This window comes from Euleptes europaea, chromosome 14, assembly GCF_029931775.1.
Source record: "Euleptes europaea isolate rEulEur1 chromosome 14, rEulEur1.hap1, whole genome shotgun sequence".
NCBI classification, from domain to species: domain Eukaryota; kingdom Metazoa; phylum Chordata; class Lepidosauria; order Squamata; family Sphaerodactylidae; genus Euleptes; species Euleptes europaea.
Window position 1 is genome coordinate 4,685,710 of NC_079325.1, and position 60,948 is coordinate 4,746,657.

Below are 60,948 nucleotides of genomic sequence, written 5' to 3' on the forward strand. Positions count from 1 at the left end.
AAGTGCTTTTCCTGCCCCTGGAATGGATGCGGGCTCTTCCAGGGCCCTCGGGCGAATGCTCAGACTTGGCCAAGCCCATGGCAGGAGGTGAAAGGGAATCCTCTCCAAATTCCATGCCCTGTGAAAGGGCAAGGGAAGAAGCAACCCCGGGGAGCATTGCCTGGAAGCGTCCAGTTGCTGGACCTCTGGGAGGCACCATGAGTCTGGGAGTCCTTTTCTTCCTTCTGCCTTTGTTGACGTTCCTCTCGGCTGAGAAGCCAGAAGGTAAGTTTGGGAGATATGGGGAAGGGGTCATCCAGGGTCATCTGTATCAGCAGACGTAGCATTTTGGGTCAGAGGATGGGCGATGGCTGAGGGACTGAGGCATCTGGGTAGGGTTGGGGGCTCTCTCTGTCTCTCTTTTTACAGTCTTTCTCTGTCTCTCTTTTTACAAGTAAGCTACTGCAAAGTAGGGATGCTAGCCTCCAGGTGAGACTTGGGGATCCCCTAGAATTACAGTTCATCTCCAGAACACAGAGATCAGTTCCCCTGGAGAAAACGGATGCTCTGGAGGGTTGACTCTATGGCATTGTACCCCACTGAGGTTCCTGTCCTCCCAAGGTTCCATCCCCAAATCTCCAGTTGTTTCCTAATCTGGATCTGGCAACCTTTCACCCCCCATCCCCTGCTGGGGGCCTGTAGGACCTGGCAACCCTCCTACAAAGGCAATCTAAGGTTATAGTGTAATGGCTGAGCTATAGGGTTGTCAACCTCCAGGTGGGACCTGGAGATCTGAATTACAATTGATCTCCAGACAACAGAGATCTGTTCCCAATGAGAAAACGGCTGCTTTGCGGGGGGTGGGGACACCATGGCATTGTACCCTGCTGAGGTCCCTCCACTCCCCAAACCTGGCCCTCCCTAGGCTCCACCCCCCAAATCTGCAGGAATTTTCCAGCCCAGAGTTGGCAACCTTATAGTGAGGAAGCTAACCATTCAAATGCGATCCCTGCCACAGGCCCACATGCCACTCTCTTGCCCCTTCACTGCTGCCTCTCTGGAAGGGCACGCTGGCACTTCAGCTGGGTAGGAAAGTTCCCAGTGGCTGTCCTGAAGGGTCACTGTTGGCCAGGAGGAAGCTGGGCCAAGTACTGCCTTCTGGGAGCATACAGTGCTGCAGGATCTGCTTCATTCAGATATGGTTTGTGGTGGTGCCTGCACCGCAGGGCACGGGTAGCTCACTTGGTTCCAGGGTAGTACTGGTACCCCAGCCTGCCTGGCTCTCTGCAGTGTGGTGGATAAAGCTGCCAATCTACTTTTTACAAAGTTGTGGTACAAGTTAGCGAGTTAATGTATGTGGAGTGCTGGCTGGCCACTGTGTGAGAGAGGATGCTGGCCCAGATGGACCTCTGGTCTGATCCAGCAGGGCTCTTCTGATGTTCTTATGAAGGCCTCGGCCTCTGTGCTTTGTTGTTGGGCCTCCAGAGGCACTGGTTGGCCACTGTGTGAGACAGGATGCTGGACTAGATAGACCCTCACTGGTCTGATCCAGAAGGGCTCTTCTGCTGTTCGTATGAATACTTCTGATAATAAAAATGGTGGTCTTCTAGTACCAGAGATGGGGCTCTGCTCCTCCCTCCCCCAATCTGTGGCATGCCTATTATTTTGGGTGTGGTGGAGCACAGCAGGATGGTGCTGCTGCACTCGTCTTGTTTGTGGCTTCCTAGAGGCACCTGGTTGGCCACTGTGTGAACAGACTGCTGGACTTGATGGGCCTGGGTCTGATCCAGCAGGGCCTTTCTTATGTTCTTATGTTCATGCCTTCCCCAGCAAAGTTTGCTTTGCATCTCTGGTAGCATCTTTCACGTGCCCGGCTGCCAGCGTGGTGTAGTGGTTAAGAGTGGTGAACTCTAATCTGGAGAACTGGCTTGGTTTCCCCACTCCTCCACATGAGCGACGGACTCTAATCTGGTGAACCGGGTTTGATTCCCTACTCCTCCTTTTGGTAAAGGCTTTGGATCCCTGAGAGCCAACGTGGTATAGTGGTTAAGAGTGGTGGTGTGGAGCAATGGAGTCCAATCTGGAGAACAGGTTTGATTCCCCACTCCTCCACATGAGCGGTGGAGGCTAATTTGGTGAACCAGCTTGGTTTCCCCACTCCTACCCATGAAGCCAGCTGGGTGACCTTGGGCCCGTCACAGCTCTCTCAGAACTCTCTCAGCCCCACCTACCTCACAAGGTGTCTGTTGTGGGGAGAAGAAGGGAAGGCGATTATAAGCAAGTTTGAGTCTCCTTAAAGGTAGAGAAAATTGGGGTATAAAAACCAACTCTTCTTCTATAGCCATCTTCCCACCTAGCCAATCAGTTCAGAAAGGATGCCAGTAAAAGCCCATTTAAAGCTGCCGTTCAGTTTTCTTATATGCTCACCAACTGCCAGTCAAACACTGGAAAATACTGTTAGTATAGGGTTGCCAATTCCAGCTTGGATATTCCAGGAGATTTGGGGACAGTGTCTGGGGAGGATGGCATTTGAGGAGGGCAGGGACCTCAGTGGGGTACAACGCCCTGGAGTCCACCCTCCAAAGCGGCCGTTTTCTCCAGGGGTCAGAGTGTATGCGGCTTGGAGATCAGTTGTAGTTCTGGGAGATCCTCAAACCTCACCCTCCCAGGCTCCACCCCCAAATCTCCAGGAATTTCCTCCCCTGGAGTTGGCAACCCTACCCTATTAGGAGGGCTCAGGTATCAGGAACAGGGTGGGGGGAGTTAGAACTTGTTTTTAATATGTTACAAGCTGTATCGGAGCACTTTACAGGGGTAAGGAAAGGAAAGGTTGAAGGAGCTGGGTATGTTTAGTCTGAAGAGGAGAAGACAGAGAGGGGATATGATAACCATCTTCAAGTACTTGAAGGGCTGTCATATAGAGGAGGGTGCCGAGTTGTTTTCTGTGGCCCCAGAAGGTCGGACCAGAACCAACGGGTTGAAATTAAATCAAAAGAGTTTCAGTCTGGACATTAGGAAGAAATTTCTAACAGTTAGAGCGGTTCCTCAGTAGAACAGGCTTCCTCGGGAGGTGGTGCGCTCTCCTTCCCTGGAGGTTTTTAAGAAGAGGCTAGATGGCCATCTGTCAGCAATGCTGATTCTATGACCTTAAGCAGATGATGAGAGGGAGGGCACCTTGGCCATCTTCTGGGCATGGCGTAGGGGTCACTGGGGTGGGGGTGGGGAGGTAGTTGTGAGTTTCCTGCATTGTGCAGGGGTTTGGACTAGATGACCCTGGCGATTCCTTCCAACTCTATGATTCTATGAAATACATGTTGGGAATTTTTGAAAATGCAACCTTTTTGCTTCCTGCAGCAACCCTGGACACTTACTGGTCGGGCACAGCCCCGATCTGTTTAGGAGGCTGCAAAGGGAAACACAGAGAGCTGAAGCGAGGCCAGTGCGGGAACGGCAGCTGCTGCTGGCTCGGGTTGAAGTCATTTTGTCGAGGTAAGAGTGGCTTTTAATGCTTGGGGCAGTGAATCTGGGAAACCCGAGTTCAAATGCTACTTCAGCCATGCACCTGTTGAGCGAGCTGCAATCAGCATCAGCCTCCCCCAATGCCAAAAAAGATTTATGTTGTTAATCAGGACAAAAGGCTTAGTTCTACAGTAGTGCTGGTGGGGTGGGGTGGGGTGGAGAGGAAGGAGCTTTGGGCAAAGTGGAGGATTTAAAAGCCATAATCCTTTTCCCAAAGGATTAGAGAAATTCATGGGGGGTCAGTCCTATCCATGGCTGCTATATGATGGCAAAATGGAGCCTCCATGTTCAGAAGCAGAATACCTCTGAAAATGAGTTGTTGGGGACCAAATAACAAGGAGAGGCCCTTACCTCTGCCACCTGTCCTTATTTTCACATCCTTTCAAAGGGTAATGAAGCAAATCCTGTTTTGGCCCTCTCGGCTAAGACTGGTCTGCATGGTGTTGTGGTTAAGAGCGGTGGTTTGGAGCAGTGGACTCTGATCACCGGGTTTGATTCCCCACTCCTCCACATGAGCGGCGGAGGCTAATCTGGTGAACTGGATTTGTTTCCTGGGTGACCTTGGGATAGTCACAGCTCTTAGAGCTCTCTCGGCCCCACCTACCTCACAAGCTGTGGGGAGGGGAAGGGAAGGTGATTGTAAGCCAGTATGATTCTGCCTTAAGTGGTAGAGAAAGTCGGCATATAAAAACCAACTCTTCTTCTCCTCCTCCTCTCCTCCTCCTCCTCCTTTCATGCTTTCCTGCATCAAAACAGCTTTGTGGGCAGCATTCTGTTTCCAGAAGCCAGGGGCCTCTGGGGTGCTCCTGAGACACAGAGGTAGGGTTGCCAATTCTGTGTTGGGAATTCCAGGAGATTTAGAGGTGAGGGATCATCTGGGATGTGAAAATGTAGAGTCCAACGTCTGAAGCTGCCATTTCCTCTGGGCAAACTCACCTCTGCAGCCTGGAGAATCCTTGTAATTCTAAGAGAACTCCAGGCCCCACCTGGAGGTTGGCAGCCCTAGCCCCAATGCCTCGTGGCAATGAGTTCCACAAGCCAACTGTTTGTTGTGTGAAGCAGTAAGCAAAGTATTCCCATTCCTGAATGAATCCCTGTCGGTACCAGAAAATCAGCAGACTTGGCTCTTTTTCTTTTTCCGCAGTAAACTGTGGGCACCCTGAAGCAGGGTTCCACGCGGTGGTCTACGGCAATGACTGGTGGGTGGGCTCCATGGTGCTCTACAGTTGCAAACCTGGCTTCTTGCTGGTGGGAGACCCTGTGAGTGTCTGCCAATCCAATGGGCGCTGGACCCCCAAGCCGACTTGCCTTCGTAAGTACTCTGATGCCTACAGGAGGATGAACGGCTCACGCTCCTGCCCCGAACTTGCTGGATAGCTGGGAGTAGTGGATGCATGTGGCTCCTCTGATTTATCTCTAGAGGTAGACCAGTCTGGCAGGCAGGTGAGCCAACAGAGAGTTCTTAGTCGAATGTCACCCACCAGAGATACGTTTGCCAACTTTCACATGGGGCCTGGAGATCTCCAGGAATTACAACTGATCTCCAGCCTACAGAGATCAGTTCCCTTGGAGGAAATGGAAGAAGAAGGAGTTGGTTTTTATACCCCGATTTTCTCTACCTTTAAGAAGTCTCAAACTGGCTTACAATTGCCTTCCCTTCCTCTCCCCACAACAGACACCTTGTGAGGTAGGTGGGGCTGAGAGAGTTCAGAGAGAGTTGTGACTAGCCCAAAGTCTCACAGCAGGCTTCATGTGTAGGAGTGGGGGAACCAACCTGGCTCACCACATTAGAGTCCACCGCTCATGTGGAGGAGTGGGGAATCAAACTCCAGATTAGAGCCCGCCGCTCTTAACCGCAACACCACGCTGGCTGTGTTGGAGGGTGGAATCTATGGCATGACACCCCGCTGAGGTCCCTCCCCTCTGCCTGTCTATGCATTTTCATCTCACCCTTCTGCCAAGGAAATCAGGCCAACTTCTGTGGTTCTCCTCTCCTCCATTTCATCCTCTCAGCACTCTGCGAGGCAGGTTAGTCTGAGAGAGTGTGATTGGTAGGGTTGCCAGGTCCCTCTGCACCACCGGCGGGAGGTTTTTGGGGCGGAGACTGAGGAGGGCGGGGTTAGGGGACTTCAATGCCATAGAGTCCAATAGCCAAAGTGGCCATTTTGTCCAGGGGAACTGATCTGTATCAGCTGGAGATCAGTTGTAATAGCGGGAGATCTCCAGCCAATACTTGGAGGTTGGCAACCCTTGTGATTGACCCAAGGTGAACGTCAAGGCTGTGTGGGCATTGGAACCCAGGTCTCCCTGGTCCTAACCCAACCACTGTAGCACACTGGCTCTCCCACATGACCATCAAATTCAACCCAAAAGAGTTATTTGTCCGTCCAAAGCTTTGCGCCTGTTTCAAGCGCCGGCTTGGCCCCCTGCTAAAGTCCTTGCCACATCCCTGTCTCGTCTGCAGTCCGGTCTTTTCCTGGAATCCTCCTTTGAGTCACTCATCTGGCTCTGTCTTTCTTCCTGGGCAGGGATTTGCCTCCGAGGCCACGCTGAAATCAGCCAGCGAGACCTCGAGGGCGGCTGCTCCTCCACCTGCCCCAGCAAGGTTCCCTTGGCGGCCTTTCTCAAGCATGGCTGTGTCAAGATCTCCGCCTGAGTCATGAAGCCGTCTGTCTGGACCTTCTGGTTCAGCCGCTGCAACTTCTGTGAGTGTGACTGCTACGTCCCCTGCGGTAAGTGTCCCCGTAGGATGGGTCCCCCCAACATCACTGAGGGGCGGCACCTTTTTCTGAGGCTGCGGGTGCTCGGGACGAAGGCGGATCCCTGTGCTGAGCAAAGCAGGGTCAATTCTCTGGTCTGCAGGCATTAGGTGAACTGACAAGCTGCCACATATCTGAGTTGTGTCGTGCAGAATGGCATGGAGACATGTGAATGCGCAGCCACTGGAGGTCCGACTCAGTTCCTCTTCTGCATTTGCAGACTTTGGCTCAATGAGAGCTAGAAACTTTAAGAATCGAAGCTGGGATTTCTATCTGTTGGTCACGCTTCTATCCCACCCTTCTGCGAAGGAACTCAGAGTAGCATACTCCGAGAGCCAGCGTGGTGTAGTGGTTAAGAGTGGTGGACTCTAATCTGGAGAGCCGGGTTTGATTCCTTGCTCCTCCACATGAGCTGTGGATTCTAATCTGGTGAACCGGGTTAGTTTCTCCACTCCTCCACATGAAGCCAGCTGGGTGACCTTGGACTAGTCACAGTTCTCTCCGAACTCTCTCAGCCCCACCTACCTCACAAGGTGTCTGTTGTGGGAAGAGGAAGGGAAGGAGATTGTAAGCTGGTTTGAGACTCCTTAAAGGTAGAGAAAATCAGGGTATAAAAACCTTCTTCTTCTTCTACAACCCTGCGAGGTAGGCTGGCAGTGAGCAAGGGAGGCTGCTTGGACTCTATGGCATTGAAGTCCCTCCCCTCCCCAAACCCTGCCCTCCTCAGGCTCCACCCCAAAATCTCCAGGTATTTCCCAACCTGGAGCTGGCAACCCTATCGCTCCTGTGCTGGAGTGTAGAGACATGAACTGGGATTCCAGGCCAGGGTATGTGGTAATCAGAGAAAGCATTTGCACAGCAGAAAAGTATGCACGGGGCCAAATGGCTGAAGGTGACGCTTATAAATGAGCCATGCAGTTGGCTGGAGGGAGAGGGAAAGGGAGAGGGGAGGGGCTGCAGCTCAGTGGTAGAGCCTCTGCTTGGCATGCAGAAGGTCCCAGGTTCAATCCCCGGCATCTCCAGTTAAAGGGACCAGGCAAGTAGGTGATGTGAAAGACCTCTGCCTGAGACCATGGAGAGCCGCTGCCAGTCTGAGTAGGCAATACTGACATTGACAGACTGAGGGTCTGATTCAGTAAAAGGCAGCTTCATGTGTTCAAGATGTTTCTTCCCTCTTTGCAAGAACCCGGTGACATCTGTCTCTCTTCCAAGAGCCTTCAAACCAGAGAATCTGTCCAAATCAGGGTCAAAAGCCGTCCAAGAGGCCTTGGAACAAGGGATGTGATGCTGAAATACTGCGAGGGGAGAGAGGATTCTTGGCAATGAGGTCTAAATTTAGAACCGGCAGTGCTGCTTGCCCCGGGCACATGCAGCCTCTATCTCTGGCGTTCGCACTGTTGATCTGAATAGCAGTAACGGTTAAACCAGAACTCCCTCACTCCCGTTCACACCACACAACTGTTCACTGGTTTAACACTTGCTCCCGTTTCCTGAACACCATCATTTGTGACAAGATCCTCCACAGAACAACAATTCCTAGTGGTTAAAAGTGTAATAACCCCAATATTTCATTTACTTTATTTATATCCCGCTTTTCTCCCTAAGGGGAACCCAGAGCGGCTTACATCATTCTCCTCACTTTCATTTCATCCCCACAACAACCCTGTGAGGTAGGTTAGGCCGAGAGTGTGTGACTGGCCCAAGATCACCCAGCGAGCTTCCATGGCAGAGTGGGGATTCGAACCTGAGTCTCCCAGCTCCTAGCCTGACACCATAACCACTACACCATGCTAGTGTATAGTTTCAGGTAGGTTGCTGTGTTGGTTTGCAGTAGAAGAATGAGATTCAAGTCCGGGAACACCTTCAAGGTCAACAAGATTTCCAGGGTGTAAACTCTCAAGAGTCTCAAAACAAGAGTCTCCGAACGTATATCCTGGAAATCTTGGTGGTCTTCAAGGTGCCCCTGGCTGGGAGGGAAGAGCCTCTGGGAGGGAAGAGGCTCTGGCTTAGTGGAAGAGCCTCTGCTTTGCATGCAGAAGGTTCCAGGTTCAATTCCCAGCATATCCAGTTAAAAGGACCAGGCAGCAGGTGATGTGAAAGACCTTGGAGAGCCGTTGCCAGTGAGTGGACCGTACTGACCTTGATGAACCGATGGTCTGATTCCATATGAGGAAACTTCATGTGTGCTGCATTTCGGGGAGGGGCCATGGCTCATTGGTAGAGCATCTGCTTGGTATGCAGAAGGTCCCAAGTTCAATCTCCGGCATCTCCGGTTAAAGGGACTAGGCGAGTAGGTGATGTACCTGAGACCCTGAAGAGCCACTGCCGGTCTGAGTAGACAATACTGACTTTGATGGCCCAAGAGTCTGATTCAGTATAAGGCAGCTTCATGTGTTCATGTGACTCAAATCTTGCTCTAGTATATGTGGATAGCGTAAAAGGGGTGTGGTGCTTTGGGTCTTGAGATGCTCTGTAGAAAGGTGGGTGTATAAATATTTAAAATACAATGAACAGATAAAGAAATGGTGTTTGCCACAGAGGCCTCTGGTAAGAATGCTGGTTGCCAAATCCACTATCTTCTCTTCCGCAGCTGCGTCGGTGTAAAGGCCTGCACAGACTGGATGGCTATTCAGTGTGCCCAGACACCCTGCTTGCGTATGTGTAAGTTCAGCAGGCTGACATTGGCTGATCGTGAGCACGCCGAGACTTCTCTGGTTTCTGACCTGCCGGTGAAATGAACTTTGCTGGGCTGCTCTCTGGACTCTCTTTCATCTTCCTAACTAGTTTTGGGGAAAAGATGGATAGCACCAGCAACCCATGGACTTCTCACCATACAAGAATAGCGCCTATGGTAAGGACTGCCTGGGTGCTGGTATTTGTTGCATCAATGCACAGCCTCTGGATGACCGGGTGAGGAGCTTAACGGTCAAGATGGATCCTGGGAAGGGAGCCGTGGAAGAGCTCTGGCTTCGTGTGCAATCCTTGGCATGTGGCTTCTTATTTTTTATAGTTTTATTTCTTTAAACTACCATACAAACACAACATCCCTTAGCGACATATAAACATACACAGTTACGTTATCGTTTACATGGAGCTGACTTAATATTTTTTTAACATCACATCTTAATAATCAGCCTCTTTAAATTTCAATGCTCTATATCATAAGTCTTCATATCGAGTATATTTTATTGTAAATCCATACATATCCTTAGTCATTTTTTAAAGTTTAATTCTATTCTTAACTGTTAACTATATAATTTAGAAAGGTACTCCATTCTTCTTGAAATTCTGACATTGATCTATCATTTAGATCAAAGGATTTAGTCGGGCCATTGTCGCATATTCTGCTAACTTATTCTTCTTATGTTAAAGGAACTCCTGTGCTGAGAAATATGACCTGTGCAGCTGCCTGTCCAAAGAGAAAATACAGACCCAATAGCCTGATGACTCTTCCCCCCGCCCTTTCGTGTGCCGGATCGTGTGAATGGGCTGGGTGCAGTTGGGTGCATGCAATTAGTTTCTGCATTCTGCAATTAGTTTCTGCATTCTGGCTCGTGTTAAGATCTCCGCATCTTTAATGATAACCTTGAGTATCTGAGAACAGCAAAGCCACCTGCAGGACTGTGCCCTCTCTCCTGAATAACTGCAGTGGGGACATTCTCCTCTTCTCAGCACTCTCTGCCACCCCACCCCCTCAACCTCTGCATCTTGGCTGGTGAGAAGAGGGACCCGGGCGGGAGGAGAGCTACCTGTCTGCCTTCCAAAATGAAGCAGGCAGAGGACGGAGCTGAAGAAGCTGGGTTTTCAAATCTCCGCCAGCAGCAGCATCTCACACCCCCTCCCTCTGCCTGCCTGAGTGGGGGAGAGACAGCATGAGATGCGCACTGGTGATAGGTAGAGAATTTAAAACGGCACAAAGACGCCCTGCCAAAATCTGCTAGCTTGTCTCCCCATCGCTATGTGAAACAGGACTCCTGGGTTTGAAGCACTCCTTACAGCGAGACTGGTTAGGGCTTAGACGATTCTGGCACCAGCCGAGCCCCAAAAGTCTATTTCTCCCCCACCACAACCCTAAAAGCAGAGGGTTGGTTGGCATTAGCACTGATGGCAGGCACTCTGCGCATGCTTGAAGGCACTCATCCTTTCATGTCTTGTGTGGCAGAGTGTGCTACTGTCAGGAAAAAGTGGTTCTGGAGCTCTACTCCATCCCTGTGAGTTTTGGCACTAGTTAAGAAGACGTGATAATGATAAAAGCATTAAGAATAGGTTGGGTGTGTGTGTGTGTATGTGTGTGTATTTGCTCCTTTCCACGGATCCGGGGTGGGGTATGTTTGGAGATAGAGGTCCCAAACTTTCAGTGTAGCTTGAGGGGATCCTTCTTGCGAGAACCCCCAAGTTTTGTGAAGATTTGGTCAGGGGGTCCCAAGAAGGGGCCTGGAAGGGGTCCCCCAAAAATCGCCCATTGGAATAAAGCCATAAAAAACACATTTGCCGCTTTCCATGGCTCCAGGGGAGCATTTTTTGAGGTACAAGTCCCAAAATTGCAGTGTAGCTTGAGGGGACCCTTCTTGCAAGAACCTGCAATTTTTGTGAAGATTGGGTCAGGGGGTCCCGAGATATGGGGCCCGGAAGGGGTCCTCCCCCAAAATGTCCCATTGGAATAAAGCCATAAAAAACACATTCGTGGCTTTCATGCAATCAATAAAGGTGTCAGATCAAGCAGTATAAGTTTTTTTTTTGGGGGGGGGTAGCCTTGTTGGTAGGGTTGCCAACCTTCAGGTGGGGCCTGGAGATTTCCTGAAATTAAAGCTCACCTCCAGGCAACAGAGATCAGTTTCCTGGAGAAAAGGTTTCCTGGTTCAGAGGTGGGCACTATGGCATTATACCCTGCTTGAGTGCCTTCCCCTCTCCAAAACTCATCTTCCCCAGGCTCTCCCCACCAAAAAAAAAAAACTCCAGGAATTTCCCCACATGGAGCTTGTAACCCTATGTTTCGGTCTGCAACAAATGAGCTAAACTCAAGCCTTACAACACCTTAGACTGAGAATAACAAGATTTTTGGGGTATAAGCTTTTGAAAATCAAAGTTCCCTCCGTCAGATACAAACCGAGCTTTGAGAGCCAGTGTGGTGTAGTGGTTAAGAGTGGTGGTTTGGAGTGGTGGAGTCTGATCTGGAGAACCGGCTTTGATTCCCCACCCCTCCACATGAGCGGCGGACACTAATCTGGTGAATGGATTTGTTTCCCCACTCCTCCACATGAAGCCAGCTGGGTGACCTTGGGCTAGTCACAGCTCTATTAGAGCTCTCTCAGCAACACCTACCTCACAGGGTGTCTTTTGTGGACAGGGGAAGGGAAGGTGATTGTAAGCCGGTTTGAGTCTCCCTTACCTGGTAGAGAAAGTCGGCATATAAAAACCAACTCTTCTTGTTGTTGAAAACTTATACCCCGGAAATCTTCTTGTTCTCTAAGGTGCTATTTGACTGGAATCTAGATCAAGGAATCTGTCCCAAAATTAGCATCTCAGCAACACAGGAGTGGAGGGAACTTCCTTCCTCAAAACAGCTTCCATTCAAATGACTTTGGCTTGCAGTAGTAAACAGTAAGTTAGAAATCTGCAATCCCCCTGAGTATGATGACGGAACAAGTGTAAGCCACAAGCAGACTTCCTGGGGTTTCTCTCTCATTCCTTTCAATTTCTCAAAAAATTAAATACTGCTTCTATCATCCAAGCCTTGGCTGGCTCCCTCAAGGGAAATGTTCTTGAAGATTCCTAGAGCTCTGTGTGCTGGCTTTCGAACGGGAAAAGATGCAACGTTCAGCATGCCTCCAGGAAAGAGAAGGGGGGTGAGAAAGAAGAAAGAAGGAGTTGATGGGAAGTGGGGTGGGGAAGACCAAAGATTTTGTCAGGATACACTGTGTGTGAATGTTTGCAGCCCAGTTCCCAGGGTCCCCCTGTGCATGCAGCCGAGGCTCTTTGAAGAGACCCCCACAAGGGAACTGAATGCATCACGTCCCAGATTCTGGAGCTTTGGCAGAGAACAAGGCCAGAGGAGTGCCGGCTCATGCATGCTAAATACCTCACAAATAGCAAACTGTCTGTCTGGTAAGGAGGGTGTGGGGGAGGGAGGGAATCCATACGGCAAGGACACCAATGCCCTACCAGCAGCTAGGGTTGCCAACCTCCAGGGGGGACCTGGACATCTCCTGGAATTGCAACGGATCTTCTCCAGACTACAGATACCCAGGGGAAAATGGCATGCCACAGCTTCTAGGTGAAACCCTTTCCAAAATTTCCCTGTACACAGGCACTGCCCCCAAATCACCAGGAATGTCCCAGGCCAGTGCTGGCAACTCTACCGTTAGCCTGTGTGGGATCCCTGTGAGGGCAGCGCCCCCTTGGGGTCCGAGGTAGAAGCCAACTACACCCTCTCTGCAGCCCCAAGGCTGCTCTTTTCCCCACAAGGGAGGGAAAGGAGATTTCTTTGGCCATTCCACCTTTGTTCCCAGATTGGAGGCAGGGTTGCCAAACTCCAGGTACTAATCAAAAACGAGGGATGTACAGTGATTTGGCAAAAAAAAAAAAAAAAAAAAAACAGTATAAGGCTCAAGATAATGTACTCTTAGCCCCCCATACCTCAAAAGGTGCCTGTTGTGGGGAGAGGAAGGGATTGTGATTATAAGCCACTTTGAGATTTCTCAATAGGGTTGCCAGGTCCCTGTTCTCCACTGGCGGGAGGTTTTTGGGTCGGAGCCTGAGGAGGGTGGTGTTTAGGGAGGGGAGGGTCTTCAATGCCATAGAGTCCAATTGCGGCCATTTCCTCCAGGTTAATTGATCTCTATTGGCTGGAGATCAGTTGTAATAGCAGGAGATCTCCAGCTAGTTCATGGAGGTTGGCAACCCTATTCTTCAAAGTAGTTAAAAGTGGGGTATAAAAATCAACCTTCTTCCCTCAACAAACTACACCCTCCTCAGGCTCCCACCCCCCCAAACCTCCAGGAATTTCCCAACCTGGAGCTAGCAACCCTACAGGTCATGGGAACTGGCTGTTGCAGGTATGAGTGGTTAGAATAAAAACGAGGGGGTGCACCCTGAAAGACAGGGGAATGCTGAGCATCCCGCTGGGTGACTGCTACAGGGCAGGATTTTGACCTCGGTGACTTCTGCTTGCCAAGGGTGCTCTGATGTGGCCAGCCTCCATTCTTGCCACCAGAGGGCATGTTCAAGCAAAGCACCAGAATGAGAATCTATTTATAGGCAGACGTCCTCTACCTACCTTGCAAAATGTTTGCCTGGTTTTCCTATCTGCTTTCCCCGTTTTCCTTGCTATCTGATGCCACCCCTCATGCCGTGGGAAGTGCCCGTGTTGCTGTGTGCAGCGCCTGCGCTGGCATCCTGCCCTTCTCATTCCTGCATCGGGTGCAGAAGGCCCTGGACATCTCTGTTGAAAGAATAAGGCTGGGACAGGCCCCTACCCATGACCTTGGGGACTTGTACCAAGTGGCCTCCTCTGCTAAGAAGGCCCATCTGCTGCCCACAAAGCACAAAATGGTCACCCTCTACCTGAAAAAAAAATGGGAGCAAAAATGAGCATGAAAACATTTCAAAACAAGCAGCTGAAGATGTCGGTCTTCTGGGTAGGGTTGCCAGGTCCCTCTTTACCACCCGCGGGAGGTTTTTTGGGCAGAGCCTGAGGAGGCCGGGGTTTCGGGAGGAACTTCAGTGCCATAGAGTCCAATTGCAAAAGCGGCCATTTTCTCCAGGGGAACTGATCTCTATCAGCTGGAGATCAGTTGTTATAGCAGGAGATCTCCAGCTACTACCTAGAGGTTGGCAGCCCTGCATTGCCCACCTCTGGGCTTTTGTCAGTGAAGTCTTATTTATTTATTTCATTTATATCCTGCCTGTCTCTCCAATGGAAAGCTAAAGGAGCTTACATTCTTCCCTTCTCCTCCATTTTATCCTCACAACAACCCTGTGAGGTAGGTTAGGCTGAGAGTGTGGGATTGGACAAAGGTGACCCAGTGAGCTTCCATGGCAGAGCGGGGATTCGAACCCAGGTCTCCCAGATCCTAGTCCGACTCCCTAACCACGGCACCACACTGGATCAGTCTTATCCCCAAATCAGTCTGTTGTTCTTTAAGAGCTGTTTTTGCCAGTCACGGCTAGAGGGACCAGGAGGCTGACTCAGTCCCCGGCAGCTCCGTTTGTTCCCTGTTTTCTCGCGGCTCCCTCTCATCTTGTCACCAAAATTCCTCCCTTGCTACGGCACAGGGGAAGCTTGGCAGCAGATGGTGGGTACCAATCCTGGCGTCATTGGAAGTCACTCATTTCCATATGCCTTTTGTATTTCATTCGCGGCGGAGGTGGGAGAAGCATATGAATGGGAGGGATGGTGAGATCCAAGCATAAGGACACGTTGGCTCCGATCAGGGAAAGCCAGGCCCTATCCTTGCGGGCTGCTCCATTAGGTTCCCATTTGTACAGGGAAGAGGCTGTGGCTCAGAGGTAGAGCACTAGCTTTGCATGCAGGGTTCAATCCCTGGCATCTCCAGTTAAAGTAAGTGAAGCGAAAGACCCTGCCTGAGACCCTGGAGAGCTGTTGCCAGTCTGAGTAAGCAATGCTGACCTTGATGGACCTATGGTTTTACTCAATACAAATAATCTTAAATAGGGAGCTGTGGCTCAGAGCATCTGCTTGGCTTGCAGAAGGTCCCAGGTTCAATCCCCGGCATCTCCAGTTAAAGGACCTGGCAGTAAGTGATGTGAAAGATCCCAGCCAGAGACCCCGGAGAGCTGCTGCCAGTCTGAGTAGACAATACTGACTTGGATGGACCAAGCTGTGGCTCAGTGGCAGAGCATCTGCTTGGCATGCAGAAGGTCCCAGGTTCAACTGGCGGCATCAGGTAATGGGTGGGTGACGCAAAAGACCTCCGTCTGAGATCCTGGAAAGCTGCTGCCAGTCTGAGTAGACAAGACTGGCCTTGATGGACCGATGGCCTGGTTCAGTAGGAGGCAGCTGAACCTCCATCCAAGTCAGTATTGTGTGTGTTAAAAGGCAAACCCCTCTATGCTGTTTGCACCAGTGTTACTGAGAGGTGTGCAAATTCTCTGCAAAAAGAATCCTGTTGTGTGAAGTTGTGGGAGACTATATGGTTAGCTTAGAAAAACTGATTTTCTGAATTCCTAGAGACAGGACAACGGCATCAGGATTCAGAAGCCACCAGAGACTTAACTGTAGATCCTCCACATTCAGGGACAGTATACCTTTGGTTACCAGGTGCTGGAGATCAAATGACAATGGCCTGTTGCCTTCATGCCTTGTTTGTGGGTTTCTCAGAGGCCAGTTTTGGAAACAGGGTGCTGGACCAGGTAGACTTTTGGGGCTGATGGAGGAGGATACTTGCAAAAGGTGAGGGCGTCCATGGTTCAGTGGTAGAGCATCTGCTTGGCATGCAGAAGGTCCCAGGTTCAATCCCCGGCATCTCCAGTTAAAGAGACCAGGCAAGCAAGGTGAGGTGAAAGACCTCTTCCTGAGACCCTGGAGAGGCGCTGCTGGTCTGAGTAGACAATACTGACTTTGATGGACCAAGGGTCTGTTTCAGTAGAAGGCAGCTTCGTGTGATCCTGTAACTCCATTCCAGTGTGCCCTTTAGCAAAGACACAGACAAACTGCAAAGGATTCAGAGGAGGGGCAGGGAAGGGCAAGATGTGTGGAAAGGAGGGTTGCTAACTCCGAATTGGGAGATTCCAGGAGGTCTGGGGGTGGAGCCTGGGAAGGGAGGTGTTTGGGGAGGAGAGTTCAACAGGGATGTGATGCCATAGAGTCCACCCTCTGAAGCTGCCATTTCCTCCAGGGGAACTGATCGCTGTAGTCTGGAGATCAGTTGTGATTCCAGGAGAACTTTAGGCTCCACCTGGAGGTTGACAACCTAGTGGAAAGCAAGTCCAAAAAGGAACTGGGTATGTTTAGCCTGGAGAAGCAGGGAGAAATGAGCACACTCTTCAAATACCAGATGGAGGAGGGTACAAAGACCAGTTCTCTGCTAGATCTAAGGGGCTTAAGTTACAGGAAGCTGGATTTTGGTTGAAGGTTAGGAGGGACAGTGAGAGTGGTTTAACTGGGACACCAATAATCTCTCCCAATAAATAAGGCCTGCTTTCTAGACAAGAAATTGACCTTTTTAGAGGTAGGATTGCCAACCTCGAGGTGGGGTCTGGAGATGTCCTGGAATGACAACTGATCTCCAGACTACTGCAATCAGTTACCGTGGAAGAAATGGCCGCTTTGGAGGGTGGACTGTATGGCATTATACCCCGCTGAGATCCCTTCTCTAAACCCTGCTCCACCCACAAATCTCCAGGTATTTCCCAACCAGGAATTGGCAACCCTGTTTATAGGTGAGCATTTTGGTCAGGGTTGGAAGGAAAACCTGATCTGCTAATGGTAGACTGATAGGGTTGCCAGCCTCCAGGTAGTAGCTAGAGATCTCCTGCTATTACTACTGACTTCCAGCCGATAGAGATCAGTTCACCTGGAGAAAATGGCTGCTTTGGCAATTGGACTTTATGACATTGAAGTCCCTCCCCAAACCCCACCCTCCACAGGCTCTGCCCCCAAAATCTCCAGGGATTTCCCAACCTGGAGCATGCAACCCTACCTATAAGGCAAGAGAGATGCAGAGGTGGTTTGCCATTGCCTGCCTCTGCGCCGTGACCCTGGGCTTCCTTGGTGGTCTCCCATTCGAATACTAAGCAGGGCCAACCCAGCCTGGAACTGGCAACCCTATAGACTGATGTTTGGAGACTCTTCCCATTGGCTGAGGGTGTGCATCTGAGGGTGGAGGGAGAGAGACGGTGGATTTGGCCCTCTAGATTCAATGACTCAACTCCGGATCTGTTTGGCTGCCCCGTCTTTTGCCGAGCCTCTTCTCATTCTTAATTACATCCAGGAGGTTTGTTGTTATTAATTTGACTTTGTTTTTTTTCTCAAGGGCTGATGGATCTTAGCCAAGCCAGGCTATGTGCCAAAGGCAGCTAGCGCTGTGGGCATTGCCCTGGAATATCCCTGTAGGCACAGATCTGGAAAGAATTGCTCTCTTTTCTGGATCCTCAAGTGTGGAATTGGACCATATTCATGTGCCTTGGAAAAGCCAGTGGCCTTTATCCACCTGAACAAAGGCAGGCTGTGTTAAGTCCTGTCATCTTCTTAGAACGTGAGGGACTGTTTAGGCCTATGGCCATCGTTACAATCCCCTGGAAGCAAATTTAACATTTTAATCCCTCGCTGTGTAAAGAAATATTTCCATCTTACCCTGCATCCTGTTCCCCACAGCGGCCTATCAGATGCCTCTGGGTGGCCTACAATCAGGGTAGAGAATCATAGGGGAAGGGCTGTGGCTCAGTTTGTAGAGCATCTGCTTGGCATACAGAAGGTCCCAGGTTCAGTCCTCGGCATCTCCAGTTAAAGGGACTAGGCAGGTAGGTGATATGAAAGACCCCTGCCTGAGACCCTGGAGAGCTACTGCCGGTCTGAGTAGACAATACTGACTTTGATGGACCAAGGGTATGATACAGTATAAGGAAGCTTCATGTGTTCATAGAATCATAGAGTTGGAAGGGACCACCAGAGTCTTCTAGTCCAACCCCCTGCACAATGCAGGAAATTAACAACTACCTCCCCCACACACACCTAGTGACCCCTACTCCATGCCCAGAAGATGGGGGGAAAACCCTCCAGGATCCCTGGCCAATCTGGCCTGGAGGAAAATTGCTTCTTGACCCCAAAGTGGCAATTGGCACTACCCTGGGCATGCAAGAAAGGGCCACGAGAGCCAAACATTGAAGCAACCCTTCCTGCCCTGTCTCATGATCTGCCTAAGGTCATAGAATCAGCATTGCTGCCCATCTAGCCTCTGCTTAAAAACCTCCAGGGAAGGAAAGCCTACCACCTCCCAAAGCTTCCCCCGATATTCTACCCAGCAAGAGTTATTCAAAGCTACACTGCCTCTGAACATGGAGGATTTCTGTAGCTACCATGGCTTAGCCCGAGATAGACCTCTCCTTCGTACAAGCCATCCTTGTTGTATTCAGGACTTCCAAAGGGATAATCAGGGCATCCTCGTTTCTCTCCATGTAGTAGTGGTGTAATAAATAATAATAATTGTTCAGCACTTAAGCACTTTTCCCAGAATCGTAAAAGTCCCTGGCTGAAAGCTCACAGTCTAAGTGAAGATGAGTTCCATTTACAGGAGCAGGTGGACCAAAGGCAGATGCTCACCAGTGGAAGAGCCCACCGGTGAATCTGAATGCATCCGCAATTGCATGGAAAAATGGAGCGTGTGAACCAGGCAAACCCAGATGTGGCTGGCGGCAGTTCCCAAATGGAGGCAGCAGAGAGAAATGTCTCTGCCAGGAAGGATCTTAAGAACATCAGAGGTGCCCTTCACTATTGCACAGCTGGCAGAAATTCAACAGGTAAAGCTTCCTCCATCTTTTTTTGCCGTTAAGTCACAGCGGACCTATAGTGACCCTATAGGTAGGGTTGCCAACCTCCAGGTACTAGCTGGAGATCTCCTGCTAATACAACTGATCTCCAGCTGACAGAGATCAGTTCCTCTGGAGAAAATGGGCGCTTTGGCAGTTGAACTCTATGGCATTGAAACCCCTCCCCAAACCCCACCCTCCTCAGGCTCCACCCGAAAAATCTCCAGGGATTTCCCAACCTGGAGCTGGCAACCCTACCTATAGGGTTTCAAGGCAAGAGAGATGCAGAGGTGCTTTGCCATTTCCTGCCTCTGCGCCGTGACCCTGAGGTTCCTTGGTGGTCTCCATTTCGAATACTAAGAAAGGCCCACCCTGCTTAGCTTCTGAGCTCTGATGAGACCAGGCTAGCCTGGTACATCCAGTCAGGGCTCCACCCTCCACCATGGGCACTCTGTAAAGGTGGCTGGGAAGGGGGAGGGGCAGAAGAAGATGGCAAAGTTTTTAACTTTGTGGACGCCCCTTCCTGTGATCAGCAAGCGCCTTTTTAAAAATTCCAAATGGGGAGGGGGAGAGATATTTGGTGCACTCTGCATCTGCTCAGAGGTCCTTCTCCATTCTTTTTGGCCGTGAAAGCCTCCCACATCTGGGGGGGAGGGGCCGTGGCTCAGTGGCAGAGCCTCTGCTTGGCATGCAGAAGGTCCCAGGTTCAACCCCTGGCCTCTCCAGTTGAAGGGACTAGGCAAGGAGGTGATGTGAAAGACCCCTGCCTGAGACCCTGGAGAGCTGCTGCTGGTCTGAGTACACAATACTGACTTTGATGTACCCAGGTTCTGATTCAGTATAAGGCAGCTTCATGGGTTCAGACTGAGCCATTCTGCTTCCGCCAGACCACGGGGCTGTTCATCCGTCTCCAGCACCAAGCTGCTTGCTGAAGAGAATGGGCGCTCCTCCCAGGTATGTGCGTGGAGGGGGGACCCCTCGCGTTTCGGAAGGATTGCCTGGGTGCCCCCCAGAACACAACCCACCGGTCCCTTTAAAGGCAGCGCTTATTCCGCCGGCTGGGAAAGCAGCAACCTGCCTGGAAAGCCCAGCCCAGAGCCCCCCCCCCTCCGCCTTCCCGGGTGACATTCAACTCGGAGAATCTTCGCCCAACCTGCAAGGAAAGAAGGCAGATGGGGGAGGCGGCGGTGGCTCTCCTCTGCCGGGCCGGGGGGGCTCCTCGGGGGCTGCTGGGCTGAGCGGGAGAGGCGGGAGGGGCCAGGCTCCGTCCCCACCCAAGCAACCCCCCCCCCAGCTCGCCCTTATCAGTTTAAGGGATGGAGAAAAAGGAAGCCGCCGCCGCCGCACCGCCTGCAGCTTGCAGGAGCTGAAGCAGCGCTTTCCGCAGACTCCGGGCTGGTCCCAGCCCAGCCCAGCCCTGCCAGGCGCTGCATCCCGAGCGGGGTACCAGCTCGAGCATCCTTCGCCTTTGCCCACCCCCCCCCAGGAGGAGAAGCCCCCCCTCCCCCAAGACTGGCGCTGCCAAGGGGAGCTCCGCGCGCTCCCCCCTCTCCCCCCATGTCTGCAGCGACGGGAGCCCGGCGCTAGGAAGCCCCCCCCCCACGCACCCGCGAGGCCGAGGATCGGGGCCCTCGTCTCGAGCGGGGGGCCCAGCTGGCGGAGGTGAGCCCACCCGGGAAGGGAGAGCTTTGAACGACCCCCTCCCCCAAAACCTGGATGGAGGGGGAGGGGTTAGAAATTGGCATGCTGGGCTTGGAGGTGGGGAGGGGGTATGCTTGAGCATCTTAGAGACCCCTCCCAAAGGATGCAAAAGGAGGAGTGGATTTTTTGGGGGTTTTTTTCCGAATTAAAAGCAAGGTGAAATTGCAAATCCGTGAGATGCCCTTGCTGGGGAGCAGAAGCAAACTGGTTCTCCCCCACCCCAACCCCTACCCCCGCAGCGAACTTTAGGTATTGGTATTGGAAGGTGGGGGAAGGACGGGGTTTGGACCGCAAGTGTTTCCTCCTTTGCCTGATGTGGGTTGGCTGCAGCATTGGGGGGGGGGGGTATAGAAGTCTAGCCCGAAAAGGGGAACTGGTTCTAGGCTGCAGCTGGAAAGTCTGTGATGAGCTCAGAAGTGGGTGGGGCTTTTTTAGGGGGGGGGGGCTTTGCTGTTGCTGACATGTATCGCCCTTGTACTAGTGTGGGAAATTTCAAACAAAGCATCTTCAGATTCCAGGCCTTTCGCCAAGATGCTGGCACAAGAGAACGGGGGGGGGGGGAATGGGGGTGTGGATGAAAGGAGCAATTTTGATCATCTTAACCTTCAGAAGTTCCTGCACTTTCCAAGGGCCCTTAGAAATTTTTGAAATGTATTTTTCCCACCCATGGAATGATTTTCGATAGTCCCCGAAGGATAGATGCTTCTAGCTTTTCATGGCTTTGCATTTGGCAAAAGGTAAAATGATAATGCAGCCTTCTGCGTGTTTACTTGGGAGTAAATCCCATTGCTCTTGGCTGGCCTTGACTTCCCAGGAGAGGAAGAATCATAGAGCTGCAAGGGACCACCAGGGTCATCTAGTCCAATCCTTTGCACAATGCAGGAAATACACAACTACCTTCCCCCCCACACCCCCAGTGACCCCCTACTCCATGCCCAGAAGATGTACATTTACCCATCCTACATCTTAGCCATTTAAACAAGTATTGAGACCATTTGACAAGGGCCCCCATTTCTTTTAAATGGGGAGGGGGAGGTGCCATTTCAGCTTTCAGATGAGAGCAGGATTTAGTTTCACTAATGGCAGGAAAAGGCAAGTTCGAGGCCCGCTCTTGGGCATGTGGGAGACCAAACTGTCAGTAAGCGGTGGATGTGAAAAGCATCCGTTTTCAAACCAGTAGCAGAGATCCACCTGGGGGGGAATCACATGGGGGAGTGGTGTTTGGTGACTGCCCCTCCTCATCTTGATAGGGCCCTTCACCCCTTCTTCGTGGTGTTCTTGAACTAGGAAAATGAGAGGGCGTCAGGAGGGTATTTGAAGGGCTGTCACTTAGAGGAGGGCAGGGAGCTGTTCCTGTTGGCAGCAGCGGACAGGACTTGCAATAATAGGTTTAAATTGCGGGAAGAAAGGTACCAGCTGTATATTCGGATTTTTTCCCCCAGAGTTGTTCAACAGTGGAATCAGCTGCCTAGGGAGGTGGTGAGCTCCCCCTCACTGGCAGTCTTTAAGCAGCAGCTAGACAAACACTTATCGGGGATGCTCTAGGGCCTAGAGTCTAGGCTGATCCTGCATTGAGCAGGGGGTTGGACTAGATGACCTGTCTGGCCCCTTCCAACTCTGTGATTCTATGAGGGGAACTTGGTGAAATTTGGCTTTGGGGAGAAGGGGTGGGAAAGAGAAGGAAAATGCAGGGAAGGTGCCCCTCCCCAATTCTGCCAGGCCTGGCTTCTCATGGACTCACTTGAAGGCGGCTGTGGCTGGCGCATTTCTGCAGGCCATGCCCAGCAGGCCGCAGTGCCAAGAAATTGAGGTTGAAGGATTATGAGTGGGCTGAGCAGGGATGCCAACTCCAGGATGGGAAATTCCTAGAGATTTGAGGGCGGAGCCCAGGGAAAGACCTCAGTGAAAGACCTCAGCGAGGTCTAAAGCCATAGAGTCCACCCTCCAAAGCTGCCATTTTCTCCAGGGGAACTTAACGCTGGAGTTGGGGGAGGGGATGTTGTGGCTCCATGGAAGAGCCTCTGGTTGGCATGCAGAAGGTCTCAGGTTCAACTCCTGGCATCTCCAATTAAAGGACCAGGCAGTAGGTCATGTGAAAGGCCTCTGCCTGAGATCCAGGAGAGCCGCTGCCAGTCTGAGTAGGCAGTGCTCACCTTGATGGACCAAGGGTCTAATTCAGTATAAGGCAGTTTCATGAGTGAGAGGAGATCTCCAGGCCCCACCTGGAGGTTGGCAACCCTAGTTCAGAGCTTGGGGGCGACAGGAGGGTCGTTTTTGCCCAGCCTCCCTCTGCCAGTCCCCAGACGTCTTCAGGACCAGAACACCAGCAAGCCTTCCATCTGAACTTTGTCTCCATTTACAGTCTTGCTGGGGAAGGGCAGAGCTTGGAGAAGGGAGGGAGCTCAGCAGGGATGTGGTGCCACTCTAGAACTTCTAGACTCTATGGTATACCATTGAGTTGGCTCTCTGAAGCTGCCATTTTCTCCAGGGGAACTGTAGTAGTTCTCTGTACTACTCTCTGTAATCCGAAGATGAGTTCTAATTCCAGGATAATTTCTGGCCCCACTTTAACTCTAGGTGCAGGTGTACTGGTTGTTGTGCTTTTCTGCCTGGCTGGCCAGCTGTTGAACTGGGCCATTGGTCCTTCCTTCCTTCCTTCCTTCCTTCCTTCCTTCCTTCCTTCCTTCCTTCCTTCCTTCCTTCCTTCCTTCCTTCCTTCCTTCCTTCCTTCCTTCCTTCCTTCCCGTGTAGAGCTGAAAACTAGACTTGACTTCATGCTGTAAGCTTGGGAAAAATTCAGCACTGAGTTTGCATGTTGTGATTTGTGCCACCAGTGTTTGAAGTGGCAAGAATTGGGGGCAAGAACTGGATGTCCCCTCCTACCCCTTGGTGGCCTCATCCTTCCCTGTGGAATTACGTGTCCCATTCACTTGGTGATTCTCAGTAGGCTAGGAGATCCATTTCACTTGTATGTTTCAGATTAGCTCCAAGCAGAGATAGACAACCCATAGCTATCCTGTCTCACTTGAACTCATGATTTGTTTTCCGTTGCCCCAGAAGGTCAGACCAGAACCAGCGGGTTAAAATTAAATCAAAAGAGTTTCCGTCTAGACCAGTGGTTCCCAACCTTTTTTTGACCAGGGACCACTAGGACTTTTTTGTTCAGTGCAGGGACCCCAAGGTTCAAAATAAAAATTCTGAGAATTTGAAAATAAACTTTAATCATAACTGTTAGTTAAACATTAAACTTAGAATAATATTTGAATATATATTTTTATAATAGAAAACTTTTAATTGAAAATATTAATTTATTATGGGTTTATAACTTTGTTTCGCAGACCTTAATTTAGTTCTTGCGGACCCCTGGGGGTCCATGGACCCCTGGTTGGGAACCAGTGGTCTAGACATTAGGAAGAACTTTCTAACAGTTAGAGCGGTTCCTCAGTGGAACAGGCTTCCTCAGGAGGTGGTAAGCTCTCCTTCCCTAGAGGTTTTTAAGAAGAGGATAGATGGCCATTTGTCAGCAATGCTGATTCTATGAACTTAGGCAGATGATGAGAGGGAGGGCACCTTGGCCATCTTCTGGGCATGGAGTAGGGGTCACAGGGGGTGTGGGGGGGAGGTAGTTGTGAATTTCCTGCATCATGCAGTGGGTTGGACTAGATGACCCTGGTGGTCCAACTCTATGATTCTATGACCCTTGAGGTCCCTTCCAGCTCTATGTTTCTAACCATGGGGGCACCTCCACTGCAGACACTGTGAAGCTGAGCTTGCAGAGTGTGCATCTGGCTGTTTAGTCACAGGTGTTAATGCGGCATGGGTTCAAAAGCCCATCCAGACTTTGATGGGTTCAGTATATTAAAGGTATGATATGTTTCAAATTTCCATTTGACAGCTTCTTGTCCCACCCATCTGTCTTCCTGCAGCTCAGCAGCGATGGCGGAGAAGGGTCTCGACCCCACCTGCGTCTCCATCGCCCTGGAGGATCCCGTGTGCAATTCCGGGTCACCGGATGCTCCCCTCCTGACCACTCACCTGAAGAAGGTGGAGAACCACATCACGGATGCCCAGAGGTTCTCACATCTGCCTAAGCGCTCAGCCGTTGACATTGAGTTTCTCGACCTCTCGTACTCAGTCCGTGAGGGGCCTTGGTGGAGGAAGAGAGGTAGGCCATTTCTTGGATTTTTTGGTTTAGGCTGTTCGGAGGCTGCCTTTCCTCTCGGAACAGAACAGTAGGAAATTGTTTAACGCATAGGGCTGCCAGCTCCAGGCTGGGAAATTCCTGGAGAATTGGAGGTGGAGCCTGGGGGAACTCAATGGGGTATCATGCCATAGAGTCCACCCTCCAGAGCAGCCATTTTCTCTAGGGGAACTGATTTCTGTTGGCTGGAGATGAATTGTAATTCTGGGAGATCTCCAGGCCCCATCTGGAGGTCAACAACCCTAGAAGGAAAAGATCTGCCGAATGAGAGGAGAGAAGCTGACGGAACGGTGCCGGGGAGGGGGAAATCTGTGCCTGAAGTCCCACAACTGACCCTGCCAGAGGATAACCTCCCTTCCAAGGTCTGCGCCACTGACGTGATGCGGCCCCTTCGGGGATGGACTGCAGCAACTGTTTTAAGTGCAAAGCCTGGCTCCATTGGAGGGCGGGAAGGGAAAGGAAGCATCCTGCAGCCTGTGAAGTTGGGGAGGGGCTGTGGTCTGCCTGAGACCCAGGAGAGCCGCTGCTGGTCTAAGTAAACAATATTGGCTTTGATGGTCCAGGGGTCTGATTCAGTATAAGGCAGTTTAATGTGTTCATGTGTTCATCTTTTAGGGGAGGGGCCATGGCTCAGTGGTAGAGCATCTGCTTGGCATGCAGACGGTCCCAGGTTCAATCCCCAGCATCTCCAGTTAAAGGGACTAGGCAAGTAGGTGATGTGAAAGACCTCCGCCTGAGACCTTGGAAAGCCGCTGCCAGTCTGAGTAGACAATACTGACTTTGACAGACTGAGGGTCTGATTCAGTATGAGGCAGCTTCATATGTTCAAGTTTCAGAGACAGGAGTTCTAGTTCAGGGATGGATCCCTCCCCCTGTGTCAGAGCTACAGCCAAGATCCTGTGAGAATCCAAGGTCTTTGAGCGAGGCAGGAGCTCACAATGATCAGGAGATAAATTTAGCATCCCTTTCCTGCCTGGGCCTTGGGTGTCTTTCTCTCTGGGGACTGTTACCCTGCGTGGGTGGCACCAGCGCTTCATGCATAGGAATCGGCACTCTAGAAGGGATTATGGCAGGTGGGGAGAGGTTGCTTCTCTTTAACGAGCCGCTCTTAATGGGATGCCAATCAGCAGCCCCCAGAGACAAGAGGGAAAAGGAAGCTCCAAAGAGTGCTGGGGGGGGGGTGTTAGGAAAGTACAGAGGGTGGCAGCGCCGGCTGCGTGTGAGAGGGAGGAATTTACAGAGGGGCCTGAACTCTGGTCGGGATCTATAACTCACTTTATCTGCCATTTGGGTAAGGTAGAACAATCTATTAGCAAAATTGGCGGTGGAAAGGGCCGTCAAGTTGCAGCCGGCTTAGGGCAACCCCGAAGGGTTTTCAAGGCAAGCGATGAACAGAGGTGGTTTGCCATTGCCTTCCTCTGCATATAGGATTGCCAGCCTCCAGGTACTAGCTGGAGATCTCCTGCTATTACAACTGATCTCCAGCTGGAAAAGATCAGTTCCCTTGGAGAAAATGGCTGCTTTGGGACATGGACTTTATGGCACTGAAGTGCTTCCCCTTCCCAAACCCCGCCCTCCTCAGGTTCTGCCCCCAAAATCCCCAGGTATTTCCTAATCCGGAGCTGGCAACCCTATCTGTGTAGCAACCCTGGACTTCTGTGGTCAGCTCCCATCCAAGTGCTGACCAGGGCCAACCCTGTTTAGCTTCTGAGATCTGATGAGATCAGGCTAGCCTGGGCCATCCAGGTCAGGTAGGGTTGCCAACCTCCAGGTACTAGCTGGAGATCGCCTGCTATTACAACTGATTTCCAGCCGATAGAGATCAGTTCACCTGGAGAAAATGGCCACTATGGCAATTGGACTGTATGGCATTGAAGTCCCTCCCCAAACCCCGCCCTCCTCAGGGTCCACCCCAAAAACCTCCCAGCGGTGGCAAAGAGTGATGTGACAACCCTAAGGTCAGGGCATTGGCAAAATTAGCAACCAGTTTGATAAAACTGTTGGCTCAATTAAAATAATATGGCCTGGCTCAGCTAATGGCCTGGAAAGTGCTGCTATTTGCATGTTGGAAGAATGACCAACTTATGCGTGAATACCACACAAATACTTTTGGATTGTGTGAGCCCCCACCCCCCGGTTTGTAAACTGGGCCCTCGTGTATGTGAAATGCCTGTGTTATGGTTCCTTTACCTCAGTGAAGAAGGGAAGAGGGCACGCCCGTTCTTCCACTGAGCTCAGATGCCCAGGTGCCTTAACTGGGCACGGGGCGTATGTGCTCTATTTTAAAAATGCATTGCTTAAATTAACTGGCTGTTATTCAACAGCTCAAAATAAAGCTCTTGGAGATGTTGCCTGCCTGGGACTGGAAAGACGGGACTTTTGCCAAGTTCCAGGCAGGCCCCAATGCATGGTTTGGGGGGGGGATTGCCTTGGCGTTCAAGGGTCACAAGATGTCCCGGCCTGTGCTAAATGCCCTGGCTGCAGGGGTCTGGGAGGGAAGGTGACCAATCATCTGCTATATCTCTACTTGTTGTGCCCAAAGGAGTTTTGCTTTCCCTAAGCCAGTAAGAAGATCCAGGTTAATCCTGCTCTTTATTGACTTTGCAAAGTCCTTCCGGAATCTTCCACCACCACCCCTGCCTAGGGATCAACAGTGTGTCTCAGCCATGCCTGACGCTCCACCCCCTCCTTCCCAGCCTGTCAAAGTACCTGCAAGAGATGTCACCTGGCTTCATACCTTTCCCAAGGCTTCGGTGGTGATGGAAAAGACTGGGACAGGTTTCCTGAGAGCTTGTCTCTGTCCTTGAGTCTTTAGTTTTTCCTACCTGTTTTCCTGTACTTCTTCACAAATTGACAGGTGGGGAAAGGTGATCCACTTATTCTAGAGGGAGAGGCAGGTAGACAACCCCCAGACTCTTATCCTCCAGTCCACTGCAAACAAGAATCTGGCCCTTTTCAGCATCTGCCATTTGGGATCCTTGTTTAATTGTCAACTCAGGATTGGGAAATTCCTGGAGATTTGGGGTGAACCATGAGGAAGATGGGGTTTGGAAAAAGGAGGAACCTCAGAGGGGTATAATGTGCCATAGTCTATCCTCCAAAGCAACCATTTTCTCCAGGGGAACCGATCTCTGTAGTCTGAAGATCAGTTGTAATTTCAGGAGAACTCCAGGCATGAATGGGAGGTTGTTTTTCTGAACTGTATTGTGTTTTGCATTGGGGCCCAAAGGTTTGCCAGTTCTGGGTTGGGAAATTCCTGGAGATTTGGGGGTGGCGTTTGGAGGAGCGGAGGGACCTCAACAGGGTAAATGCCATATAGTCTCTCCCCCCCCTTTAGAGCAGCCATTTTCTCCAGAGGAACTGATCTCTGCTGTCTCAAGATCAGTCTGGGAGATCTCCAGCTCCTACCTGGAGGTTGGCAACCCTAGGCCCATCAGTGTATGCAGTAGGTTCAGTGATCAGCCTCCTGACACCACCTTCCAGCTTGCACTGATGTCACTTGTCCCATAATAGTGAAGTCATTCCCTTCCCTGTCAGAAATACGAATCCCTTAACCCAATCCTGCCTCTTGTCTCCTAGTTAGCTCCCACTGTAATGACCAGGCCATTCAAAGTATTTTGGGCCCGAACAAGCTGTGCCCATCAACCCTTGGCCCTGTGCTGGCAGTAGTTGTTGAGACCAATGTCCTCCCATGCTGCTGATGTAGGGTTGCCACGTCCGGGTAGGGAAATACCTGGAGTTTTCGGGGCGGAGCCTGAGGATGGCAAGGTTTGAGGAGGGAAGGAACTTCAATGCCATAGAGTCCAATTGCCAAGGTGGCCATTTTCTCCAGGGGAACTGATCTATATTGTCTGGAGATCAGTTATAATAGCAGGAGGTCTCCAGCTAGTACTTGGAGGTTGGCAACCCTATGCTGATGGCCAGGAGCCACCCAAGCAAGCCCCTGCCGGGGATTGGTGCTCCCCTCATCATGCTGCCCTCAAGGAGTCACTTGGGGGGTTTGGGCTGAGAATTGGCTCAGATGGCTTCCTCCAAAGAATCTTGGGCGTTACAGTTGGGTGAAGTGCTGGGAACTCTCCATTTGGTCCCTGCAAAGGTCTCCTGTCCCCAGCAGGGTTCCTTGGGAAAAAGGGTTAAGCCTCTTCCAGTCTGTAGTGTGGAGAGTCACTTAGAGTTGTACCAGCTGGACAAAATATCCTTTTGTTGACCTTCTGTCAAAGGGTTCCCGATGTGTAGTGGCACCAGCTCTTTTTCATGGACTGTTGGTAGTATGGAGCTGCCTTACACTGAATCAGGCCCTTGGTCTATCTAACTTTCTTTGGACTGGCAACTGTTCTCCAGGGTCCCAGGCAGAGAATGGTTTTTCGGAACCCTTGCTATCTGAGACCCTTAACTGTTGGGCATTGAACCTTCCCTTCTGTGTAATCTTGTCCACCAAGCCATGTTTTCTCCCAGGGTTGCCATCTTCAAGGTGGGGCCCTGAAGATCTCCCAGAATTACAATTGTTCTCCTGATGACAAGGAACAGTTCCCCTGGGGAATAAGGGCCACTGTATGGCATTGTAGCCCACCGAGGTCTCGTCGCACCTTCACTGGCTCCACCCCTGAATTGCCAGGAATTTCCCAACCTGGGGTTGGTAACCATACTGCTCTCTCCCAAGTGAACTTGCCCTGAATGAAACCTTTCTCTGGGTGTTCCTGGGTTCAAGAAAAAGGGCCTTTTTGGTGGTGGGGCCTGGCACCTCTTCTGATCTCTCAAGCATCTGCTCACTCCTGCTTTTAACAGCTATGTTTGGCTCCATTTCTGAAACTGATATTTCTGTGTCTGTTACTGCCAGAGCTCTTTATTGGTCTGCGGATTTTTTTACTGTTTGTTACTTTTCATTGTACTAGGCCAGTGGTCAGCAAACTCACCAGTCAACAGAGCCAAACATCAACAGCACAACGGTTGAGATTTCCCTTGAGAGCCACCTAGGCTCCGACCCCTTTTCCCTCAACCCGAGGCTATAAAGATCCCTTTCCCCGCACCTCTTCTCCGCCCGCCCTCCGCCCGTCTTGCGTGGGGTGGGTCTTTCCTTCAGGCATCTCCTCTCCGCGCCTGTTTCCCCCACCGTCCCGCCAACCATTTCCCGGTGGGAGCTGGGACTGGAGCCGCGCCGACCCCTCTGCCTCCCCGGCGCCTCCCTCTGCCATCGTGCTCCCCCCTCCGCCTGCCAGCTGATGGGCGGGCTGTTCGGCCTCTCCCCGGGGACCTAGCTGGTGGGCCAGCCGGGGGGCCAGGGGCCGTCATGGCCACTGCAGCGCCCCGTTGGCCGGGCGTGGTCTGCCCGGACCGGTTCTCCCGCTCGCCAGCTGACGAGCGGCCGGTCGGCGGTTGTGGGGACCTCGAGCCCGCCCCCCCCGGGCACTGGGAGGCGGCTCTAGCCGGCTGCCGCTTGCCACCTCTCCAGGTTTCTCTCCAGGCGAGTGGGGGTCTGAGGGTCCCCTCCCATGTGGGTTGCCGCTGGGACCGGGGTTGGGCTTGACGGCCCGGGGGTGGGCGGGCTGTGACCGCGCACGTGCGGGGGAGCGGAGCCCCAAGCGGGAGAGGTGGCACCTGCGCAGAGGCGTCGAGGAGGAGGAGGAGGGAGGTGGCCGCCCGCCGGCCGTCGCAGCAACAGGAGAAGCGCCGGCAGGAACCGCGGCCGCCCGGGCCCCGGGGGAGACTAAGCAGCAGGCACGGCGCCCAGGGGCAGAGCCGCACCCAAGGGGCCAAAGAGCCACATGCGGCTCGCGAGCCGCGGTTTGCCTACCACTGTACTAGGCTATTGTAATAGAAAAGCTGGATAAAAATCCATCAATTTAATTAGTATGACCTGGGGGAGCAGATGTGAAAGTAGAGTAGCCACCCTCAAGGTGGATCCTGTAGATCTCCCAGAATTATAACGGATCTACTGACTACAGAGGTCAGTTCCTCTAGAGAAAATGGCTGCTTTGAAGGGTGGCCTCCATGGCATCATATCCCCGCTGAGTTCCCTCCCCTCCCCAGCCCCACCCTTTTCATGTTCCATCCCCAAACCTCCAGAATTTTTCCAACCAGGACTTTTCCTAGGGTTGCCAACCTCCAGGTACTAGCTGGTGATCTCCTGTTATTACAACTGATCTCCAGCCGATAGAGATCAGTTCACCTGTAGAGAACGGCCGCTTTGGCAATTGGACTCTATGGCATTGAAGTCCCTCCCCTCCGCCCCAAAAAACTCCCACCGGTGGCAAAAAAGGACCTGGCAACCCTAACTTGGCCACCCAATGTGAAAGCCCCCTGGCCTTGAATGTCTGGGAAATGTGTGCTTTGGACAATTACACAATTTGTGGCTCTCCGGTTGTTGCCTGGGTTTCTTGCCTGGGTTGCACTGGGTTGAGACGGCCTGACCTGCTGGGCGCAAACGGAAATTTGCGATTTCTGCATGCCACTCAAAGTGCAAAAACACAGGTTGTGCGACAGACAGAATGCAAGCTTCTGGCTTGCTTGGATAGCCAGTGGCTCCGTTGGACTGTGCACCACAAAAAAGGTGCAGACTTTAAAAAGAGGGGGAGGAAGGGAGGGGTTTGTCAGACTCAGCCTGCCATTTGCCAAGCGAACAATGCACCTTTCTTTGGCAAATGGCAGAGAGCTCCCAGGGGTTGGGGGAAGCAGACTTAGGAGCTCCCCGGGCGGGCAGGGCTGGTGGGGTCTCCTGCTGGGGTCAGGCCCCATCCACAGCCCCCCGGAGGTGGCTCAGAAAAGCCCTGCAAAGCAGGGTGTCCTCTCCGGCGTGCCTGAGCCGAGCCAGAGTCGCAGCTGCTGAGCTACAGGCAGGCGGGAGGTTACTGGCAGTCAATGAACTCGAGTAACCGCGCTCCGAGCCGCAGTTCTGTCTGAGTGGCAGGCAGGCAAGCAAGCCAGCGGCATCTCGTGCGCTGGGTTGGTGCAGCGGTGTGCAGAGAAGGGGGTGTTGTGGAAGGGACGCTCCTCCCGTTCCAGCTGGCTTTATCTTCCTCTCCGGCTTGCACGGCAAATTGTAATCTGCCCCCTTCTTCTTTTTGCAAAATCTCTTTTTTTTTTCCAAGTGGGAAAGTGGCAACCCTCCGTGGTAGGGTTGCCTGGTCCGCCCTGGCCACTGGTGGGGGATGGGGGGGGGCAGGGTTGCCAGATCCAGGTTAGGAAACTCCTGGAGATTTGAGGTTGGAGCCTGGGGGAGGACAGGGACCTCAGTGGGGTACAGTGCCATAGGACCCACCCTCCAAAGCCTCCGTTTTCTCCAGGGGAACTGATCTCTATAGTCTGGAGATGAGCTGTAATTCGGGGGACCCCCAGGTCTCACCTGGAGGCTGGCATCTGTGGTTTTTTGCTCATGCTCCGGAACTGAACAAGGGTTCTGCCCCACCATCTCTTTCCAGTGCCAGACCAGGAATGTTTTCAGCACTAAAGCTCACTCAGCCAGAAGTACTAAGGGAAAAGAGAGAGAGAACCCCTCTCAGCTAGGGTTGCCAAACTCCAGATAGGGCCTGGAGTTCTCCTAGAAATTCAAACTGATCTCCAAACTACAGAGATCAGTTCCCCTGGAAAAACACAGCAGCTTTGGAACGTGGATGTGAGGGTAGCCAACTCCAGGTTGGGAAATTTCTGGAGATTTTGTGGTAGAGTCAGGGGAGGGCAGGGTTTAGGGATGGGAGGGACCCCTGCATGGTATAATGCCATAGAGTCCTCTCTCCAAAGCAGCCATTTTTCTCCAGGGAAGCTGATCTCTGTCATCTGGAAATAAGTAATAAATTATTGGGATCTCCAGGTACCACCTGGAGGTTGGCAACCCTATCTTCGTGGCATCATTTCGGGTTGCCAGCCAATGGCTAGCAACCAGCATGGATTGACGGGAGAATGGCATAGCGCCACCAGTATGACATCACTTCCAGCGAATATCTGGAAGTGAGGATTTGAGCAAAACTCTATGGGTTTTGTCCAAATCCTAGAGCGGTTGCATCACCAGCATGCCAGCAATGTGACGTCACTTCCAGGTATTCGCTGAAAATGACATCGCGCTGTTGGTGTAGCGCCATTTTTAAAAGCCTTTTCCTCCCATTGGGGGCTGATGGGCAACGGCGAGGGAGAATTGGTCTCCCCGCATCATGTCCCTGCTGAGTTCCCTCCCAAAACTCAACTCCCCTGGGGCAGGAGGCGAATTGCATTCTGCAGCAACCCCAAAATTAAACTCTCATTACCTTGGAAGTGGGGAGGGGCTGTTTTTCTGTATTGTGGGGAAGTGAAAACCCTCACTTTGACGGGAATGCAGGTTTCTCAAACTGGATTACTTAACTTCTGCTCAGCGCAGACATGTCCACGCTGGAAATAAGAATGATTCCAGCCTTCCAGCAAATTTTGTCACTTGATTCGAAATGCACACAAAGAGCTCTGATTTCAGGAAGAAGTTAAAAAAATATATATAAGTGTTTCCATCCTACTTTTCTCCCTGCGGGGACTCCAGGAATTTTACCGAGAAACACAAAAATGTAATCTCGACAACCAAACAGCAAATAACACACCGTATAGCTCACGCTGCTGGGCAGTTTCTGGCTGGAGCCACTAGGCCTACTCACCCAGGGACCTCTGGCCATGGAAAGGAAACAGTTCAGCCCAGATAGATTCCCCTTCCCTAAAAATGGATTTAGTAATTCTCCCCCCCCCCTCCCCAGTGCTAGGAAACAAAATGCAAAAGGCAAATGTTTTGAGTGAGTGGGAAATTCTCCAACTTGCTGTTGTCAAGAGTGAAATACAGTGTGCGTGTGTGTGTGTGTGAGCACAAAGAAGATCAGATCTTCAGGATGAGATGAGATTAGGTGGATTGTAACCTCACCATCCTCCTAACCTGCTGGATTCTTTTAGCCTGCTTCAGCCTGTTCTCTGGCTGGCACATTTTCCTCCACTTACGGCAATTCTTTTCACCGGTTCCATACAGCACAGCCTCTTGGGTTGGGAGTCTCTGGAGGATGCAGTCTTGGGAAGGTGGGGTTTGGTGAAGTGAGGGACTTCAGCAGGGTATAATGCCACAGAGTCCACCCTCTGCCACCGGTGGGAGGTTTCTGGAGCGGAGCCTGAGGAGGGCGGGGTTTGGGAGGGGAGGGGCTTCAATGCCATAGAGTCCAATTGCCAAAGTGGCCATCTTCTCCAGGTGAACTGATCTCTATCGGCTGGAGATCAGTTGTAATAGCAGGTGATCTCCAGCTATTACCTGGAGACGTCTTACTATTGCCGTCCAAAGACATAGGAAAGGTACACTCCTTTACGCGTTGAATGAATTTTGCACGGAAAGACTGAAGACTTGAGAAAGTTTACACGAAATGGAATTATACCGGATTTCCATTGTACCACGTCACGTTTCCGTTGCTGTGTGATGCAATATTTATGAACTCCATTTGCAACGAACTTGATATGAACTGAGCTTTTGCGCCGGTATATTCTTATATTTTGTGTTTATTTTGGGATCATTTTTTACCCATTGTCACATATCTGTTGTTCCAGAAGTGTATTTGTATCTTATTTGTTCTCAATACATTCTTCTAATAGCAAGAATTGCATTGTTATTTTCCTATTTTGGAAATATTTGTCTTGTGCCATATTTTGAATTCCATTACCTGGAGGTCGGCAACCCTATTCCCAAAGGAAAGCTTGCTTGGCGTTTCCTGATAATAACAAACTTCTTGGTAGTCCAAAAGGGCAAGAGTCCAGTAGCACCTTAAAGACTAACAAAAATATTTTCTGGTAGGGTATGAGCTTTCGTGAGCCACAGCTCACTTCTTCAGATACAGCTAGAATGTGAATCCATCGGTCCATCCATCTGATGGATTCACATTCTAGCTGTATCTGAAGAAGCGAGCTGTGGCTCACGAAAGCTCACACCCTACCAGAAAATATTTTTGTTAGTCTTTAAGGTGCTACTGGACTCTGGCCCTTTTTGACTACTGTAAACAGACTAACACGGCTACCCACTGTGAATAAACTTCTTGGTGTCTTTGGGATGGTGACAGTTCGAGATCCGTTCTGCAAGGAATAAGAAAAAGAGGTCAGAGACAGTTGTCCAAAGGCCTGTATTGGACAATTGGACAGTATGGTGTAGTGGTTAGAGTGTCAAACTAGGTACCAGGGGGCCTGGATTCAAATCCCCTCGCCATTAAAATTCACTGGGTAACCTTGGGCCGGTCATTCTTTCTGTCAGCATAACCTATCTCAGTCCCCCTGGAGAAAACGGCTGCTTTGGAGGGGCTGTATGGCGTTATGCCCCACCGAGGTCCCACCGTTCCTCAAACCCCTCCCTCCACAAGCTCCACCCCACCCCAAATCTCCAGGAATTTCCCAACCCAGAGTTGGCAATTCCTCCCCATCAGTGTTGTCTCCCTGGAGCAACCATTTTGTTCATTGCAAGGCATTGTGGGAAAGCGCGCTGCGGTTGCTAGGAAACCGCCGGTTCGGTTGGCACAATCTAGGCCGGCGTGTGCCTCCAGCAGGGAGCTGGTGCCCTGCAGAAAGATGCCTGCAGAGGAAGGAGCTGGAGTTTGCTCGTGGCAGTGAGCCAAGCCATATGCACTCAGAAAAAAGCCAGCCTTTTCCTTCTCTCCCCACCCCCCAATCTGGCCTACAAAGGACTTTACTAGATTGGAATAGGCAGCTGCAAGCCGCAGGAAAGCGGTTGCTTTTCCTTGCGCCAACTGCAGTCGGTCAAAGAGAAAAAAAAGGAAGCCTTTGGGTTACACAGATCCCCGTATCAGACCGGAAAGTGGCAGGACTGCTGAAGTGTTCTGTGTGGCTGTTGTCCTAACAGCGATATCTTGCCTCGCAAAGTTGTGCAAGCTGATTTAACTGGAAGGGGACTTCCTACACCCAGGCCTGTTCTTTGGTTCTCTGCTCCTGTACTCCACCTCCCCCTTCCCACCACGGATAAGGTTGCCATCCTCCAGGTGGGGCCGGCAGATGTCCCAGAATTAAAACTGATTTCCAGACTACAGAGTTCCCCAGGAGAAAAAGGCAGCTTTGGAGGGTGAAGCCTGTGGCATTATACCCCATAGAGGGCCCTCTCCTTCCCCAAATCCAATCCTCCCCAGGCTCCATGCTGACATCTCCTAGGATTTCCCAAGCTGGAGCTGGCAACCCTACAAATTATCTCCCTATGAGGGCAACTTAGGGTTGCCAACCACCAGGTACCAACCACCTCAGCAAGCCGTCCACTATTACAGGGAAGGTACACCTTTGTCCTAAAAGGAATTTTCATGCATACGGAAGCTTGACAAAGCCGTCTTGAAAAGGGAAATTTACCGGAAGCCCATTGCGTTTTACTTACTCCGTTGCTTTTTTGATTTGTTAAACGCTTCGCGTTCTATGTAATGCATAAGAGCCTGTGTGCTTACTTTTGTTTGCTGTCAACTGAGGTTGCAGTTGTTGGTTCTTGATAATATATTATTAGCATACTTCCAAGGGTGGAGTATATGTGCCAGAATTTTGGCTGTTGTACTTGTGCTAATCTTGCTTCAGTTCAACCACCAGGTACTAGCTGGAGATCTCCTGCTATTACAACTGATCTCCAGCCAATAGAGATCAATTCCCCTGGAGAAAATGGCCGCTTTGGCAATTGGACTCTATGGCATTGAAGTCCCTCCCCTCCCCAAACCCTGCCCTCCTCAGGCTCCGCCCAAAAAACCTCCCGCCGGTGGCAAAGAGGGACCTGGCAACCCTAGGGCAACTCCACTAGAGAGACAGAGACAGAGAGAACGGGCGCTGCGGCACAGCTCACCTGCCATCTGACCCCTGTGCAGTTCCAGCAGCCAAAAGTGCTAATCAGATGCTTAAGTCCCCAGTAATTCTCAGCAGGATTAGTGTTGCTGCCCGCATCTGAAATGGGTCACTGTCGGCCAGTGATCTGGCTGGTACAAGCCCAATCCCTCTGGAGGCTTCGGAGAAAAGACTGGGGTTGGGGGCGGGGAAGCCGGGTGGATTCGGGGTGGAATCTGGTTCGGGTTGCCAGTGTGAGAGATGTGGCAACTTTTCTTTTTAGGGTGTCAAGGAAAAATTAAATTTCATTTCCTCCTTTTTTAAAAGTGCAAAATGGTAGATGAATAGTAAGGTTTCCAGGTCCCTCTTCACCCCCGACGGGAGGCTTTTGGGGCAGAGCCTGAGAACGGGGTTTAGGGAGGGACTTCAGTGCCATAGAGCCCAGTTGCCAAAGCGGCCATTTTCTCCAGGTGATCTTTATCAGCTGTAATAGCGGGGGATCTCCAGCTAGTACCTGGAAGTTGACAACCCTAATGAATAGCCAATGGCTGTTTAGGGAAAGGAAATACCTGGAGATTTGGGGGATGGAGCTTTAGGAGGGTAGGGTTTGGGGAGGGGCTTCCATAGGGTATAATGCCATAGAAGCTACCTTCCAAAGCAGCTACTTTCTCTAGGGGAATTGATCTCTGTCACCTAGAGATCAGTTGTAATCCCAGAAGATTTTCAGCCACCATCTGGAGATTGCCAACGTTAGCATAAATTGATGGGGGAATGTGCAGGAGCGGTGGAGTCTGATCTGGAGAACCGGGTTTGATTCCCCGCTCCTCCACATGAGCAGCGGAAGCTAATCTGGTGAGCTGGATTTGTTTCCCCACTCCTACACACAAAGCCAGCTGGGTGACCTTGGGCTAGTCACACTCTCTCAGCCCCACCTACCTCACACAGGGTGTCTGTTGTGGGGAGGGGGTGATTGTAAGCTGGTTTGAATCTTCCCTAAATGGTAGAGAACATCAGCATATAAAAACCAACTCTTCTTCCTCTTCTTCTTGATGGTTAGATGCTTCAGATTCAGGAGGGGGTGGGTCAAGAAGCCGCCGTTAAGAAAAGGTGGTCCCCTCTCTATCCTTTGGTTACTTTTCATTCACTTCTGGGGATTCCGTAACTTGCTGATCCACACAAGAGCCCGGGATGGGTAATGTTCCCATTTTACAGGTCCAGAAGAGGGGTAGAGAGGCTGTGGGTTATGCCCAAGGAAATCTAGCAAGTTCACAGTGAATGACAGGATTTGACCCCAGACCTTTAGGAAGCAAATCAAGAAATTGCACATGGCACTCAAAGCTCCTCAATCCAGCCATCCCTTGCAGGTGTAAGAGCTCCAGTGCGCAAAACGCAGCTCCTGTTGCCTGCACAGGCTTCTCCCACTCATAGAATCATAGAGTTGGAAGGGACCACCAGGGTCATCTAGTCCAACCCCCTGCACAATGCAGGAAATTCACAACTACCTCCCTCCCCCCACACCCCCAGTGACCCCTACTCTATGCCCAGAAGATTGCCAAGGTGCCCTCCCTCTCATGATCTGCCTAAAGTAATAGAATCAGCATTGCTGACAGATGGCCATCTAGTCTCTGCTTAAAAACTTCCAGGGAAGGAGAGCCCACCACCTCCTGAGGAAGCCTGTTCCACTGAGGAACCGCTCTAACCGTTAGAAAGTTCTTCCTAATGTCTAGACGGAAACTCTTTTGATTTAATTTCAACCCGTTGGTTCTGGTCTGACCTTCTGGGTTGATGGAAGAGTATTTCCTCAATATCTTCAACCCAAAGGAATATTCATAGGGGTCTCTGTGTGCATGTTGGAGCAATAGGCTACAAGGGAAAAAGTGCAGCCCAGGTGAGTCTTTGAATGGAGAAAAGGACCTGTGATGGTCTTGCTCCCCCTTGTGTTGGTACAGACGAATGACTTCACGAATGCCTAACTTTTCCCTCACACTGTAAGGTGCCAAAAGCTGAAACATGAAATAGGTGAGATCAGTGGTTCAGGTCTCCTTCTCTTTAAGATTCAAAATCAGAGGTGGGAGAGGGCAAAATGATCAGTGCTGTGATTCTACAGGGAAAGGGTTTGATTCCCCTGGTCCCATTCCCCTGGGGAGGTACAGTGGCTCAGTGGAAGTACTTTGCGTTCAGAAGGTCCCAGGTTCAATCCCTGGCATCTCCAGATAATGATCAGGCAGCAGGTGATGTGAAAGAGCTCAGCCTGAGACCCTGGAGAGCTGCTGCCAGTATTGAGTAGACAATACTGACTGTATTGTCGAAGGCTTTCACGGTCAGTTCATTGGTTCTTGTAGGTTATCCGGGCTGTGTAAGACCACGGTTACACAGCCCGGATAACCTACAAGAACCAATACTGACTGTGATGCACCAAAGGTCTGTTTCAGTATAAGGCAGCTTCCTCTGGGTTCAAATGACAGAGCAAAATTTGAGTTCAGTAACACATTAAAGACAAGCAGGATTCCCCAGGGTATAAGTTTTTGTAAGTCAAAGCTCACTTCATCAAATACCGCAATATCACATACCCTGGAGAATTGCACTGATGCTACTGGACTCAAATTTTGTTCTGATACTATAGACTAACACTGCTACCCACCTGACATGGGCCATTTATGCAGGGCTGTTTCCCTCTTGGTCACCCTGCTGACTGCGCCACTGCTTCGTTTTGATTATGCATGCCCTTCCCGACCATCAGAGGTCGCCACGCTCTCTCTGCACGTTTCTGCGCATTTTGCCCATGTTTTCTGGATGCTGTTTTAGCAAGAATCCGGGAAGAGTGTGGGGAGAGCGAGGGGACCTCTGACGGTTGGGAAAGGCATGCATAATCAAAAGGAAACCCTGAAGCAGTCAGTGGGGGTGACTGCAGGGAAACAGCCCTGCATAAATGGCCATGGTTTTCCCAGGCAGAATCAGCTCTGCAACATTGCTTTTCACCATAATGTGGAGGAAAGGGCATGTATAATATTAATTGGTTTGGGTGTTGGTTATTTTTAGTGCTTAAACTCCAGTAGATGTGAGCGCAGGGGTGGCAACCCTTTCATTCCATTGGCCTCCTCTACATCAGTGGTGGTGAAATCTGCCTCTCCAAATGGTTGGATGCTGCAGTGCAGACTCCAGCACTGGAGTCGGAGTCCGACCAACTTGTCTGGTGCGGTAGCTGCCTATGAATTCATGCTGCAGCTCCACTACCGCAGCACCAAAGTTGGTTGGAGTCCGCCCTAGGCTGTTAGAATCATCATAGAGCTGGAAGCAACCACCAGGGTCATCTAGTCCAACCCCCTGCACAATGCAAGAAATTCACAACTGCCTTCCCCCACACCCTCAGTGACTCCTGCTCCATGCCCAGAATATGGCCAAAAACAAATCCTCCAGGATCCCTGGCCACCAGTCTGGCCTGGAGGAAAATTGCTTCCTGACCCCAAAGTGGCGATCGGCACTACCCTGGGCATGCAAGAAGGGGCCATGAGAGCCAAACACTGATGCAAACCTTCCTGCCCTCCCTGTTATGATCTGCCGAAGTTCACAGAATTAGCATTGCTGACAGATGGCCATCCAGCCTCTGCTTAAAAACCTCCAGGGAAGGACAGCTTACCACCTCCCGAGGAAGCCTGTTCCACTGAGGAACCGCTCCAACTGTCAGAAAGTTCTTCTTAATATTTAGCTGGAAACTCTTTTGATTTAATTTCAACCCGTTGGTTCTGGTCAGACCTTTTCCTTTCCTTCCTTTATCCCTTAGAAGCTCCTTGATCCATTGATCTTGAGCAGCATAAATCTAATGTTGGAGGGATATAAGGACTGAAATAAATCTTGCCACTGACAATGTTGCTTTGGGATCCCTGTCACTTAATAAAAAAGGCATTATGTCAGAGATGGAGGCATTAGATTTATATGTTAAAAGGGGAGTGATATAATGTGATCAAAGTTCCTGGTCAGAACTCAGATCTTTTTGGGCAACAGAAAACAACTCAACACCATCCTCTGTATGACAGCCCTTCAAGTACTTAAAGATGGTTATCATATCACCTCTCAGTCGTCTGCTCTTCAGGTCAGTCCAGGTGCTCTGCCCTCACCCTCTAGTCTCATGGGTGACACAATGCATCCTTTTCTCTTGCTCTCTAGCTTAGTTTTCCAGCCAAACAACTGCTTAAGGTGGCAATTGGGGAGGGTACCAAACACCGCAGGGACTCAGCTGGCTCCCGGCCATCGGTGGCACAGGAGATGACTGGCATCTCCTCCTGGATCCGTGCTGTCAACAGCCAGGGTCAAACCAAGCTGGTGATGCAGCCCAGGAGAGGTTGGATGCCCCTAATTTGGGATGACGAGATACCTTGAGATGGCCCCACATAATGGATGCCAGTAAGAAGTCTTCCAAAAACTGCCTGCCTCTGCAGTCCATTCGGGGCAGGCAGGCCAGCGCTGACCTCGCCTCTCTTCCGGGAACTGGGCAGCGGCCCCAGATTGATCCAGCTTTCAGGTTTTGGCTGAGTGTTCCCTGACTCGCAGCGGCCCGGCTTGGCTTTTTGGCAGCTTGGCCTGAGGGAGGGGCCTCCTTGGGTTGGTGCATTGGGGTAGGGACCGAAATACTTGCACCGCATGGACAAGATGAGGGTGTTTCTTCATAGCTAAAAGCAGGAGCTGTGATCCAGGAGATCACTGGTACTTGATGGATTCTTGCCTGTGAAATTTTATGCCACAGTCAATCTGTTAGGCATCCACACATTACTGGAAAATTGTGTTTTTGTTGTACTATAGCAATTGCTCACTTTCTAGAGTGACTTGTCCAGGCAGGAAAATCTGGTTGTAAATGACGGTCCACTTACTTAAAATATGCATTCCCTGCTTTTCCTCCCAAAGGGGACCCAAAGCAGCTTACAAAAATAAAGTACAATATAATTTCAATAAAAATGAACATTTAACAGCTGTATCTTAGGCTAGTTCTGAACCCAGTGAGCCCTGAATTACTTGTTGAGGTGGGGAGTTTGACATCTCTAGGGCTCCTCTTTACCAGATATCTATGCAAAACCTGGATTTACAGAGAGCAATCCTAAACAGGACTACCCAGAAGTAAGTCCCAAGTTAGTTGATGGGGCTTACTCCCAGGAAAGCATCAGAGTCTCTCTTTTGCAATTGTTCCTTTCAGCAGCATCCTCTCTGAACCCAACAAAGGTGTCCTCAATAGCTAGTAGCTCCCACCTATCAAAAGCCATCTGTGTTAATCTGAACTAACATCTTCTAAAGCTCATACCCTGACAGAAATTTTGTTAGTCTTTAAGGGGAAGAAGAAGCAGAGTTGGTTTTTATATGCAGACTTTCTCTACCACTTAAGAGAGAATCAAACCGGCTTACAATCGCCTTCCCTTACACTCCCCACAACAGGCGTCCTGTGAGGTAGGTGAGGCTCAGAGAATTTGGAGAGAACCGTGACTAGCCCAAGGTCACCCAGCTGGCTTCATGTGGAGGAGTGGGGAAACCAACCCCATTCACCAGATTAGAGTCCACCGCTGTTAACCGCTACATTATGCTGCCTCTCAGGTACTACTGGACTCTTGCTTTTTTCTAACATCTTCTAGATATCCATGCAAGGGAAAGTCTTCAACTACTTGTTACACAAAAGGAAGGCAGGACAAAAATCATCTCCCTTTTGGCCTTCACAGATTAACTGAAATTTTTGTGCCCTTCCCAAGGGAAGTTTGAAAGCAACCAGGTCTGATGGCCCCATACTGCAAATGGTTCCTACTGCAAGTCCGATTTTGGCTGGTAGATCTTCTGTTCAGACCACCACTGAGCTGTCTAGGGCCTCCTAGGTAATCCTCATCACCTGCCTGATCCCTCTTTCTGTTCTCTTTTGCAGGATATAAGACTCTGCTGAAATGTCTCTCTGGAAAGTTTTGCCGCAGAGAGCTAATCGGGATCATGGGTCCTTCCGGGGCTGGGAAATCGACCCTAATGAACATCATGGCTGGTTACCGGTAAGGAAGTTCCTATTTTCTTAAAGGGCTGGGGTTGTTACGGAGCTCGGGACCACCACCGTAGTCAGGTCAATGCTGTAGATCCACCGCTGTTCGCCCTCTGTCTTTGGGCAGCACAAGGATCGGCCCCCCTCGGAAGACCCCGCCCACTCCAGGCTCCACCCTATCTTGGATGCCATGCCACGCCTCCTTTTTTAGCTCCTCCTCCTCCTCTGTCACAAAGGAAGAGAGACACCTGGGCAGGTGTCAGCTGCTGTTCCTTACAGCCGGCCATTTGGTCATTGAGTTGCCAACCTCCAGGTGGTGCCTGGAGATCTCCCAGAACTACAGCTAATTTCCAGACTACAGAGATCAGTTCCCCTGGAGGAAACGGCTGCTTGGGAGGGAGGATTCTGTGGCATTATACCCCACTGAAATCCTTCCCTTCCCCAAACTTCACTCTCTCCAGGCTTCACCCCCAAATCTCCAGGAATCTCCCAACACAGAGCTGGCAACCCTACTCTGTCACCTTCTTTACTTTGCAAGCAGTGGCAGCCAAGGGCAGGAGGCAGCTCCTGGAAGTAGGGTTGTTATCACTGGGTTGGGAAAGACCTGGAAATTTGGGAGGCGAAGCCTGCGGAGGGCAGGGTTTGGGGAGGGGAGGGACCTCATCAGGGTACCATGCCCTCCAAAGCAGCCATTTTCTCCAGGGGAACTGATTTCTGTAGTCTGAAGATCAGCTGCAATTCAGGGAGCTCTCCAGGCCCCATCTGGAGGTTGGCAACTCAACCTGGAAACCATCCAAGAGAAGGGAGTCCATCAATGAGTGAGGCAGCAAGGCACTGAAGTCCCTCCCCTCCCCAAACCCCGCCCTCCACAGGCCCCGCCCTAAAAACCTCCCGCCGGTGGCGAAGAGGGACCTGGCAACGCCAGGGCAATGGCCAACCACCTCTGCTTGTCTCTTGCCTTGAAAACCTTATGGGGCCGCCATAAGTTGGCTGTGACTTGATGGCACATGACACACATGCTCAGGTGAAAGTCCTTGTCGCTTGCAGGGAGACGGGCATGAAGGGCCAGATCCTGGTCAACGGGCGTCAGAGGGAGCTGCGCACTTTCCGGAAGATGTCTTGCTACATCATGCAGGACGACATGCTGTTGCCTCATCTCACCGTGCGCGAGGCCATGATGGTGAGGGAACTGGAAAGGTCAAGCCGGTCTGGGGAGGGGGAGGGTGTCAGGGCAGCCCTGGGAAGGCGAGGGGGGGTCTTCCAGAGACTCACATGTGTCAGGACTGAAGAACCTCGCAACTAGCTGGAGGGCTTCCCTCTCCTCCTGCACCTGATGTTACGGATTTAATTTAATTACACAACGCATTGTTAAATTGTGGAACTCCCTGCCCCAGGATGTGATGATGGCTGCCAACTTGGAAGGCTTTAAGAGGGGAGTGGAAATGTTCATGGAGGAGAGGGCTATCCATGGCTACTAGTCAAAATGAATACTAGATGCATACCTATTCTCTCCAGGATCAGAGGAGCATGCCAAATATATTAGGTGCTGTGGAACACAGGCAGGATGGTGCTGCTGCAGTCGTCTTGTTTGTGGGCTTCCTAGAGGCACCTGGTTGGCCACTGTGTGAACAGGCTGCTGGGCTTGGTTGGCCTTGGTCTGATCCAGCAGGGCTTTTCTTATGTTCTTGTGGATTTTTCATTCTGAGCAGAGCTAGATGATCATGCACAATCACACAAGAGGCCTCCTGGGTGGGACAACTTCATGCTCTCAATCGTGGGAGGGTCTGTGGCGCAGTGTTAGAGTATCTGCTTGGCATGCAGAAGGTCCCAGTTTCAATCCCCGGCATCTCCAGATAGGACCAAGTAGTAGGTGATATGACAACCATCAGACCATGAAGAGCTGCTGCCAGTCCGAGTAGACAATTCTGACCTTGATGGACTGATGGTCTGATTCAGCATAAGGCAGCTTCATGTGTTGGGGGGGTATTGTTTCCCTGAGTCTGAAAAAGCTCATCTCCTGTTGGATGCATGGAAAGAGGTATCAGGGTCACCTTCTGAGTCTGATGCTTTCTTTTTCATGTTTAGGTATCAGCAAACCTGAAACTGAATGAGAAGCAGGAAGTAAAGAAAGAGCTGGTGAGTTTACATACCTCCCTCCGCTTTTGAAAATCCAAGTCACAGAGAGGTTCAAGCCTCTCCCTGCATCCCCTTCATCCCAAGTTACACAGAACCCTCCAAAAAGCGAGGCCTGCTATTTCAGTATTTGTTTCCTTCTCTCTCTACCCCTGGTCTCACTGCCTTGAAAACCGTGAACGCACTTCACTTCCTGCCATGCATAGTTACTGGCTCTAACAAATGCTAATGTCTTTGAGGCTTCTGTGTTCCAAAATTTGATAACTTCTTGGCTTGCAAGTGACCTCTAGCAAAGGTCTTCTTGATTAGTTGCAGGAGGCTGTGTTCTTTTTGTCTGAATTACGAATACCCTTGAGGAGAGGAAGTAGTAGAAAGAGGTTAACCGCCTGTAGCATTTGCCATCGGTGATCAGGGGACCGATTGCAGAGTCTCTTTCTGATTTCTGTTGGGAGCGGCAAAGATGGAATGAGTTTGTGTATTGGACTGCAAGCAGCCTCTCTCTCTCTCTCCCTCCCTCTCCTCCCTCCCTTCTGCTGGGCCCAGGTGAATGAGATCTTGACAGCGCTGGGCCTTCTGGAATGTTCCTACACCCGCACCTTATCTCTATCCGGCGGACAGCGCAAGCGCCTTGCCATTGCTCTGGAACTGGTCAACAATCCCCCTGTCATGTTCTTTGATGAACCCACCAGGTAAGAGTGGGGCTTTCCAGTCCTGTCCACCCCGATCCATGCGCAGCTGCCAGTGGATAGGGGAACAAAATCTTGGGGGCCCAGGGTCCTGGACAAACCATGCGATTTGCTTTTAGATGATCTTTGGGTTGGGTCACATGCTCGTGAATGCGGTAGCAGGTCAGGTTGTAGAACAGACTGTGCCGCTGTGGATTCAAGCTTTAATTTTCTCTGCATAAAAAAACTCCCTGCCAATGGAAAACTAGCACCACAGGGAGAAATGTTGCTCACTATGCTGGATTTCTGCTAGCGGAGACTTTTTGAGGTAAAGGAGTGTTCCAAAATGAAGGACTCTGAAGGTGCACAATCCATTCTACCACCTCAGCACCACCTTGTTTCTCGAATGTGTGAGAGAGACCTGAGAGCCACAACCGCTGAATAATCCCAGAAGAGGTCCTAGGTTGTCCAAAGTCAAGTAGCAAATGGGGAGGGAGAAGGAGGGACGCACTGGCTAAGTTTAAGCAGAAGACACTGCCAAAGGAGACCATTTTTCAGGTCTCCTTCTGAGCCAAGGAGCCAGTGCCAACCTACAGATGAGGCCCAGAAGTGCTGGCCCTAGATGCCCGGAGCCAAACCCAAAGTGGTTTGCAATAAAATATGCTTTTAAACATGCAAATGGCCCCAAAGTAAAAGTGGAAGGCCGGAGATGGCCCCAGACCAGCAAACCTCTCTGCTGCACCTCACACTCGCCTTTTGCTCTCTGACTCTGGTGTTTCTTCTCGTCGTCTTTCCGCAGTGGGCTGGACAGCTCCTCCTGCTTCCAGGTGGTCTCCCTCTTGAAGTCTCTGGCCCAAGGGGGCCGCACCATCATCTGCACCATCCACCAGCCCAGCGCTAAACTCTTTGAGAAGTTTGATAAGGTGAGCCCTTAGGCAGATCCTGAGAGGGAGGGCACCTTGGCCATCTTCTGGGCATGAAGTATGGGTCACTGGGGGTATATCTGGGGGAGGTAGTTTGGAATTTCCTGCTTTGGGCAGGGGGTTGGACCAGATGACCCTGGTGGTCCCTTCCAACTCTATTATTCGATGAGACATTCTTAAAGCGTGTCGCTCTGCTGGCCGCTGAAATCCTATTCCTGGCCAAAGTTCAGCCAAATGCACTCAGATCTCCCCAGGCGTCGTCCGTTCCCTTTCAAGCATATCTTTTCAACAATGAGGACTAATAGCTCGCTTATCTCAATATGAAGGAAAGGATATTGAGATGGGCAGGAAGCCAAATGCTATGCCCTCTGCCGCAGTCTCTGGAACAGCAGCAGACCCTCAGCCCTGCTAGCCATGTGCCCCCTAATTCCCTGTACCAGCCCCACAAGTTATGTGACACAAACCAGGAGGAGCTCACGCTGGCTGAGACCAGTTGCAGGACACTCCTTCAATTCAACCTGGAGGCTGGCAAATAGGGCTCCCAACTGCCCGGTCGCCCTCCAACTCACTGGACTGCCCGCCGCCTCTCAGCTGGCTGGTGGGTGGTGAACCATGAGCATGACACACGGGTGGCACAATTTCGGCTCTTCTGGGTTTGCCCCAAAAGTGCTGGCAACGCTCTAGCACTCCCCCCAAAAAGTCTATGGTTTCCATAGAGGTTATGGAGGGGATTACTAGAGCGTCCCCGTGGTTCTGGCACTTTGGGGGTAAACCCAGAAGTGCTGAAATCGTGCCATGCACAGATCGCTTGCCTACATACCCAGGCAGAAAAGGTCCCACCGGAGGCCAGGTAGGACCCGGCAACCCTACTGGGAACCTGAATGATGAGGCAAGATCTTGGCCACAGAAGCCATGATGAATCAACTGAGCTTTAAGCCACAAGCCTCTCTGTTGCTCTTCCCAAAGCCGGGTCTTTCCCAGGAGGAATTGTAGGTAGGGGTGTTCCTTGGTGGTCCTCTTCCATAGATTTCTGTCCAGGCCCTCCAAGTCTAGACCTTAAAGGGAGATTTGCATTAGAAGGCCTGCATGGTTGATGCTCGGCTTTTCTTTCCTTTCTTGCAGCTTTACATCCTGAGCCAAGGCCAGTGTATCTACAAGGGGGCTGTGCCTCACCTCATCCCCTACCTGAAAGGGCTGGGCTTGCATTGCCCCACCTACCACAACCCAGCTGATTTCAGTAAGTGACAGCCACTGATTTACACTGCTGGAAAAGAAAATGAATTAGATACAGACTGTTTCCGCATTCTCATTTTCCTCGCTTGTAAGTTCCTCTTTCTACAGAGGTTTTTTTCTTGTTCTGCATGTGTTTTGCTCTCTCTAGTGGTCGATTCGATATTGCACCCGTGTGTATCCCGCATAAAGCGATAAAATGTCAAATTGACCACTAGCGGGAGCAAAACACATGCAGAAGAGACCCCCCCACCAAGGAAACAGGAACCTACAGGCAAGGAAAATGAGAATGCAGAAAAGCCCAGTCAAGGCAGATGGGGTCTGTTGATGGCTTTTATTGTAAGCCGCCTTGAACCAAGAGGAAAGGCGGGATAGAAATGTTTTAATAAACAGAAACCTTTTTAGCCAGGGTAGCCAAATGGAACTCTAGGTAAAGCAGTAGTGTACCAGATGTTGGATACAGGAAGGAGGGGGCTGTTTCCTTCCTGCCCTGGTTGATGTAGGAGGCCAAATCCTGGAACAGGTGGACTTTGGCCTGACCCAACAGGGAAATATTGTTAATTGGAAGACCCTGACCTAGGTGCTTTTGACCCACATATGTTGGAATAGAAATGCACAGCTATGTTTTAAAAGCTGGTGAAGCCCCTCTACAGCAGGAAGGTGCCGTGGCTCAGTGGTGGAGCATCTGCTTGGAATGCAGAAGGTCCCAGGTTCAATTCCCATCATTTCCAGTTTAAAAAGGAGCAGGTAGTGGGTGATGTGAAAGAACCTCTACCTGGAGAGCTGCTACCAGTCTTAGTAGACAGTACTGACCCTGATAGACCCAAGGGTCTGGTTCAGTAGAACGCAGCTTCATGGGTTCATAGCAGCTGAGAGTGCAATACACAAACTCCTGCCCTGGGTTCAGACTCTCACCTCACCAGGTGGCCATCAACAAGTGACTGTTCTCTGACCTCAGTCTTCCCACACTTCCATCTGTAGAATGGGGATCATTGTCCTGGCAAAACATACAGAGTGGTTGAAAACCTGGAGAGGCAATGTAAAGACAGCTAAGAATTCAATATTGGCTAAAACTGTGGAAGAACCAGCCTGTTAGCATATGGGATGTGAGAATACGTCCTTCTTCATTGCTTTGTGTTTTCATGTATCACGGTCACCCGGCTTTTTGTGTTACTCTTGGTGTTACCGATTTGTCGATTTCTTTCATGCTGTTTCTATGCAACTGATGCAAGATAAATGCTAAATGGAATAAATCCTTGCCAGAGAGAAATGGGAACTAGTGCACAAATAAGGATTCACAGGATTTATTTATAACTGGGAGGAGCAAAATACATGATTTTTCAGTCATAAGAACATAAGAAAGGCCCTGCTGGATTAGACCAAGGACCATCAAGTCCAGCAGTCTGTTCACACAGTGGCCAACTGGATGCCTCTAGGAAGCCCACAAGCAAGACAACTGGAGCAGCATTGCCCTGTTCCACTGCATCTAATACAACAGGCATGCTCCTCTGATCTTGGACAGAATTGGCATGCATCATGACTAGTATCCATCTTGACTAGTAGCCATGGGACTAATAGCCCTCTCTTCCATAAGAAAAGCTCTGCTGGATCTGATCAAGGTCCATCAAGTCCAGCAGTCTCTTCACACAGTGGTCAACCAGGTGCCTCTAGGAAGCCCACAAGCAAGACCACTGCAGCAGCATCCTGCCTGTGTTGCAAAGCACCTAATATAATGGTCATGGTCCTCTGATCCTGGAGAGAATAGGTATGCATCATGACATTTTTACTAATAGCCATGAATAGCCCTCTCCCCCATGAACATGTCCACTCCCTTCATAAAGCCTTCCAAGTTGGCAGCCATCAGCACATCCTGGGGCGGGGAGTTCCACAACTTAAAATGGTGGTTGTGAAATTTAGTTAGTACAGGACACGAGAGGAATCTAGTCTGCGGGATGGAACCATGGGTAAGACTGTGCCCCCCCAACCCCTGGTCTACCTGCTTCTTTGCAGTTATCGAAGTGGCATCTGGAGAATATGGGGACCTCAATTCAATGCTTTTCCAAGCTGTCCAGAATGGGCTGTGCACCATGGCCGAGAAGAAGGATAGCCCGAACAAAGCAGACTCCTCTTGTCCCGGACGCTGTGTGGCGGTGAGTGGGGGGTGGGAGGGGATGGCAGCAGTGGCTTGTTTTCCAATTTGAGAATCCCAGATCACTCAGTTCCTCTGTTCATTTTCAGGTGTTGCTACAGTTCAGGGTACGGTTACCCAACCTCCGGGGGGGTGGGCTGGAGATCTCCTGGAATTACAACTGATCTCCAGACAACAGAGATCATTTCCTGTGAAGAAAATGGCTCCTCTAGAGGGTGGACTCTAGGGCACTATACCCTACTGAGGTCCCTGTCCCCACCCAAAAATAATCCCTCACCCTTCCCAGGTTCCACCTCCTAAATCTCCCAAGAATTTCCCAACTTGGTGTTGGTAACTCTAGTTCAGGGCTAAACCAAATGTGTGCTGGGGGTAGGGTTGCCAATTCCAGGTGGGGAAATTATTGGAGATCAGTTGTAATTCCTGGTGACCTCCAGGCCCCACCTGGAGGTTGGCAACTGGTGGTGGCAGAAAGTGCCATCGAATCGCAACCAAATTATGGTGACCTTGTTGGGTTTTCAAGGCAAGAGATGTTCAGAGGTGGTTTGCCATTTCCTTTCTCTGCATAGTGACCCTGGACTTCTTGGGTGGTCTCCCATCCCAGTAGTAACCAGGGCTTACCCTGCTTAGCTTCCAAGATCTGATGAGACTGAGCGAGCCTGGGCTATCCAGATCAGGTTTGTAATAAAGTGCCATCAAGTCGCAACCAACGCATGGTGACTTCTCAAGGGGTTTTCAAGACAAGAGATAAGCAGAGGTGGTTTGCCATTGCCAGCACTTCCTTGGTGGTCTCCCATCCAAGTCCTAACCAGGGCCGACCCTGCTTAGCTTCTGAAATCTGATGAGATCAGACTAGCCTGACCCATCCAGGTCAGGGTAAACCACTGTCAGGCTAATGAAGTCATAGCTTTGCTCAATGTTGCCCTCAGGATTTGGATCACATAGAGAGCCATACCTTCGCAACCAGCACCATGACCCAGTTCTGCATCCTCTTCAAGAGAACCTTTCTGTCCATTTTGCGAGACACGGTAAGGGCTGGAGAAGGGCAAGTGGAGAGGGACAGGGGGTCGAGGAGGGAGTGGAAAGGGTATGGGGGCCCAGGGATGTATGTGTTGAAAGAAGGGGGTGGCGAGACTATATTCTTTAAAAAGTTGTCAAGAGTTCATGTTTTCCTAAAAATGCTGAAGTTGGGAACTGGTTGTGGCAAAAGAAAGGCTCTTTGTTCATGCACAAGAACTTTTTGTTGGTGTATTCTGGAATCAGGGCTTGAAGTAGCTCAGAGGAGAATAGAAGCTCCTTCCTGATGGTCCTAGAGCATGAAGGATACTTGGGGCTGCAACGTTCAGTCCATTAATTGGTTAGATTTATCTATAAAGAACCTGTCAATTGATTGACAAGGTGCTCCATATAAAGAACTCTGCTGGAACAGATGAACGGGTCCAGAAGTGTAGGGTAGTACTTACCAGGCTGAAATTGGGCAGGTGGTGGTGGAAAAGTGCCATCAAGTCGCAGCCAACCTCTGGTGACCCCGTAGGGTTTTCAAGTCAAAAGATGTCCAGAGGTGGATTGCACTTGGCTGCCTCAGTGGAGTGACCCCTGGTATTCCTTGGTGGTCTCTCATCCAAGTACTAACCAAGGCCAACCCTGGTTAGCTTCCGAGATCTGACAAGATCAGGCTGGCCTGAGCCACGGGGAGGTTTAACCTCAGAGAATAAGCTCCTGTGGTGGGAAGTGCCGTCAAGTCACAGCTAACTAACAGTGACTCCGTAGGGGTTTCAAGGCCACAGAGACTCAGAGATGGTTTGCCATTGCCTGCCTCTGTGGAGTGACCCTGGACTCCCATCCTAGTGGTGGTCTCCCATCCTAGTACTAACCAGGGCCAACCCTGCTTAACTCCCAAGATCTGACAAGATCAGGCTAGCCTGGGCCATCCAAGTCAGGGCCAGATCAGGAAGACCTGTGTTCAAATCCCCAGTCTTCCATGAAACTCACTGGGTAAACTTGGGCCAGTCAATCTTTCTCAGTCCAGCTTACCTCACAGGCTTGTGGGGAGGTTGGGATGGCAGGGGAGGAGAACAGTAGAAGTACAAAGCCCTGAGCTCCTTAGAAGAAAAGCAGGTTAGAAACGTCCCTGGGAGGCTGCATGCTGCAGTGGCCAGCCAGGGCCTGCAGGCAGCTCCCTGATCTTGCCCCAGGAGCACTGAGCCTCCCGTTCGGGCCCCTCCCTCTGCCACGGACTCCTTGTAGGGCCTTGGTCAAGTCCCTCTGCCTCAGCTGTAAAGCAGGACTGTCAGTGAATCCCCATGTCGATTCCATGAAGCATGCTGTCACGAGTGAACCACTGACATCAAAGCTCCCCCTCTTGCCTTGCGCAGGTTCTCACCCACCTGCGGTTCATGTCGCACATCTGCATCGGCGTGTTAATCGGCCTGCTCTACCTGCACATCGGCAACGATGCCGCCAAGGTCTTCAACAACACCGGCTTCCTTTTCTTCTCGATGCTCTTCCTCATGTTCGCGGCGCTGATGCCCACCGTCCTCACCTGTAAGCAGCCGATCCAGTCCAGTGATTGTGCGGGAGGAAAACAATAGGATGGTTAAAATAATTTGCTGTGGTATTCCCCCCCCACACACACACACACACACAACCCTGTATGGATGTGCCCCAGCATAAGAGGGCCACCCGGTGCACCTAATGAGTGGTGGTGGTGGAAAGTGCTGTCAAGTCGCAGCCAACTTACAACAACCCCATAGGGTTTTCAAGGCAAGAGATGTCCAGAGGTGGTTTGCACTTACCTGCCTCGGTGGACCAACCCCTGGTATTCCTTGGCTGGTACAAACCAGGGCTGACTCTGCTTAGCTTCCCAGATCTGACAAGATCGGGCTAGCCTGGGTCCTCCGGGTCAAGGCAAGCCCAGTCTCTACTGCTCCTCAAAGCAGAAGGTGAGAGGAACGGGGGTGTTTCCTCCTCCTGTCACTATTTATGTGCTTGAAATGTGCAAGCAGGAAGACAGCAGGTGCAAAAATGAAATGCAGCTGAAATGGAGTGGAGACTCCAGGATTGGCAGCTGGCCCTAGGGTTGCCAGGAGGGCATGGTTTGGGGAGGGGAGGGACTTCGATTCCATAGAGTCCAATTGCCAAAGCGGCCATTTTCTCCAGGTGAACTGATCTTGATCGGCTGGAGATCAGTTGTAATAGCAGGAGATCTCCAGCTACTACCTGGAGGCTGGCAACCCTAGCTGGCCCCCTCGAAGGGTATGGACCTCGGCAGGTGTCCAGGCCCCACCTGGAGGCTGGCAACCCTACCGTGCAGTCTCTTTGTGTTCTCTGCCGCTCATCTGCTGTGTCTCTCTCCTCTCCATGCAGTCCCTCAAGAGATGTCTGTGTTCCTGAGAGAGCACTTGAATTACTGGTACAGCCTGAAGGCCTATTTTCTAGCCAAGACCATGGCGGATGTACCTTTCCAGGTGAGCTTGCTGGGTTCATCTCCCCCCCCCCACAATACACCACCGGTTCTAGACTCCCCTTAACTGCTGCTCCCACCTTCTCTGCTGTTCTCAATCTAGGAGGGGGGGAACCATTCCTGCTCTGAACACTGGAGTGCTAATCTGCCCCCTCCCGCTTCCTGCAGGTGATCTGCCCAATCGTCTACTGCAGCATCGTGTACTGGATGACGGGCCAGCCCCCCGAAGTCACGCGTTTTCTGCTCTTTTCTGCCCTGGCCACCTCCACAGCTCTGGTGGCCCAGTCCTTGGGGCTTGTGATCGGAGCAGCTTCCACCTCCTTACAGGTTAGGCAGACGGGTGTGTGTGTGTCGTTGTCTGTTTTGGCGCAGGGGTGAGGTTGAATGCATGAAGCTGCCTTATACTGAATCAGACCCCTGGTCCATCAAAGTCAGCACTGTCTACTCAGACTGGCAGTGGCTCTCCAGGGTCTCAGGCAGGAAAGGTCTTTCGCATCACCCACTCGCCTAGTCCCTTTAACTGGAGATTCCAGGGATTGAACCTGGGACCTTCTGCTTGCCAAGCGGATGCTCTGCCACTGAGCCACGGCCCCTCCCCTAAGGTTATGTAAGGCTATAACATCTGCCTTGCAGAATTGCATCAAAGTCCTCGCATCCAGATTTCTGTTTCCTGCAGAAGGAAGCTTGAGGCGCCAGGAATTTCACCAGCCCTGGCAGAAGGGGGCCCCACTTTGGGATTCTGGCCCTCGAGAGAAAAGCAGGCAAAAACTACAGAAACAAAGGCATTACTCCCCCCTGCAGTTTTCTTTGAATGAAATTTGATGTCAGATTGAATGACCCAAACTGTTCAGTTAGAAACTCAAAATCTTGTGCCTTCCATGGAGATATATCATGATGGGTAGCCATGTTAGTCTATCTGTAGCAGTAGAAAAGAGCAAGAGTCCACTAGCACCTAAAAGACTAATAAAAGTTCTGGTAGAATATGAGCTTTTGTGAATCACAGCTCACTTTCAGATACATGAAGTGAGGTGTGACTCACAAAAGCTCATACCCTGCCAGAAATTTTGTTAGTCTTTAAGGTGCTACCGGACTCTTGCTCTTTGCAAAATCTTGTGACAAACATAATATTGTCCGCCTCCAGAAGAGAAATCAACATCCCAATCTATTTAACCATAATTCCTAGATTGGACATGTGTTGCCAGAACGTCAAAACCAATATATCTTGATGGAAAAGTCGTCTTTATTTGTTGGTATCTGGGGTGAGCAATATATTAGTGTTGGCTGGTATTATTTGTTTTCTTTACTCTGAATTATAGTTTATATATTGTGTGTGTCTGTTTCAGTGTGTGTTTGAGTTTTTATATGTAGTTTCATTTCCTTTTACCTTTGTGGTGTATTTTTGTTAACAGATCTATGGGTAATGTTCTGCCAAGATATAATCACAATATGCTTAAAAATTGTAAAATGGTCCATTTTTTAAGGGCAGAGTGACACAGAAACTCAAGCCTGATTTAAATATGATCCTGAGGAACATAATAAGGGCCCCATTCCCCAAACCCCACCCTCCCCAAACCCCACCCCAACCCAGAGCTGGCAACCCTAACTACAACATTCCACTGTCCAAATCGTACTGTCCACAATCACCATCCTATAGGACTGTCTAGGATTCGTTTTTGGATCCTGAACTTGCTCAACTCTGACAGCTCCAACTGTTCGATTTGGAGATTCCTTTTCCAGAGTCCAGCTAGATCTTTTGTTCTTGGGGTCTCACAGTTTCTCTGCCTTTCTCTCCTAGGTGGCCACTTTTGTGGGCCCCGTCACGGCCATCCCCGTCCTCCTGTTCTCTGGTTTCTTTGTCAGCTTCAAGACCATCCCGACCTACCTACAATGGAGTTCGTATGTCTCTTATGTCAGGTGGGGCTCCCAGCTAACACATCATGCTCTTTGGTGTTCTCCATGCATCTGGAATGTCATCTCAATGTCAATATGTTACGCTGGTGTCGTTGGCTGTGAAGGAGCTATGTAATCTGACTACACGATGTTGTTCTGTGCTCCGGTGCAGTTGGCGCATGGGAGTTAAAGATGCAGGGCAGGGCCTTATTGGTGATGGCACCGTAAGTGTGGGGTTGCCCTTTAGAGGGCAGGCCAAAACACTTTTGTTTTAGGAGGTTTTTGGGGAAGGGGTGTTAAATGGTTCACCATGATTTTATTGAAGTTTTGGTCAGACGTTGCTGGTTTTGCGGGTTATTTCTTCTGCCAGTGGCTGTAGGTGTTTCGTTTTTCAGTGAAACTTCACTTTTATTTTTCCGTTGTATTTTGTCATCAATTTTATCTCACTGTGTCATTTTTGATGTTTTAATTGTTGATACCCCTGGGCTAGGGTTGCCAACCTCCAGGTGGGGGCTGCTGATCTCCTGGGATTACAACAGATCTCCACGCGACAGAAATCAGTTAACTTGGAGAAAAATAGCTGCTTTGGAAGGCTGACTCTATGGCATTATACCCTGCTGAGGTCCCTGCTCTGCCCAAACCCTACCCTCCTCAGGCTCTGCCCCCAAAATCTCCAGGTATTTCCAAACCCGGAGCTGGCAACCCTACACTGGGCTGAAATAACACAAATCAATTAAAAAGGGGCCGTAATGGTCAGAGCCCTGTGGCGCAGAGTGGTCAGCTGCAGTACTGCAGTCCAAGCTCAGCTCACGACCTAAGTTCGATCCCGACAGAAGTTGAGTTCAGGTAGCCGGCTCAAGGTTGACTCAGCCTTCCATCCTTCCCAGGTCGGTAAAATGAGTCCCCAGCTTGCTGTGGGTAAAGGGAAGATGACTTTAGGTTGGAGTGACCATGTTTTCCTGGAGATTGTTATACAGCAGAAAGGAGACGCAAGAAATAGTCAAACATGTATTCTAGACTTTAGGAAAGCTGATTTCAATAAATTTAGGGAACTACTGGGTGTGATCCTGTGGGTGAGAATATTGAATGAGAAGGGAGTACATGAAGGATGGGAAATTCTTAAAAGGGAGATATTGAAGGCGCAATTTAAATCAATTCCCACAAGGAGAAAAAAAGGTAGAGGTTTGAAGAAACCAGGGTGGATGTCTAAAGAACTTTTGGTTGAGATAGGATTTAAGAAGGGCATGTACAAAAAATGGAAAAAGGGAGAAATCAACAAAGAGGAATTCAAACAAGTACCCAACACATGTAGGGAGAAAGTCAGGAAGGCTAAAGTGCAGAATGAGCTACGACCAGCCAGGGAAGTTAAAAACAACAACAAAAAGGTTTTTTGGTTATGTCCATAACAAAAGGAAGATCAAGGTAACGATCGGGTCATTGCGTGGAGAGGATGGTGAGTTATTAACAGGGGAGGCTTAACAGAATTACTTAACTCTATGACTGGGGAAGGCAATGGCAAACCACCCCGTAAACAAAGTCTGCCTAGTAAACGCCGGGATGTGACGTCACCCCATGGGTCAGTAATGACCTGGTGCTTGCACAGGGGACCTTTACCTTACTTAATGGTCTGTAGGAACAATCCAAATCAGGTCCTTCGAGATGAGTGCTTTATAGACTGTAGTTAACATAACACCAAACCATCTCTTCTTGACAAAGAATTATAAAAATGCTGTTAAATTTGCCAGGGAGACAGAGGGAGGGATTCCTGTGTGCTATTAGAATTTCCTCCTTCACGAAGAGTGTGGGAAGAGACACTGAAATCCCAACAATATAACATTTTTCCATTTGTACAATTTGAGTTATTCTGTGTGGGATTGTTTACTTTTCTTGTAAAGCCAATTTCATGTCCTGCGTGGTGTAGTGGTTAAGAGCGGTAGTTAGGAGCGGCGGACTCTGATCTGGAGAAGCGGGTTTGATTCCCCCACTCCTCCACATGAGCGGCGGAGGCTAATCTGGCGTACTGGATTTGTTTCCCTGCTCCTCCACATGGAGCCAGCTGGGTGACCTTGGGCTAGTCACACACAGCATGGAAGTACTTTTACCTTTTGTAATCTGAGGGAGAGATGTACGTGTGTCTCATTTTCAGGGTGTTCCTCCCACCCACCCCAATAATCAGAATGTCTTGAACGACATGTGTTCCAAATGTAAGCAGTCTGTGTCATGGAGATGTAGTTGCCAACACCAGGTTAGAAAATGCCTGAAATTTTTGGGGCTGGAGCCTGGGGAGGAGAGGGACCTCAGAAGGGTATAACGTCATAGAGTCCACTCTTCAGAACGGCCATTTTCTCCAGGGGAGAACCAATTTCTGTAGTCTGGAGATCAGTTGTAATTCCAGGAGATCTCCAGGCCCCACCTAGAGGTTAGCAACCCTAGTTGTACTGTAATCATGTGACATCTGCTTCCAATCCTACAGCAACTACATTGGCTTGCAATTTGCTTCTGAGACCAATTCAAGGTATTGGTTTAACGCCCTACATGGCTTGGGACCAGGGTCTCTGAAAAACCAACTGTCTTCTCCCTTACATTCTTGCTTGACAATGAAGATCACAGGGAGAGGCCCTTTTGATTGTCCCGTTCATCAAAGAAACTTGTCTGATGAGCACACAAGGGAGGGCCTTTACAGTGTCAGCCCCACGATTATGGAACAACCTCCCCAGGGAGGTGCACCTGGCCCCTTCACTCTCAGTCTTTAGTGGGCATTTGAAGACTACATTATTCATGGCAGCATTTGATTAGTTCTTCTGCCTACTAGCAGCTTTAAATTATTGGTTTTAACTTAGTGTAGAAAGGTGGCCAAAAAATATTTTAAATAAATAAATAAACAACAGTCCCGTGAGGGTCTGTTGGTTTGTCCCAAACTTCTTGATATGCATTTTGTGCAGTATGTGTCCAGTGTGTGTCCAGTGGCAGTATGTGCAGTATGTGTCCGGTGACCATGTTTTTGTGTCCTGCTTCAGGTACGGCTTTGAGGGCGTGATCCTGACCATCTACGCCATGGAACGCGGAGAACTGGAGTGCAAGGCAGACAACTGTCCCTTCAAGGATCCTGCCAAGATTCTGGAAGTCATGGACGTCGGGGAAGCCAAGCTCTACGTAGACTTCATTGTCTTGGGTATCTTCTTTGTCATCCTGAGGCTCCTGGCCTACCTCATCCTCAAGTATAAGGTGAAGTCCCAGAGATAAAGGGCCCCCCCAGCACGGCCTCGATGCCCTTTGATGGACCTGCTCAGCTGTGCCGTGGCCGCCTTCCAAAGGGACGTGAACTCCACGGGACACAGACCAAAGCGGGAGGTATCAGGTAGCCAGTGACCAGCATCTGCTCAGTCGAGAAGGGTTGATGAGACGTCTCGGAACTGTTTTAACCTTTCCAAGCATTCTCTTCATCGCAGTTTTTTTTTTGGTATAATTCTGGAATGTGTCAATCTCTCTTCCCGGAGCAATACCCACGAGAGGGAAGTCGTCCTCTTTTACGTGGCCCCCCAGACTGTATCCCTTGGGTCACATCTGCTGTAACCCGGTTTCTGCTCCACTACGAAGGGGGAGAAGCTGGAATCGATTTTGGGCAGGTGGGTGGGGCTGGGGCCAAGCGGAGCAGGGAGTCGTGACAGGCGAAGAGGAACCCTCTGCAAAGCACAGTTTTGTAGCGCCGTTGTTTCGTGCCGTTTTTGACTCGCTCGCTTGCTGACATAACTGTAGCATGTGTATCAATATTAAGAAGCTGGAAGACCTGCCGGGGGTTGGTTGCACAAGGCTTTTGATGTTTACCGTAGCGACAGGTATTTGGGGGGGGGTATTTTCCCTCCAACCCTTCCCCAGTCTCTTTCTTGTATTCTTCACGAGAAACCAATGACAATTTGTTAGCAATTCTTCGCTAGAGCTCTGAGCAAGTATAGAAATGGCGAACGGAACGGCCAGTTCAGAGGGGGCTCTCTGAAGCAGGGGTCCCCAATGTGGCACCATGGTGCCCTCCAACCTTGGTTGGCCATCGGAGACGTACTGAGACAATCAGTGGCATGCCATGCCATTCCTCCTGTCTCCCCTGATCCCCATTAAATCATGCCTACGTCCTTTAAGAATCAACAGATGTACCATATTATTTTTATTGTGCCAATCCCCGCAATCACTTTGTGTGGAGGGACGTTGTTACTGTTCCCATTTTACAAATGGAAGGGCTGAAGCGGAGAGTGGTATGCCTTAGGCCAGGCAATGGATTCATGGCTTAGGGAAAACTCGAACCCAGGTCCCTCTCTCCCCACCCCTCACCAAAATCCAGTGGTTTCTAAGTTTGTCCCTGTCTATGGCCCAGACTAAAAATCTGAAACTGAAATATTTTCCCTCTGGGTTTTCTTTTCCCGAGGTCTCCACTCTCCACTCTCAATTTCCAGCAACTGACAAGCAGAGATGCAATGGGAACTACTTTACTCAGTGAGTTTCAGCCTGCACAGAAATATCAGGGACCCTTAAAAAAACTCCAACATATCTTCAGGCTGTTGAATAACAGAATACTCAAACAATGGGAGGGAAGCCTTTTTGCAGACTTCTGGGAAATGTTTTTCCTTTGATAGTGATGGAACAACCGAGACAATCCTTTTATTTTATTTTATTATTTATTTAAGGTATTTGTTATTTATGTTACCTGGGCCAATTACTGTTTGAAACGCAAGCATCCAAGAAAGCGTCCTATATAACTTGAAAGACTGTGTCGGGCATTTCTCCCCACCACCGCTCCCCAATTAATCATGATTTTAAAGCAGTGGATCAAAACAAAACTAGAGACCAAAGTTTACCCAATAAAAGAAACAGTAATTAATAATAATGCAAAGAAAGATAAGTTTAACAATAGCCCTCCTGAGTTTTAATTTAGTAAGTTGATGAATTCTATAACAACCATTAACACTGTATACAGAATCAAAAAATTTAATTATGGTAAGAATATTATAAAATAGTGAGATCTATAAACACAAAGCCAATTATATTTTATTGGCTTTGCAATGTGCAAATCTGGTTTATCTACGCAGTCTGCAGTGGGTAAACCAGATTCCCATAAATGCCCTTCTCTTCCACGTTCCTTGACTCACTAATCTCAGATGGGTCCATTCCCCCCACCCCATATCTCACACTTTAGCTAACGCCTTGGAAGGGACTTGCCCATGGCCAGCCAGCGGTGCAGTTTGCTAATAAATAGCAAGATCGCATTCACCTGCAGACAAATGAACATTTGCAAAATTATTGAAGCGAAGGACTGTTAGTTGGCTCCAATCCAAGTATTGCCTTGCTGGTTCGGTGTGTGTTTTGTGACACTGTTGTTTGTGATGAGAGTAAGACTTCTGTGGCTGTTTCTCTTTCTTAGCAGTATTAATAGGGTTGCCAGTTCCGGGTTGGGAAATGCCTGGAGATTCCTGGAGGGGTGGAGCCTGGCAAGGGCGGGGTTTGGGGAGGGGAGGGACCTCAGTGGGGTATAATGTCATAGAGCATGCCCTCTGAAGCTGCCATTTCTGCCAGGCAAACTAATCTGTCGTTTGGAGATCAGCTGTAATTCTGGGAGGTCTCCAGCCCCCACCTGGAGGTTGGCAACCCTATTTTGTTGTGTGCGCTGCAGGGGTGACGCAGAACAGTTTCTGGCTCCTTCCCTTCATTCTCTACCTCTTGTACTTGGGAAGATGCAAGCCCCATCTCAAGGCAACGCCCTGGTCTGTACCTCCCACCTCACCTATAGGAGGGGCGGACCATCTCCACCTGTAGCAATAACCCCCCCCCCGCCCCTTTTATATGCAGCCTGGTCAGGGCAGGGCAGGATGTCCATTCCTGTGAGGGTCTCCTTTATGACAACTGGAATGTTCTTTGTGGTTATTTGCGAGAAGGAAGCCGACCAAAGAGAGCCTGTGTGTATGTGTGCATGCTCAGCGCCAGGGATTCTTCAAGACCAAATTATTTGGGCACATTGAAGCCAGCCTTCCAAATCTGGGCAGACTGTTTTGTGACACACTTTCAGGAAGCCCGTTTCTTGGAAAGTGGGAGAA

General features: G+C 50.4%; 1 protein-coding gene across 1 annotated transcript; it reads left to right on the forward strand.

The window, feature by feature from the left end:
• The first annotated feature begins 24,373 nt into the window (after positions 1 to 24,373).
• ABCG4 (ATP binding cassette subfamily G member 4) lies at positions 24,374 to 58,111 on the forward strand. The gene is made up of 14 exons (XM_056860464.1): positions 24,374 to 24,609; positions 42,314 to 42,431; positions 43,466 to 43,598; positions 44,504 to 44,554; positions 45,095 to 45,240; positions 46,016 to 46,139; positions 47,262 to 47,376; positions 49,380 to 49,519; positions 50,445 to 50,543; positions 51,891 to 52,059; positions 52,882 to 52,982; positions 53,147 to 53,305; positions 54,774 to 54,892; positions 57,886 to 58,111. The coding sequence occupies exons 1-14, from the start codon at positions 24,381 to 24,383 to the stop codon at positions 58,109 to 58,111; spliced, it is 1,929 nt and encodes a 642-aa protein (XP_056716442.1). The 5' UTR covers positions 24,374 to 24,380.
• The last annotated feature ends 2,837 nt before the right edge of the window (positions 58,112 to 60,948 follow it).

Bases quoted from the DNA above. Each gene is read 5' to 3' on its own strand.
- ABCG4 (XM_056860464.1), top strand. From the start codon at position 24,381: ATGGCGGAGAAGGGTCTCGACCCCACCTGCGTCTCCATCGCCCTGGAG. The intron at 42,432-43,465 runs GTAAGGAAGTTC...TGTCGCTTGCAG, and splicing joins AACATCATGGCTGGTTACCG to GGAGACGGGCATGAAGGGCC. The intron at 50,544-51,890 runs GTAAGGGCTGGA...TGCCTTGCGCAG, and splicing joins TGTCCATTTTGCGAGACACG to GTTCTCACCCACCTGCGGTT.